Below are 72,089 nucleotides of genomic sequence, written 5' to 3' on the forward strand. Positions count from 1 at the left end.
GCTACTACAATTTTGACTTTTTCTTAGATTTATTAGGTTGATATAGGTTATCATTCTTTCTCTTGTCTTATCCATTTTTTCTCACAGCACATAAAGTTAGATGTTATTAAAATTTAGATTCTTTTGAATTATCATGAAGTTAATTTTATAGTATCACAGTTTAAGAAGTTTTTTCCTCTTTATATAAGAGGAAATCAAACAACTTTTACTAGTAGCCACTTTCCAAAGCTTATATAATAACATGATATTCTAATTCTTGTCTTAGAAAATGTTTAATGCTTTAGCACTTTTATTTGACTTTTAATAATCACATTTGATTTTCATTCCTTTCACTGAATTCTCTTAAGCTGCTGAACCAATTTTGAGAAAGGGACTTTGATAATTACACATGTAAAGTTTGATCTTTAATTTTAGGAATACTTTAATTATCACTGGGAATTTGGAGAATGAGCACTACATATTAATTTATTGAGCAACACGAACACTGAATGATCAGTTTCAGACTGAAGATGGCATATGTATGGACTGAAAAGCCCTAAATAAGGTAGGATTGACCATGAGAAATTTCAGGCCACAGAGTGTTTCATTAGCTTCATAGTAAACTATTTCTAAAAGATTCTCCAAATAGGTTGAGGAAATCTCTTTATTTCATATGAAATTACAAAGGCTTTCCTGGTGGCTCAGATGGAAAATAATCTGCCTGCAAGGCAGGAGACCTGGCTTCAATTCCTGGGTTGGGAAGATCCCCTGGAGAAGTGAATGGCAACCTACTCTGATATTCTTGCCTGGAGAATCCCATGGACAGAGGAGTCTGGCAGGTTACAGTCCGTAGGGTTGCAAAGAGTCAGACGCAACTGAGCAACCAACACTTCACTTTTGGCTTCCCTGATAACTCAGACAGTAAAGACTCAGCCTGCAATGCAAGAGGTAGGGCTCAACCCTTGAGTCCAGAAGATCACCTGGAGAAGGGAATGGTAACCCACTCAAGTACTCTTGCCTGAAGAATCCCATGGATGGAGAAGCCTGGCAGGCTACAGTTCATGAGGTAACAAAGAGTCAGACACGCCTGAGTGACTAACATTTTCATTGTCTTCACTGAAAAAGATTTAGAGGTATCCCATCCTGATTATTTCCCCTAATCCTGATAAATAGATGCAGATTAGGATTCTTTGTTCCAAAAAATAACACTCAGAGGGATCCAAATCCAGGCTCATTATTTTGACAGATGTGGCAGACAATTCTAACAACTAGAAAATCCGTAAACTTTTAGTAGTATATAGATATCCTACTGCTGATTTTACTTGATTTCTGTAACCTCTCTGCCTGTATTATATTCCCTTTACTTTGGTCGTCTTCTAATGCTGTGATCAAATTTTACTACACTGGAATCTTAAATCTTTACTTCTGTAGACATGGATTATTTGTTTAAAAAAAATCCAAAGTTTCTAGGGAGAACATTAGGTTTGGCTTAGTTTGGAATCAAAGAATTACTTTATAGAAGGTTAACTGAATACATGATGAAGCAAAACATGACAATGAAACAGAGCAGGTATCTTTGGATCATTCCTGGGACAGATTTCCTATCCTACGTCCCTTTCCTCCCATTCATAGAAAATCTTTATTCTTCTAAGCATCCCCCTAATTCCAAAGAACAGATTAAATCAGAGAAGTGAGAAAATAGAGAGATAAAGGAAAGCAGTCAAGGAAAACAAAATGATAATAGTTTAGTCCTTTGAGAACTTTAGTTCCTTCTCAAAGGCTATAGATAATATTCAGAGCTATATTTTTTAGTATCTGTTTTGCAGGTACTAAAACCCACACCAAGTGGAAGAAATTAACTGCATGCTTACCACTAGCATGTAGACCCCCAGATTAGTTAGAACCAGAAGTTTTCTGATTGAAATCCCTGACTCATCACCACTTACCTCACAATAAAGCAATCAGACAATTGTTCATAAGCTGATCACACCCCCTGTGATACTCTCTCACACTGGCTTTAAAAACCTGCCCCTGAAAGCCATCGAGTAGTTCCAGGGTTTTGAGCAGGAGTTGTCCATTCTCCTCGCTTGAATGTGGATGTGCTAAGTTGCTTCAGCTGTGTCCGACTCTTCGAGACCCCGTGGACTGTAGCCTGCCAGGCTCCTCTACCCATGGGATGCTCCAGGCAAAAATACTGGAGTGGGTTGCCATGCCCTTCTCCAGGGGATCGTCCCAACCCAGGGACTGAACCCAAGCCTCCTGGATCTCTTGCAAGGAAGGCAGATTCTTTACCACTGAGTCGCAGGGAAGTCCCTCCTTGTTTGGGACCAGCAATAAGTGGAGTAGTCCTCTTCACCACAGACTGGTGTCAGTAGCCTGGCTTTACTGATTATCAGATAGGCAGGCCCAACAATGGAAGTTTTCTCTAAGAGAATGCAAACATTTCTGGTTGATGGCAAGTCATTTCTCTCAGTCCACTGGGAAAGTTCTTCAAGTATCTATTTAACAAATAAAATCTTGATTACCAATTAATCTTATGTGTCTACATTATTGTTATTGCTTTTATACCAGGTTAAGAAAACATTGTGAATATTTAAATACTTGCAAACTGTATCTTAAAGGTTATAATATTTGAATTAATTAGAACTCAAGCATTTGGCATTTCATATTAGATACAATTCCTAAAGGTGACTATATAGGTATTTTGCATATATACATATTATTTTTAGATCTCCTTCTTATAGAATAGAATAAGAGAAAATGAAAACAGTTTTTCTATAATTTTTATTATTATTTGTAAATCCAGGGAACAGTAATAGTATGGAAATAATCTATATGAAGAAACAATAAAGGTAATAATTAGAAGATTATAAATTATAACCTGGTTGACTGTCAATATATCCATTTTATGTCTATCATTACAAGCTGCAAAACAAGAGTAATATTTATCAAGTATTGCTGTTTTACTGACATTTGTAAAGTGAAATACAAAATAACTTCCACATAACAGCATCATATTTAAAGGCATCTTCAGTTCAGTTCAGTTCAGTTCAGTCGCTCAGTTGTGTCCGACTCTTTGCGATCCCATGAATCGCAGCATCTTACTATCATTTAAATTAAAAAATTTCCAAATGCACAAGCTTTAGAGACAAGGTAAATTGGTAAGGGATACATTCATTATGATGATTAATATTTGAAATTTCCTTATAAAATGCCTTTATCTTTTTATCTTTTATTTCTCTGTATCATCTGCCTCAAGTTCAAAGAAAAACATTTTTTAAACACTATAATTATTTTCATTTCACAAATTGATTAAAAAATAAATACAAATTATTTTCAGATTTTTGTTTAACAAAATGGATCATATTATTCACTACCTTTTGCAATTGTTATTCAATATGTTATTCTTTACATATATTTATATAGCAACACAATTGTTATTAATTGTTTTTAATTGTTATTAACTGCTATTAATAAGAGTAAAGTATTCTATCTTTTAGATGCAGAAATGCCAGATTTAATCCATTTTCTTTTGATAAATATTTGTTTTTGCTTAAAGTAATTAAAAAACCAGAAACATTTTGTCATCTATTTCAGCCACTGTTTGCAAATAAATACAATATTTTAGATGTTGCCAAATCACTCTCCATGAAGTTTCTACTAATTTGAATAAATTAGTACAGACTACAGACTATATAAGAGTACTTTTTCTTCGTATAATAATCAATTCTTGATATTTTTTGTTTTCTTTTTTAAAAATATTTTTTAAATTTAATTGGAGGATAATTATTTTAGAATATTGTGGCTGGTTTGTGCCATGCATCAATATGAATCTTTTTCTAAAAGATTACTTTAAAAACATATTCAAATATATATATGAAAAATTGCATTTTGTGATTTACAAGGAAGGTTGAACATTACTATAGGGCATTTACTGATTATTGATATCCACTTTTCTTTTATCTGTTTTTTCACATATTTTGTGCCTCAGGATAATTTTTTAATGCAAATTTGTTTGTATATTGAGGAACTTTGCTTTTTGGTTAACATCAATGTTTTCCAGCTTATCTTTTTTGTCTTCATTTGTGCTGTTTTTCTGACATACTAAACTTTATCTATTCATTTTAATTATTCCTGAATTAAAATGCTCTATTTTCTTATAAGTCTTTCATTGAATGATTTGAATTTGGTACAAATTCAAATTCAAATTTGGTACAAATACAAATTGGTACTTTAAGAAACAGCTGTGTGTGTGTGTGTTTATATAGCCCAGGCTATAGTCTTCAATGACTCTTGATCTCTCAGACAGATCCCAAACATATTTAGGTATTTGAAAACTTCATTTAAAGTTATTTCCAAGACCAGTTCTAATCAAAATCAACTTTTCTTTCCATTTTGTTTAATTTAATTATGTTTTTTACACGTATCTATACACATAAATGGGCTTCACAGGTGGCTCCCATATAAAAGAGTCACCCCACAATGCAAGAGACCTGGGTTCAATCCCTGGGTCAGGAAGATTCCCCTGGAGAAGGGAGTGGCTACCTGCTCCAGCATTCTTGCCTAGAGAATCCCAAAGACAGAGAAGCTTGGGGGTCTACAGTCCATGGGGTCACAAAAAGTCAACCATGACTGAGCAACTAGCACATTGATTGAGTGAAAGTCGCTCAGTCCTGACCGACTCTTTGCGACCCCATGGACTGCCCATTGTATCCTCCAGGCCAGGTAGCCTTTCCCTTCTCCAGGGGATCTTCCTGATCCAAGAATTGAACTGGGGTCTCCCACAGTGCAGGCAGATTCTTTACCATCTGAGCTATCAGGGAAGTCCAACTAGCACATTAACAACACATAAATAAGACAAGACTGAGGTTCATGATCTCGTTGAAGGAAAGTAAAGGGAACTAAAACCTTAGCCTGCAATATCTTTTCCATATCATCTATGTGTGCTGAAGGTAAATTTCTATTTTCAGTTCAGTTCAGTTCAATCACTCAGTTGTGTCCGACTCTTTGCAACTCCATGGACTGCAGCAAGACAGGCTTCCCTGTCCATTACCAGCTCCCAGTTTACTCAAACTCATGTCCATTGAGTCAGTGATGCCATCCAACCATCTCATCCTCTGTTGTCCCCTTCTCCTCCCACCTTCAATCTTTCCCAGCATCAGGGTCTTTTCCAATGAGTCAAAACTTCGCATGAGGTGGCCAAATTATTGGAGTTTCAGCTCCAGCATCAATCCTTCAATGAACACCCAGGACTCATCTCCTTTAGGATGGACTGGTTGGATCTCCTTGCAGTCCAAGGGACTCTCAAGAGTCTGTCCAACACCACAGTTCTAAAGCATCAATTCTTTGGTACTTAGCTTTCTTTATAGTCCAATTCTCACATCCACACATGACTACTGGAAAAACCATAACCTCAACTAGATGGTCAAGAAACACCTGGAGTAACAGGCAAATTTGCCTTGGAGTACAGAATCAAGCAAGGCAAAGCTAATAGAGTTTTGTCAAGAGAATGCACTGGCCGTAGCAAACACCCTCTTCCAACAGCACAAGAGAAGACTCTACATATGGACATCACCAGATGGTCAACACTGAAATCAGATTGATTATATTCTTTGCAGCCAAAGATGGAGAAGCTCTATACATTCAGCAAAAACAAGACTGGAAGCTGACTGTGGCTCAGATCATAAACTCCTTATTGCCAAATTCAGACTTAAATTGAAGGAAGTAAGGAAAACCACTACACCATTCAGGTATGACCTAAATCTCATCCCTAACGATTATACAGTGGAAGTGAGAAATAGATTTAAGGACTAGATTTGATAGACAGAGTGCCAGAAGAACTATGGGTGGAGGTTCGTGACATTGTATAGGAGATAGGGAGCAAGACCATCCCCAAGAAAAAACTTTCCATTTTATATACATTTAATTCTTAATTTCTCCATGGTTGAATTATCAAAAGATGGTGAAAGGAAACAGATTTCTTTTGACTGGTGTTGTTGGAATTTGGTAATGATATCTCCTTTGGGATGACACCCACCTGTCAGCAGTCGCTCATTAGCATAATAAATTAAGTTAATGCACACTTTGTTCCAGGATTACACTGACCAACACCACCTTCACATTTCCTTCAACTTGACTAACCCAACTCCCACAGCCAGATATTTGAAGAATGCCTTGGGAAGCCTCTGGGAAGTAATTGGAATAGTTTAGGTGAGAGGGTGGAAACCTTGTAAATATGATTAGTATCCTTATGAGAGTCAGGAAAGAACTTTCCTCATCTCTCTGCTTTCTGCCCTATGAATATTGATACAAGAGTAGTCAACAGCTTGCATCAGAAGATGGCTTTCATTAGAACCTGAATGCTTGCACCTGGTTCTTATAATCCCAGTCTCCAGAACTGTGAGAAATAAATTTCTGTTTTTTGTAAGCCACCCAATTCATGGCAGTTTGTCATAGGAACCTGCATTAAGATGTTCATCATTCCCTTAAAAAATACTGGCTAATTCTCTGATCCTCCACTGGCCTTTTTACACATAGGCTGGCAATGGATTATGGGCTAAAAGTTAGAGTGATTTTTGCCTATCTCTCTGCAAGTCACATCCTGGTGAAGGAAATGGCAATTCACTCCAGTATTCTTGCCTGGGAAATCCCATCGACAGAGGAACCTGGAAGGTTATAGTCCATGGGGTCACAAAGAGCTTGACATGACTTAGCAACTAAAGAACAATAACAAACTACAAGTCACATAAAGATTATGCTAGTATATATGTCCAAATAAGAGTTATATTCAGATATTATCTATAAAACAATGTTTTCCTAGTCAGGTACATGATGCTGTTTAAGTTTTTAAAAATGTCCTACAGAAAAATTTTCATAAAGCATTTGTTCAATTTCACCAACTTATTCCTGAATTAGTTCAGTTCAGTTCAGTTGCTCAGTCGTGTCTGATACTATATGCTTATTGAAACCTCAAAGCATATTATTTTTGACTGACTAATAATGTCATATATGCCAAGTTTAATTGCAGATACTTTTGTCAGAATGAATTTGGAAACTGTCATCACTATTTTTATTTTAAAATTTATTGACTTTTGACCTAATGGCCTAGCAGAAAGAAACAACATATTTCATGAGTATTAAAAATAAAATTGTACTCATTATTAGGGATATAATTTGGTTTGTATTTATTACATACATTTATTAATTCAACAATCTAATATTTTATATAGTGTGAATATTTCAATCACTTAATTTGCCATGGGTTCACAAAAATGAGTCATATTGACTAAAATAATTATGTTTCTTTAAATATTTCTACACATTTCTGGAAATATATTCTTACATTTTTAATTTTTAGTTTATAAACTCTGTGATATAAAGATTCTCTTACTCTTTGGGTCATCTTTACAATTTGAATGTTTCTGAAACACTGTGTCTTAGATGAATCCCTGACACAAATATATATGTTTGTGTTACATTATTTCATCAATCTAAAAGCAATTTTTTTCACAAATTTGAGTTTATTCATTTATATTATTTAGAATAGCAAATATGTTTTGCTTGAAATTTTTAGCATATTTTAGGTGAATTTCCATTTTAGTGCTCCGGGGATTTTTGTTTCATGTTATATAAATTACTTTCCCCTTCAGTTTTAATACTTTCATTTAATAAACATTGAAGTTTGTACATTATAGACAAATTTGTGTGACTTGCATTCGGGTATGTTTTTGATTCATAAATTACAACTGGGACTATTGGCTTTTGTCAAAAATGTTAAAAATTGATGAGCTTATACTTCTCCTTCTAAGCCTGGATTTCAGTTTATTTTTACTTTAATTTTCCTGACTGTTAACTTTATGATAAGTAAAAAAAAAAAAAAAAATTAAGGGAAATCAATACAGAGTATTAACTTAAAAATATATATTACTGTTGTTAATTATATAGTAAATTCTCACAAGGAAGGTAAGATTAGTAGTACATTTCCTCACAACTACCATCAAGCTCTCCAGGGTATGCCCACCCTTCTCTTTCACTCCTGCTCTCACTCTGTACATGAATTTTTGTTGTCCCTCATGACATTTACCTACAACAAATGCATCTTAAGTATTTAATCTTGGTTCTCTATGTTAATGTGTGCAACACACAGCATCAGTTGCTTTATCCTGGCTTCTCTATTAGATGTTGCATAGCTAGATTTTAGTATCATGCAGATCTCTTTGCTTCTTAAGAAACATTCATTGGTGCTCTACTACCTGGGTTCTTGAAAATATGAGAATGTCTACTCTTTGCCTCTGTATTTACATAAAAATTGCTTTGATATGAATTTCTTCAATTCTACTTTCATGGTTTGAGAACTAAACCTACTTCATTTCCTTGAAACCAGCCTGATCATTGATTCTCTCCTCATCACCACCAAGAGCCCAGCTAGAATCATATCACTCTCCATATATAAATTCATGTAAACACATTCTGTGCAACCAGAGTTAATTGTTTCATAGTACTTTTTACTAATTTTAGATATTAGTAACTTGACTAGGATATTGCTTAACATTAATATTTCTGTATTAAAATGCATAAAATATGTTTTACCTTTCAGGTTAGATTTTGTATACACACACAAACATGCACACACACACACACACACACACACATATATATACATGTGTATATATATATATATATGGGTGGCTTCCCTGCTGACTCAGTGGTAAAGAATCTGCCTGCCAATGCAGGAGATGTGAGTTGATCCCTGGGTGGAGAAGATCCCCTGGAGAAGGAAACAATCTTCTCCAGTATTCTTGCCTGGGAAATCCCATGGACAGAAGAGTCTGGCAGGCTACATATAGTCCATGGGGTCACAAAGAGTTGGACACAATTTAGAAACTAAACAACAATAACACACACACACACTTACGATAAATGTATGTTTTATCTAGTATATGTTCTTCTTTGTTTCCGTATTATTTAAAGAGAACTATCCTTAAATATGGGTCATAAGTTTGTAATTGTATTTTTCTAATTGTGTTAGTCTTTTTATTACTTTTTAATTTGTATTCACTACAACCATAAAAAAACAAACTTCTTGTCAGTTGCTTACTTGTTTATCTTACAATATGCATTTATTTTGCCCAAATATCAATTAAACAATTTGTTATGGAAAATATATTCTCTTATTTCAAAAGAATTGCTTCATTACTTTGTTTCAAAGTATTCTTCTAATAACTCCCAGTTTTCCAAATTTTCTTCTACTGTCTAAAGATACTTGGTTTTAGGTTTAAGTGGAAATCTAAAATCATGTGCATGTCTGCCTGAATGAGGAAATACAAAGTAAACCTATTATTTTGTCTCATAGAAGTGTATCTTTAATTCAGTAAGAATAGGTTTGTGATGTATTGGAAGTAGTATTTGGGTTTAATTAAGAAAGCAATTCTTCAATAAGGAAGTTATAATCAAACATTTAATACAATGGTAAAGAAAACACATCTCCTTATTAATATATGAATTGCAGATATTTAAATGAAAATATTTAAAGATAATCTTTGCCATATATTTAGCTGGAAAACTTTTGACATTATATTATTTTAATTTTTTTTACTCAGAAGAGTAATCAAATTATCCAGATTTATAGCAAGAAGTCAGCTGAGTAAATACTAAAAAGGCAGCTGCATTTTCAAAAACAAAAAGATCATTCTAAGTTAAAACTTACATAAGATCATTACAGGGTAGAAGGATAGGAGGTAGTAGAGTTTATTTTTTAGTAGTAGAAACTTTTTCTTTCAAATATCTTGAACAGAGTTAAAAAATTCAATTAAAGTAGATGACATTAAAAAGAGTTGCTGAAGGAACACGGTAAATCTATCCCTTAGTCTTGAATTCTTGTGCTGGCTCCCTCTAATCTTAGTTTAACAGTGACAAAGGAAGAACTCTATAGACAAGTCACTAAATGAACTAAAAGCTAATAATGATGAAACAAATAATTTCTAATGCTCTGCATCTATTTTTTGCAATAGTATCTAAAACTTCCTAAATATCTGATCAGTCTCATTTCAGTCCAATACATTGTACCTATAAACTACTTTATTTTTAACCTTTCATCACTAATTGTTTATAGTTCTCTGCTCTTGTAGCAACAGTCATAAGAACTGGTACATAACTACCATAACATTTAACTGAGAATGTTTTATCATTAAATTATGAAGTTCTCCCCAAATATCCAGCATTGTAAGCAGAATAAGAACCTCCTCAAAATGCCCACATTTATTATCCCACAACACATGAATATGTTGAAAGACAATCTGTGGATGTGGTTAACTAAAGGATCTTAAAATGGGGGAAATTATCTTTCATCATCCAATGATGAATCCTTAACAAATAAAGGATTTTAACAGGTTGTAGTGAGAGAGAATTATGATTACAGGAGATAAAGACTGCTAGAGGAGGAAGATAGAGGCAGATGATGAACCAAGATATGTCAGCAACTTCTAGAAGTTGGGAAAGGAAAGCAACTCATTGATTGACTCATCCTATTTAGCTTCCAGAAAGGAATGCAGACCTGCTGACACCTTGATTTTAGCCCAGTGGAATCCCTGTAAGAATTCTAATATACAAAACTGTAAAATAAGAAATTTATGTTGTTTTAAGCCACTAAATTTGTCGTTAATATGTTAAAAGAGCAAAAGGAAACTTGGTATCCAGATAAAAAGTATTAAAGTAATCACTCAATTCTCACTGAATGCCACTTTGGGATCTCTCTTTTTTTTTTTTTAATTTTGCTTTTCTTTTCAATACGTTTCTTTTCTCCTGAATTTTACTAATCATATTTTTCAGCCTAGTCCTGAGCATAGCAAAAGGAATTCAACAAAAGTTGAGTGAAATAATCAATGAAGAAATTAATGAGATGAATTTGATACTTTCAAATATTAGCATCAAGAAATTCCTCCTCAGTAAATATTCTCTCAATCATTATTGATTGGATTTTGACAGACAATAAAATCACTTATCTGCATCATGCAAAGATCTGACTATCTAGTAGTAGGCAGAGACCAAGAGTACTGGCAAGTACAACTATAGTTAGAAAAAGGATTGACAATGTTACTAATATGCCTCCCCAGCTGAGAATATGTTTCTTGGATAGGATGCAAAACAAGAAATATGAACAGAAAGTAAAACAACATCAATTTACTTAGTTGGAAAGAAACAGAATTAGGTATCAGGAGAAAGAAGTCTAAGACCAATTCTGTAAATCTGTCATATTTTTAGATCAGTGCCTTTGAGACAAATTTTAAAATTTCCAGCTTGTGTCTTTCTTCACATACAATTGGAGGAGTTTTCATGAGAAGCACTTTCGGTTCTAATTTTGCTACTTTAGATTGTTGTTCAGTCATCCAATCGTGTCTGACTCTGCAAACTCAGGGACTGTAGCACACCAGGCTTCCCTGTTGCTCACCATCTTCCGAAGTTCATGTATATTGCATCAGTGATGCCATCCAGCCATCTTACCAGTTCTAATTATTACAGCAGTTAAATTTGATAGCAAAAAAAAAAAAAAAGACTTACAGGGGTCACTCTATTTTGATCACCAGTCAGAGTCCAGCAGCTAGTTTTCACCCACACTGTAACATTCCTCAGGAACTCTATTTCTTCTGCCCCTGAGTTAACTGGTGTGGATGCTCTTACCTCAAATAAGTCTGCATCATTAGTAAAGAAACATATTGTTCACAGCCTGATTTATTGCTCAGACATTGCAGTACACACTCTGGTCATCCTGACCTTTTCAACTGGTGAGAGTTTGTCAGGAGATTCAGAGACTATGTAAATTTTAGAATAAATATATAGAGTTAATAAAGGAGTGGAATTTTTTTTTTATTTTGCACTGAACCACTCACTCACATATGAATCCTGACATTTTATAAAATTTCATACAACCAAAAAATGTGAAATGTTCTATTCATAAAATAAAACTTGTTGTCTGTTTTAACAGAGCTAAATGTATTTATTTCTATAGAGCTTCTGTATTTTATTTGCTAAATTAATTTGCTCAAATTATAAGCACCATCAACATTTTGAAAGTTGTCTTATTTGTAACATGTATCCCACTTGATTATTGCTGGTAAGCTTGTAAGCAGCAATACTGCTAAACTTTCTAATCAGTTTCTATAAATTCTATTGTTTGCTCTATATAGATAATTATATTACTGATAATTACATTCCTGATAATTGCAGGCTTATTTCTCCTATGAAAATAGTTCTCACTTTTATTTCGTTTTGCATTATTCTAGTTTACACCAGTTCTTCTAGTTACATGATCTGTTTATATTTTGGGATATTAACTCTTTAGCAGTCATATCATTTGCAAGATTTTTCTCCCATTTATTGGACTGTATTTTCATTTTGTTGATCATTTCCTTTGCTGTGGAAAAGCTTTTAAGTTCAACTATATCCCATTTATTTTTCTTTTTGTTTCTTTTGCCTTAAGAGATAGATAAAAAAAGCATTGCTACAGTTTATGTCAGTGTTCTGCCTATGTTTTCTTGTGGGGTATTTATAGTTTCAAATCTTACATTTTGGTATTTAATCTGTTTTGATTCTATTTTTGTTTATGGTGAGAGAAAAATATATTTTATTTTATTATTTTATGTGTAATTGTCCAGATTTCTCAGCACTGCTTATTGAAGAGTCTTCTTTTAATTCCATTGTGTATCCTTGCCTCCTTTACCATATGTTAGTAGACCATAGGAGCATGGGTTTATTTCTAGGTTCTACATTTTTGTTACATTGATCTATGTGTCTGTTTTTGTGCTAGGATCATGGTTTATGTTTTGATTACTGTAGCTTTGTAGTATAGACTAAAGTCAGCAAGCATGAGACTTCCAGTTTTGTTTCTCTTTCTCAATATTTCTTTGGCAGTTTGAGATCTTCAGTGGTTTGATATAAATTTTAGGATTATTTGTCCAAGCTCTAGTAAAACATAGTCAATCAATATTTTTATAGACTGTAATTAAAGCTATTTCAAAATAATGGTTATATTTTCCCGTGTTGTACAATATATTCTTCTTATTTATTTTATACACAGTAGTTTGTATTTCTTAATCACATGGGTTTTTCTTGTCCCTCCCCATTTCTCTCTTCTCTCTTGTAACCAATAGTTTCTTCTCTCTATCTGTAGTCTGTTCCTGTTTTGTTACATATTCATTTGCATTGTTTATTAGGTTTTACTTATAGATGAAAAATATACAGTATATCTTAATGACTGGGTAATAATCCACTATTTGTGTGTGCTGTGTATGTGTATGTATATATATATATGTATATGTATATATATATATAGCACATCTATATACATATAGCACATCTATATATAATCATCTGCTGATTCACTTCATTCATCATTGCCAAATATTTATTTTTGTATTATAAACATAACAATTATTAATTATATTAGTTATACATTAAATACATAATTTATTACATATTTTAATTGATTTTTTTAAATTTTGGTGTCACAAATTAATTGTTAGTATACACATATACAAGTGATTATTATATATTTATCGTGCATCCTATAACCTTGCTAACCTCAGTTATTAGCTATGAGTTAGAAATATCATTTTTGTAGGTTCCTTGGGATTTTCTACATAAACAGTTACACGAAATGCAGAAGAGAAGTGTTTAAGTATTACTTCTGTGTCCCTTTCTGGCCTTGTTGCTTTAGCTAAAACTTCCAGCATTATATAAAGCAATAGTATAGATATTAGACTGCAATTACTTGTCTCTGATTTAATGGAAGAAAGTGTTCTTTTTTTATTAAATGTGATACTATCTATAGAGTTTTTGTAAATATTCTTATTAAAGTTGATGAATTATACTCTATTCCCATTTTCAGCATTTGTTTTTTCAGAATGGTGTGTTAAATTTTATAAAAATCATTTTTGAATTATTTGATATGATCATGTGATTTTACTTCTTAAATTAATATGGTAAAATATATTGATGAATCTTGGAAAGTTAATCAGTGGTGTACCCCTTGAATAAATCTCACTTGGTCATAATGTATGGTGTTTTCATATATTACTGAGTCTACTGGCTAATATTTTGATGAAGATTGTTGTTTTTATTTTGTGTGTTTTAGGTATCATGGCGGTCTTCCCAGCCCAGGGAATGAATCCAGATCTTCTGCATGGCAGACAGTACTTTACTGTCTGAGCTACCAAGGAAGCCCTGGTAATACTAACTTCGTATAATAAATAGCAATGTCTTTTTTCATTTTGTGTGTTTTATTAAAGAGATTATGGACTTGATTTTAAGTCTCTTTAAATGTTTACAGTTATCAAAGTGCCCAACATTTAGATGAACTCCTACTAAGTTGCTTGCTTTGTCACTTTCTGAAATTAGTAATAAATTGAGATCAGGGGATCTTGGATGTTTGCTTTGCACCAGGCCCCAAAACGTTTGTAGCTGGTCTGATTTGTGATATATAAATATGGTTACTGCCAAAGAAACAGTTGACTCAAATTAATATATGCAAAATTCCCACAATGAAGTGAGATAACTTATTTCTTAACATGCATTGATTTGCAATAAATGACACATTTTATATATATTCTTTGGTATTTATTAATTTCATATGCATTACATATCCATAATGCTATAGAGCTCTTCTTTTATTTTCTTTTATTGATTTTAATAAAAACATAAATCATTGATACTAGATATTTTAATTTGAATATCTAATTATACATGGATTATTAAATAAGTATTGGAAAAATAGATTGAGTCCACAATAATGCATGCATTTTCTCATTATAATAAAGTTTAATTAGAAGTCTGAGTTACTGATTTCTTGCTTGGGTAAACTAATTCCTTTATTACTGGTGGCAACACAAACATATCATAATTATAGGATAGTACTAGGTAATGGAGAAGTATCTCATCAAATAATTATAGTTCTCAGTTTGATGGATCTTGAATGAGAAGAGGAAAATAATATCAATTATAATAATATATTTTTATTTGCTTGTTTTTCTACTTATAAAATTCATGAAGTCTATATTACATTATGTGAATATATTTCTTTTCAATTATGCAGGTAATCAAGAGAGAAATAAACATATTAAGGAAATATTAACATTCAATGAAGAACAGAAATCTGGTAAGTTTATGTTTTAAAATTGGTTAATGTCTTTTTTGGTGGGGGAGGGGCAAGACTGTAGAGTAGAAAGATGCAGAATTCACCTCCTTCCACATAGACAACAGAAACACTTCTACACATGGAACAATTCTCAATGAAAACTAACTGGAGACTAGTAGAGAGTCCTGTGCAATGAAGGCTGTAAGAAAGATCAGAGGGAATCAGATAGGAAAAGAAAAGTGAAGTAGCTCATTCGTGTCCGACCCATAGCGACCCATTGACAGCAGCCTACAAGGCTCCTCCGTCCATGGGATTTTCCAGGCAAGAATACTGGAGTGGGTTGCCATTTCCTTAAGAAACCGTTAAATTAGGACTTGTGCCTGAGGAAAGAGACTCAGACAAGGAGGGGTATTACCTACATGGAGATCCTCCCAAAGAGTGAGCAGTCTGAGCCATATATGGAGCAGCCCAGCTCTAGGGTTCAATAACAGGAAGATGAGGTCCCTAGACTGGGTAGACAGCTGGTAGGCCTAACAGGAGGGCTGTGGGAAGCCAGGGCTCTGTTCCTGAAGAACATGCACATGCTTGCTTATTCTCAAAGTAAGGTAGAGAAGGTAGACTAAAAAATGCACAAATCTTCAATGGTTTCCCTGGTAGCTCAACTGGTAAAGAATCTGCCTGCCATGCAGGAGACCTTGGTTCGATTCCTGGGTCAGGAAGATCCCCTGGAAAAGGGACAGGCTACCCATTCCAGCATTCTCAGGCTTCCCTGGTGGCTTAAATGGGAAAGAATTTGTCTGCAATGTGGGAGACCTGGCTTTGATCCCTCGGTTGGGAAGATCCCCTGGAGGAGGGCATGGTGACACAATCCACTATTCTTGCTTGGAGAATCCCCATGGATAGAGGAGCCTGGTGGGCTACAGTCTATGAGATCATTAAGAGTTGGACACGGCTGAGCAACTCAGAAGAGCACTAATGGTTTCAGCAACTGTCCGGTGCACACAGCCTGGGCTGAAAGACTGCCTCAGTCCCACTTGACACAGCTTGGAACTGGGGTGAGGACTGCCATAGCCAAAAATATGAGTTCAGCTATGGGGCCCAAAATCAATTCAGACCTTAAGCAGACCTGAGCAGGGTGGAGGCAATGTTTAGTAGCTCTGACAGAAGCAGTGCATCAGAAGTAGTCTGGATCTCTGATTCAGAGAATATGTGGAGACCACGCTGAGTGCCTCTGCCAGCCCCTCTTGCTCCAGCAATAGCTCCCCTTGGGAACAAGAGTGCTGGTGCTGGGAGAGGAGAGGGCACACCCTGGAAGTGAACAGAGCCAGCTCAGACTGTATGCTCAGGGTTCCCCTCCAGAAACTCAGGACCCAAGCCCGACTCTGATAGGCACTGGGAAAGCTCTGGCTCAAGCCCCTTCTTCTCAGACCCACATCCTGTCAAGGTGATAGCTACCAGTACACACTGGGGAAAGATGGGACTTGTGCTTAAGTCAGATCCACTTCTCCCACCAAAGTCACTGGGCACACACAGACTTTAGAAGGTCACTCCCACACAAGGACACTCCTTCAAAACCACAAGACGTAATTTATTTCACCTAATTTCAGAGATGGAGAAAGTTAAGCAAAATGAGAGATGGAGGGATTGGTTTCAGTTGAAAGAACAAGAGAAACAAAACAAACAAACAAAAAACACAGCTAATGAAAAAGAAATAACTCATTTGCCAGGGAAAGAATTTATAGATTTATTAACAAGAATGGTAACTGGGCCTTCTCAGGTGGCTCAGTGATGAAAACTCTGCCTGCCAATGCAGGAGACATAGGTTCGATCCCTGACTTGGGAAGATCCCACGTGCTAAGGAGTTTTAAGCCCCTGTGCCACAGCTGTTGAGCCTGGACTCCAGAGCCCAGGAATTGCAACTTTTGAGCCCATGTGCTACAACTACTGTAGCCCACATGTGCTTAGAGCCTGTGCTCTGCAATAAGAGGCTACCAAAACGAGAAGCCTTTGCACCACAACTAGATAGGGGCTCCTGCTTGCTGCAACTGGAGGGAAAAAAAAAAAAAAAAAGCCCATGCAGCAGAGAAGACACAGTACAGCCAAAAAAAAAAAAAAAAAACAAAGAATGCTAACTGAATTAAGAAGAAAAAATGAACATAATGAGAATTATCCTCTTAGAACTGATTTTTCTGTGCCCCAAGGAGTTTAGATCTTTGCATTTTATTTTCATCTGTCTCCAGGTATTCTCTGATTTTTTTATTTGATTGACCCATTGGCCAGGTAGGTAGTTTAAAATATCAAGGAGCAGCACAAATGGGCTCCTCTGGTTTGTAAATAACTTGGGGAAATGGAGTAATTTAGGCCGGTACTTTTGGGGGCTTTGTTAATGTATCCTTACCAATACTGATTCATGAAGGCTATCATTTGTCAGTATACCAATGGTATGCTGCCAAGTCGCTTCAGTCATGTCTGACCCTGTGCGACCCCACAGACAGCAGCCCACCAGGCTCTGCCATCCCTGGGATTCTCCAGGTATAATTAGCTACATTAGCAAAGATTGGGAATTTTAGAGTCTCCAGTAAGACTGGCTTGTTATTTGGTCAAAATCACAGCTTTCTCTTTTTATCAAGCTAACATTCATTGAGTTTACAATATTTTCCTTTTCTGAGGCTAATGCTAGCAAGTTTTGTAAATTATAATTTGGGGAAATATATCTTTAGATTATGAGAGTCTGGACTGTTGTTCATCCCTTTAAGGGCAGCATTTGTTGTAGATATGTCAGCAATGATTCCTATTTGCTTCAAGAGTCAAGTTGAAAATGCCCCAGCATTTTAATAATATCTATAGTGGCAGGTAGAAATACTGAATTCAATAATTTTTGAAACAGGGGCCACTTAGAAATTTGCTTCCACTATAATCAAGGAAGCCATATTGTTTCCACAATATGGGAAAATCATGGCCTACTCCAAAAGCATGTACATGATCAGTATAAACAGAATCAGTTTTGTCTTAGTCTAAAGTACACGTTCATGTAAGAGTACATAATTTAGCCTGTTGGGATAAAGTAGCTGTGTGTAAAGATGTTGCCTCAACAACAGCAAAAGGACTTCTTGTAGTGAACTCTGCACAATATTTGTTATTGTTACCTTTCAAATAAAAACTATCAGTGAATCATGAGAAGTCAGTGTTGCCCAGTGGAATTTCATGCATATCATTACAAAGAGTCAGGATATGGTCCCTCAGCATTAAGCAGTCATGAGAGACTTTGGTGGTAAGAGAAGGGAGAGAGATAGGAAGTAAAAATTATTGTCCTTAAAAGAGTTATGTAAGAGAGTTAAAAAAAGATCACAGGAGGAGGTGTCTGGCAGAGAAATGCTGAGTCTGATGAGAATTCAGGAGAGCTTCTACTGCATGAGATACAAAAATGGTTAAAGGGGATCCCACAATAATTTTCTCCTCAATCTTTACCAAAAGGGTTAAGGTTGTAATGGCCCTAAGTAAGATGGTTATCTCCTCATCACAAGGTCCAGCTGTTGGCTATAATACCCTAATGGATAAATGGTAGTTCCTGTGATTTCGGGCATTGCCTGTCTTTTTATACACCAAAAGAAAAAAAAGTAAATTTAATAACTGGAATGCCCAAGGGTAGGTGAGTTCATCAAACTCTCCTTTCACGTCTTGAAGGCTATGTGGTCCAGCTCTTCCCACAAAACTGAATTAAGGTTGCTATTGTTGGGGAAAATATAAAGACATTGGGCCACAAGAGAAAAGTTAGAATCCACCTTCAGCAACAACCCATTAGATTGAGAAAACCTCACAGTGAATACATAGATTTAAATTTTGAGAAACTTAGGGTACCATAAAACCTACATGTAACTCTTTTTCTGTCACCAGATGCCCTAAATAATAAACCTGGATTTGAGCAAACTGAAAAAAAATTTTTCCCACCTTCTGTCCCTTTAAGGCTAAAAGCTGTAGCAGGGGGATGCTGTCTTCCTGTAAGGAGTCTGGAGAAAGATGGCAAAGACAGAAACAAACCATCCACATTTTGTGATAGAGTAAAACTCTAGGGAAACTTTATATCACCCAGATCAACCTTTTAGGATTTGCAAGAAATAAGATTTCTCAGTAAAACCCTGAGGCATTACTTTCAGGTGAGTAGGTTTTCTTCCCAAGTGAAAGTAAAAAGATATACTTTCATCAACTGGACTACCAAGGAATGCACTGCATACATCAATTACAGTAAAGAATTTATTTCCAGTGGGAATGGATGCTAGAACATAAAAAGGTTAGGGATATCAAGGTGTTGAGGGATAGTGACACTGTATATTGCTCAGAGATCCAAGATAAATCTCAACACTAAGCCTTTAGATCTTCTTACCAATAAAATGGAAGTCTTACAGGGACTAATACAGGGATAGTAAGGCCTTAGGATTTGTGGTCTTCTATTAGAAACTTCATGCCTTGAAGGGCTTCTTTACAAAAAAAGTATTAATTCTTAAAAGAGATTTTGATAGCTCTTTATGCATTTGGTCATGATAAAGGACAGAAACAGGAAGAACACAACAGAAGCAGAAGAGATGAAGGAAGAGGTAATAAGAATGCATAGAAGAACAAAAAAGGTCTTAATACCCAGGTAACCATGATGGTATGATCACTCACCTAGAGCCAGGCATCCTGGAGTGTGAAGTCAAGCAGGCCTTAAGAAGTATTACTACTATGAACAAAGTTAGTGGAGGTGAGGAAATTCCAACTGAGCTATTTAAAAACCTAAAAGATGATGCTGTGAAAGTGCTTCACTCAATGTGTCAGGAAAGTTGGAAAACTCAGCAGTGCCCACAGAATTGGAAAAGCTCAGTTTTCATTATAATCCCCCAAAAAGGGCAATGCCAAAGAAAGTTCAAATTATTGTACAATTGCTCTCATTTCACATGCTAGCAAAGTTATGCTCAAAATCCTTTGAGCCAGGCTTCAGCAGTACATAAACCAAGAGTGTCCAGATATACAAGCTGGGTTTTGAAGAGGAAGAGGACCCAGAAATCAAATTGCCAACATACACTGGATCTTGGAGAAAGCAAGAGAGTTTCATAATTAAAAAAACAAAAAAACTACTTCTGCTTCATTGACTCTCCTAAAGTATTTGACTGTGTGAATCACAACAAACTGGAAAACTCTGAAAGAGATGGGAGTACCAGACCACCTTGCCTGTCTCCTGAGAAACTCCCATATGGGTCAAGAAGCAAATATTAGAACCAGACATGGAACAAGTGACTGGTTCAAAATTGGGGAAGGAGTATGACAAGGCTGCACATTATTACCCTGCTTATTTAACTTATATACAGAGTGAAAGTGAAAGTCACTCAGTCCTGTCTGACTCTTTGTGACCCCATGGACTGTATAGTCTATAGAATTCTCTAGGCCAGAATACTGGAGTGGGTAGCCTTTCCCTTCTCCAGGGCATCTTCTCAACCCAGTGATTGAACCCAGGTCTCCTGCATTGCAGGCTGATTCTTTACCAGCTGAGCCACAAGGGAAGCCCTATATACAGAGTACATCATGTAAAATGCCAGGCTGGATGAATCACAAGCTGGAATCAAGATTGCTGGGAGAAATATCAGATGCCTCAGATATGCAGATGATATCACTCTATTGGCAGAAAGTGAAGAGGAAGAGACAGCAGAGAAAACCCTCTTGATGAGGGTCAAAGAGGAGAGTGAAAAAGCTGGCTTGAAATTCAACCTAAGTTCAAAAGAAGTGAAGATCATGGCATTTGGTCCCAGAACTTTATAGCAAATAGATGGGAAAAAAGTGGAATCAGTGACAGATGTTATTTTCCTGGGCACCAAAATCACTGAGTACGGTGAATGCAGCCATTAAATTAAAAGACACTTGCTCCTTGGAAGGAAAGCTATGAAAAAACTAAAGAGTGTATTTAAAAAAACAGAGGCATCATTTTGCCAACAAGGTCTGTGTAGTCAAAACTATGGCTTTTCCAGTAGTTATGTAAGTATGTGAGAGTTGGGCCACAAAGAAGGCTGAAAACCAAAGAATTGATGCTCTGGAACTATGGTTCTGGAGAACTCTTTTAAGTCCTTTGAACTGCAAGGGCATAAAACCAGTCATCCTAAATAATTAAACCTTGAATATTCACTTGAAGGCCTTTTGCTGAAGCTGAAGCTCTTTGGCCACCTGATGCAAAGATCCAACTCATTGGAAAAGACTCTGATGCTGGGAAAAATTGATGGCAAAAGGAGAAGAGGGTAGCAGAGGATAATGTGGTTGGATAGCATCATTGACTCAATGAACATGAATTTGAAAATACTTTAGGAGATAATGGAGGACAGAGGAGCCTGGCATGCTGCAGTCCATGGATTCACAAAGTCGTACATGAATTAGCCAAAGAGTCTTACATGGCTTAGCAACTGAACAATGGCAACATCAACCCTCAGAGATAAGACAGGTAACAGGTATTAAAGTGTCATTTAATTCATCTGGTTATTTACATTGATAGTGACTATCAAATTCTAAAATTATTTTCCCCTTTTGGGAGGCAGAAATCCAATCACTATACTCGTCTAAGAAGTCATAGTCTAATACATGGGAATGACAGAGGAACTAGAGAATATATATCTCCTAAGGGCCTAAACAAAAGGAATCATAGGTTAAGAGAAAGGAACCTTTTGAAGTTCATTCTGGATCCTCACTATTTGAACTTAGTACTCTGAGGCAGAGAACTCCCAGATGTTAAAGCTGGATTTAGAAAAGGCAGAGGAACCAGAGATCAAATTGCCAACATCTGTTGGATTATGGAAAAGCAAGAGAATTCCAGAAAAAAAAATTCTACTTCTGTAGAAAAAAATTCAACGACTATGCTAAATGTGGTTGTGTGGATCACAACAAACTGTGGAAAATTCTTAAAGAGATGGGAACACCAGACCACCTGACCTGCCTTCTGAGAAACTGGTATGCAGGTATGCAGGTCAAAAGAACAGTTAGAACTGGACATGGAAAAAGGGACTGGTTCCAAATCTGGAAAGGAGTATGTCAAGGCTTGTTTAAATGTAAAATACCAGACTGGGTGAATCACAAGCTAGAATCAAGATTGCCAGGAAAGATATCAGTAACTTCAGATATGCAGATGACGCCACTCTTATGGCAGAAAGAGAAGAGGAATGAAAGAGCATCTTGATGAAGGTAAGTAAAAAAGCTGGCTTAAAACTCAATATTCAAAAATGAAAATCAGGCATCTAGTCCCATCACTTCATGGCAAATAGATGGGGAAACAATGCAAACAGTGAGAGACTTTATTTTCGTGGGCTCCAAAACCAGTGCCGATTGGGACTTGCTCCTTGGAAGAAAATTATGACCAACCTAGACAATATATAAAAAGCAGAGACTACTTTGCTGACAAAGGTCTATCTCGTCAAAGCTATGGTTTTTCCAGTAGTCATGTATGTCAGTTATGTATGTGAGAGTTGGACTATAAAAAAGCCTGAGTACTGAAGAATTGATGCTTTTGAAGTGTAGTGTTGGAGAAGACTCTTGAAAGTCCCTTGACAGCAAGGAGATAAAACCAGTCAATCATAAAGGAAATCAACCCTTGATATTCACTGGGAGGACTGATGTTGAAACTAGAAGTCCAATCTTTTGGCCACCAGATATGGAGAGCCAACTCACTGGAAAAAATACAGATGCTGGGAAAGATTGAGGGCAGGAGAAGAGGTTGACTGACTGAGATGTTTGGATGGCATCACCGACTCAATAGACATAACTCCAGTAGATGGTGAAGGACAGGGAAGCCTGGCATGCTGCAGCCCATGGGGATGCAAAGAGTCAGACATGACTGAGTGACAACTACAGCCACACTGAGGCAGGGACTTTTTATAGCAGGGGGTTTGAGCACCAATACTGTGTCTATGGTGTAATTTAGGACTGGGAAAAAATCATCCCTAATCTGGAAAATTGTTTCTCCAATCTGATTAAGAGGAAGGATTGGGAAGTGACCCTTAGTTCCTTAGATCTCCATTGCTAAGAATTGGAATGTTGGAAAGGCTGGTTTGAATGCTGAAGATTCTAAAGCACTTAAATTTATAATAGTCCCTTTTCCAACACCCTGGCTACTTGTAATAATAGCAGAGATTAAGACAGTTTTGTTAGCCATCTGTATGTCTTCTTTGGAGAAATGTCTGTTTAGATCTTTGACCCATTTTTCATTGGGTCATTAATTTTTCTGGAATTGAGCTGCAGGAGTTGCGTGTATATTTTTGAGATTAATCCTTTGTCTGTTGCTTCATTTGCTATTATTTTCTCCCATTCTGTCTCTTAACCTTTTTTATAGTTTCCTTTGTAGTGCAAAAGCTTTTAAGTTTCATTAGGTCCCATTTGTTTATTTTTGCTTTTATTTCCAATATTCTGGGAGGTGGATCATAGAGGATCCTGCTGTGATTTATGTCAGAGAGTGTTTTGCCTACGTTCTCCTCTAGGGGTTTTATAGTTTCTGGTCTTACATTTAGATCTTTAATCCATTTTGAGTTTATTTTTGTGTATGGTGTTAGAAAGTCTTCTAGTTTCATTCTTTTACAAGTGGTTGACCAGTTTTCCCAGCACCACTTGTTAAAGAGGTTGTCTTTTCTCCATTGTATATTCTTGCCTCCTTTGTTGAAGATAAGGTGTCCATAGGTTCGTGGATTTATCTCTGGGCTTTCTATTCTGTTCCATTGATCTATATTTCTGTCTTTGTGCCAGTACCATACTGTCTTGATGACTGTGGCTTTGTAGTAGAGCCTGAAGTCAGGCAGGTTGATTCCTCCAGTTCCATTTTCTTTCTCAAGATTGCTTTGGCTATTCGAGGTTTTTTGTATTTCCATACAAATTGTGAAATTATTTGCTCTAGTTCTGTGAAGAATACCGTTGGTAGCTTGATAGAGATTGCATTGAATCTATAGATTACTTTGGGTAGTATACTCATTTTCACAATATTGAATCTTCCAATCCTTGAACACGGTATATTTCTCCATCTATTTGTGTCCTCTTTGATTTCTTTCATCAGTGTTTTTATAGTTTTCTATGTATAGGTCTTTTGTTTCTTTAGGTAGATATACTGCTAAGTATTTTATTCTTTTTGTTGCAATGGTGAATGGTATTGTTTCCTTAATTTCTCTTTCTGTTTTCTCTTGTTAGTGTATAGGAATGCAAGGGATTTCTGTGTGTTAATTTTATATCCTGCAACTTTACTATATTCATTGATTAGCTCTGGTAATTTTCTGGTAGAATCTTTAGGGTTATCTATGTAGAGGATCATGTCATCTACAAACAGTGAGAGTTTCACTTCTTCTTTTCCTATCTGGATTCCTTTTATTTCTTTTTCTGCTCTGATTGCTGTGCCCAAAACTTCCAAAACTATGTTGACTAGTAGTGGTGAGAGTGGGCACTCTTGTCATACATACAGATGGCTAACAAACACATGAAAAGATGCTCAACATCACTCATTATCAGAAAAATGCAAATCAAAACCTCAGTGAGGTACCATTACACGCCAGTCAGAATGACTACTATCCAAAAGTCTACAAGCAATAAATGCTGGAGAGGGTGTGGAGAAAAGGGAACCCTCTAACACTGTTGGTGGGAATGCAAACTAATATAGCCACTATGGAGAACAGTGTGGAGATTCCTTTAAAAAACTGGAAATAGAGTTGCCATATGACCCAGCAATCCCACTCCTGGGCATACACACTGAGGAAACCAGATCTGAAAGAGACACGTGCACCGCAATGTTCATCGCAGCACTGTTTATAATAGCCAGGACATGGAAGCAAGTTAGATGCCCATCAGCAGATGAATGGATAAGAAAGCTGTGGTACATATACAGTATGGAATATTATCAGCCATTAAAAAGAATTCATTTGAATCAGTTCTAATGAGATGGATGAAACTGGAGCCCATTATACAGAGAGAAGTACGTCAGAAAGATGAACACCAATACAGTATACTAACGCATATATATGGAATTTAGAAAGATGGTAACAATAACCCTATATGCAAAACAGAAAAAGAGACACAGATATACAAAACAGACTTTTTTTTAGACTCTGTGGGAGAAGGGAGGGTGGGATGTTCAGAGAGAATAACATTGAAACAAGTACACTATCAAGGGTGAAACAGATCACCAGCCCAGGTTGGATGCATGAGACAAGTGCTCAAGGTTGGTGCACTGGGAAGACCCAGAGGGATGGGATGGAGAGGGAGGTGCGAGGGGGGATTGGGATGGGGAACCCATGTAAATCCATGGGTGATTCATGTCAATGTATGGCAAAAACCACTACAATATTGTAAAGTAATTAGCCTCCAACTAATAAAAATAAATGGAAAAAAAAAAAAGGCAGTTTTGGATTTAGGAGCCTTCATTTGTTAGAATTGGGATGATAGGGAATGAGGAATTTGGTCAGATATCAAAGGTGGTAAGATTTTGTGGGAGAGACTTCTCTCTAAACTAATTTAGTGGAATTTTTGCCCCCATTGGACTCTATGAGAACAGACACAGAAGCCCAAGGTTGGAACTAGTTGTGAAAAGTCTCAGAGGAGCCTGACTAAAGATTGGTCAAACAGAGGCAGTCTCTCACCCTGACAATTATTCATGCCTAGGAGGAAAACATCTCATTATAATAATGTTTGACATGGTTTCAGGAAATTTGTTTCCTCACAGTCTTAATGCTCCAGTCAATGAACAGCCCCCTAAAGACTCATTAATAATGGCAGAAATATCTACACATTTATCTGACATTTACTTTAGATCAAGAGCTCATTTGGATCTTTCTAAGTCGTGTACTAATAGAGACCATGGTCAGATTTCTTTAAGAAAGCAGGTTTAGACTCATTTGCAATTGTTTTTCTGTTTTTGTTTTTCATTATTTTTGGAAGCAAACGAAATATAATACACTTGAATTTTCAATTCTATGGTGAAATCAATGGATTGAGGGAAGAAGAAGTTGACTTTTTCATGAAGCAAAGCCTTCTTTTATTCTCCAGGGTGAACCTAATGAGAGAATTGCTTTCTCCGCAGTACAGTGAACTGAAGGTCATCATCAATTCTGTTTACTCCTGTTGCAAGTGACTTCATTGCTTGTAAATAATTCATGATACTATGTTATAAATAACATTTTATGTAGAAGAAAACCATGCCTGGGTTTACTAAGTGTTTCTTTAATCTGCAGAAATATATCAACTCAAATAGCTTCCACCTCTGTATACAGCCTTAGCATAGTCTTGTAAAAATTGCTTTCTGAAACTTTTACTACTGAAACCCTGAGGTGTCTGATTGTTGATATACAGAAAACTTGTAGCAAAAGGTAAACTGGCACCCACCAGCTTATTATTAAGATTTCCCTAAAGAAGCAATGTAATGTATCAAATGTTTATCTGAATTACTTGAATACTCAAGGGATTATTAAAAGATGTGTTATAGCCTAAATTTCATAAAGTAAAAATTAATGCAGAAGCAAATCCATACCCTCCCCTAAATCTTGGTATTTTTTTTCTTTCTCAAAACAGTAAATAAAAAGATTTTCGGGGAAAAAAAGTTTGCCTATTTCTTTCTATTAAAGTTTTCATGATCTTTCTAACATGTACAGAGTATAATTGTTCACCATTGAAATAATATATGCCTTTATTAGACAATAGGGCTTACCTGGTAGCTCAGATGGTAAAGAATCAGCCAGCAATGTGGGAGATGCAGATTAAATCTCTGCATTTGGAAGATCCCCTGGAGAAGGCAATGGCAACCCACTCCAGTATTCTTGCCTGGAGAATTCCATGGACAGAGGAGCTTGTCCATAGGGTACAGAACATGGGGTTGCAAAGAGTCAGACAGGACTGAGCAGCTAACACACACAGCAAACTAATATAACTACCTAATTTATAAATAATGACATACAATAACAAATATTTCTCTAGTTTGAAAATTAGTTGGAAAAAATCTTCTAAAATATTATACAAAATTTTACTTTATAGCATTCACTTCACTATTTATTTCATTAAACCTTACTTAACAGTGAGTAAAAGTTCATGATGATTCAGTTATCTAGTAAAATAAAAAGATATTTAGACAAATAATTGCATTTAACTGTACACAAATACATCATGTGCTTAGTTACATTGATATTTTACAGCTTAGATGGGCAAATATATTCATATCTCACAATTTTATAAAATATTTGACATTTCAAATATATGCCTGTCAAGAAACCAAGACACATTATTTTTTACACATTTCTGTATGGTCAGGGATTTCTAAGAAAAGAAAATAGGCAACCAGAATTAAGTAATATTGAATGGCAAATAGTGCTTGAAAGTCAGAGGTTGTATATTTTCCCAGAATCATTTGATCACATTCCAGGGACAATAGAGCCAGAATCATTTGTTCTCTTTCAAAGATTAATGTAACCTTTCTTTTTCCCCCTAGAGTCAAATGCTCCCACCAAAGAGCTGTGAAGTTACTCTACTTCTTTTTCAATAGCTACTATACAAGAGGCTCCAAGATTCATAATTTCAGGTTTCTTCAGTGGTACAGAATTTTCTTTCCACATATATTTTAGTGTTGGTTGCCCTTGCCCCAATTTTCCAATATAGGATATCACTCTATTTACTTATTGTATTTCATTAACTAGAGTTTTGTAGTTTTGTACATATTTTGTAATATTTAAATGTTGGGAGTGCCAATGTAAACAATATTTTATTTTAATTAGAAATATAACTTATTCATGCTTATTATAGAGGAAAGGGATTAATTGAATTTTGTATAATAACCATACATCTTACAACCTTACTAGCATGGTTTATTAGTTCAAAGAAGTAAATAAGTGGAGAGATATTCCATGTACATGGATAGGGAGACTTAAAATTATCAGGATATCACTTCTTTCCAACTTGTTCTATAGATTTAGCAACCCCAACCAAAAATCCTAAGTTATTTTGTGGTTAGTGATGACTGATTCTAAAGTTTATATGGAGAGGCAAAAGACCCCAGGCAAAAGACCCAAAATAATCAACATAATTTGAAGGAGAACAACTTTGAGGATTGACACTGCCCAACTTCTAGACTTACTGTGATGTTATAGTAATTAAGACTCAGGGGAGGCACTATTTACAATTTCCAAGATATGAAAGCACACTAAGTGTTCAAGTGTCCAGCAAAAGATAAATGGATAAAGAAGATACACACACACACACACACACACACACACACACACACACACACACACACATACACACACACTTATACAATGGAATACTACTCAGAAGAAGACTTGCCATTTGTATCAACACAGATGGACTTGAAGGGTACTATGAAATATGCCAGAGGAAGAGAAATCATTCATGATATTATTTACATATGGAATCTAAAAACAACAACAAACTAGTGACTGGAAACAAAAAATAAGCAGATTTATAGATATGAGGGCAACATAGGGCTAAGAGATTAAGAGGTACAAACTATTATAAATAAAATAAACTAGAAGGATATAGCCAGCATCTTGTAGTTTAGTCACTAAGTCCTGTCCTGTGCTTTTACCACCCCAGAGACTTTAGCCCACAGGTTCCTCTGTCCATGAGATTTCCTAGGCAAGGATACAGGACTGGGTTACCTTTTCCTTCTCCAGGGATCAAACCTTTGTCTTCTTAATCCAGGGATCAAACCTTTGTCTCCTGCATTGGCAGGCTGATTCTTTACCACTGAGCCATCAAGGAAGCCAAAACAACATTTTATAATAACCAGAAATGGAGTTGCCAAGTTGTGTCCGACTATCTGAGACTTAAAGAACTGTAACACACAAGCCTTCCCTATTCTTCACTATCTCCCAGAGTTTGCTCAAACTCATATCCATTGAGTTGGTGATGCCATCCAGGCATCTCATCCTCTGTTGCCCCCTTCTCCTCTTACCCTTCATCTTTCCCAGCACCAAGGTCTTTGTCAATGAGTTGGCTCTTTGCATCAGGTGGTCAAAGTATTGGAGCTTCAGTTTCAGTACCACTCCTTCCAATGAGTATTCAGGGTTGATTTCCTTTATGATTCACTGTTTTGTTTTGTTTTGTTTTTCCTCGCTGCAGTCCAAAGGACTCTGAAAAGTTTTCTCTAGAACCACAGTTTGAAAGTATCAATTCTTCAGGGCTCTAATTTCTTTATGGTCCAACTCTTACACCCATACATGACTACTGGAAAAACAAGGGCTTTGACTATACAGACCTTTGTCGACAAAGTGTTGTCTCTGCTTTTTAATATGCTGTCTAGGTTTGTCATAGCTTTCCCTCCAAGGAACAAGTGTCTTTTAATTTCATGGCTGCAGTCACTATCTGCAATGATTTTGGAGCCCAAGAAGATAATGTCTGTCACTGTTTCCACTTTTTCCCCATCTATTAGCCATGAAGTGATGGTACCAAATGACATGATCTTCGTTTTTTGAGTGTTGCATTTTAAGCCAGCTTTTTCACTTTTCTCTTTCTTCTTCATCAAGAGGCTCTAAAGAGTCTCTAAAGGTTCTTCTTTGCTTTCTGCCATTAGATTGGTATCATCTGCATATCTGACATTGCTGATATTTCTCCCAGCAATCTTGATTCCATCTTGTGAGTCATTCAGCCCAGCATTTTGCATGATGTACTCTGCATATAAGTTAAATAACCAGGTGGACAATACACAGCCTTGACATATTTTTTCTCAATGTTGAACCACTCCATTGTCACATGTCTAATTATAACAGACTATAGCCAACCAGGCTTCTCAGTCCATGGAATTTTCCAGGCAAGAATACTGGAATGGGTAGCCATTTCCTTCTCCAGCGGATCTTCTTGACCCAGGGGTCAAACCTGGGTGTCCTGACTGCAGGCAGATTATTAACTGTCTGAACCACCCAGGATGCAACTGGGCACATTGTTATTGGCAATACTGAATGCTTTCCAATAATTAGGCATTAATAGCAAAATAGCCCACAACAAATGAAATAAACTTTTAAAATATTACTGTATTTGTATTCCTCTCAATCATTTAATTTATATATGATGATTTTGGTGTTGTTGTAGTTCAGTTCCTAAGTTGTGTCGGACTCTTTGTGACCCCGTGAACTGTAGCATGCCAGGCTCCTCTGTCCTCCACTATCACCCAGATGCTTTTGGTGGTTTGGTTACAATACACAAAAATTAACAACTTCTTGAACTTTTCCAGGTTGCTGTGTGTGTGTGCAAATGTAAATTTTATGAAAATTTTAATAAAATTCCCAGCTCAGAAATAAACAGAATAACACCATTGAAACTCTATCTATAATTGATGTAATCAATAGCCTCTTAAAGTCCACCCCACCCCGCCCCACCCCGCGGAGAAAGAAGAGATGCCTTCATGGTCTTCTGTGTGGGTGCCCCCAGGCAGCCGTGAAGGCCCCACAGACCGAATCTTAAACTGCAGGCGTTGATTCCGTCCGGAGCCCGAAGTCGCAGACGGGGTTCGGCCGCATGGGTTCCTCCCGGGGCAGCCCTCTGCCATCCTCCTGGGGGCGCCGTCTTCCTCTTGCATGTGTGTCTGTCTCCAGTTCTCCTTTTGCCATCAGGATGTTAGTCCAGTTGATCAGGACCTGCCCTGACAACCTCGTCTTAAACTGGACTCCCTTGGTGAAGACCCGACTTCCAGTCAGTTCCCGTCCAGAGAGGTGCGGGGGATCAGGACCCCCACATCTGAGTTCCAGCCGAGCCCACGACAGCGTCCATTGATGTAGACAGTTACTATTGATGTGATCTTAGGGAATCGGCCTATTTCACTTTTGTGTATATGAAATGAGAATAGGCTTAAAGTATGAACAGTCATACCTAAATACTTAGTAACCTGCCTTCCTAAAATTAAACAATGAGTAGTATCATAATTATCACATAAATACATGCAACATTTAAAAGAGAATTTTGATATGCACATACACTATATATACATACATGCTATCATAAGCAAATATATCTTTTACATTGGGTAGATGTTATGCATAACGGTATTTAATTTTTAAAATAACTGTTCATAATTTCTAGATTTGAAGAATTGTAGTTTAGCTTATATTACATACTGTCATATATTTAAAATTATTATCAATATTTTGGGACATGTTATAGAATTGACTTTGTGTAGTCTGACAACCTTTATTAAAACTTGAAACAGTATATATTTGCTTTTATGCAAAATTATAGCAACATATTTTTAAGATGTAACCATGGGTAAAATATGATTATATTGGGAAATTGTATCATAGTCCTCAATTCACTATTGGCTTCCTCTTCAAGAAAATAACAGGCTAGAACTTCTTTGCCTGTTTGGAGTATGTGTATTAAATATTTATCATTTAATATGTTTCAGATGGAATTATATTTTCATATATTATTCATTCTGTCTTTCATTTCTCTGTAATTACTGAATTTTTGAATAGTCCTATTTTTAATCTGAGTGGAATAAAATATTTAATCACTGAGGTATTTTATTCTGCAACAGGTATCTACAAGAACTTATAATTTACCTTTTATCATTGACTTAAAACAAATTGTTTTCAGAAAAGTTTTCCTTTAAATGTGTCATTATGTATTTTATTTGATACTTAATGATCATTTTTTCTATTTTAAAGCATTACCCATTTTCCCTCAAATGTGTGTACTATTATAATGTATTATGTTGTATCATAATGTAATTGTGAACATTTGAGTAATTGTATTTCTCTTTCTATGCTTATCATATTTCAGTTCAATTCAGTCACTCAGTCGTGTCCGACTCTTCACGACCCCATGAACCTCAGCACGCCAAGCCTCCCTGTCCATCATCAACTCCCAGAGTCTACCCAAACACATGTCCATCCAGTCGGTGATCCCATCCAACCATCTCATCCTCTGTCATCCCCTTCTACTCCTGCCATCAATCTTTCCCAGCATCAGAGTCTTTTCAAATGAGTCAGCTCTTTGCATCAGGTGGCCAAACTACTGGAGTTTCAGCGTCAACATTAGTCCTTCCAATGAACACCCAGGACTGATCTCATGTAGATGGACTGGATGGGTCTCCTTGCAGTTCAAGGGACTCTCAAGAGTCTTCTCCAACAACACAGTTCAAAAGCATCAATACTTAAGTGGTCAGCTTTCTTCACAGTCCAATTCTCACATCCATACAAGGCTACTGGAAAAACCATAGCCTTGACTAGATGGACCTTTGTTGGAAAAGGAATGACTCTGTTTTTTAATATGCTGTCTAGGTTGGTCATAACTTTCCTTCCAAGGAGTAAATGTCTTTTCATATCATGGCTGCAATCACCATCTGCAGTGATTTTGAGCCCAGAAAAATAAAGTTAGCCATTGTTTCCACTGTTTCCCCATCTATTTGCCATGAAGTGATGAGACCAGATGCCATGATCTTAGTTTTCTGAATGTTGAGCTTTAAGCCAACTTTTTCATTCTCCTCTTTCACTTTCATCAAGAGGCTCTTTAGTTCTTCTTCACTTTTTGCCATAAGGGTGGTATCATCTGCATATCTGAGGTTATTGATATTTCTCCTAGCAATCTTGATTCCAGCTTGTTCTTCCTCCAGCCCAGTGTTTCTCATGATGTACTCTGAATATAAGTAAAACAAGCAGGGTGACAATATACAGCCTTAACATACTCCTTTTCCTATTTGGAACCAGTCTGTTGTTCCATGTCCAGTTCCATGTTGCTTCCTGACTTGCATATAGGTTTTCAAGAGGCAGGACAGGCGGTCTGGTATTCCTATCTCTTTCAGAATTTTCCACAGTTTATTGTGATCCACACAGTCAAAAGCTTTGGCATAGTCAATAAAGCAGAAATAGATGTTTTTCTGGAACTTTCTTGCTTTTTTGATGATCCAGTGGAGTTGGCAATTTGAGCTCTGGTTCCTCTGCCTTTTCTAAAACCAGCTTGAACATCTGGAAGTTCTCGGTTCACGTATTGCTGAAGACTGGCTTGGAGAATTTTGAGCATTACTTTACTAGCATGTGAGATGAGTGCAATTGTGCGGTAGTTTGAGCATTCTTTGGCATTGCCTTTCTTTGAGATTGGAATGAAAACTGACCTTTTCCAGTCCTGTGGCCACTGCTGAGTTTTCCAAATTTGCTGGCATATCAAGTGCAGCACTTTCACAGCATCATCTTTCAGGATTTGAAATAGCTCAACTGGAATTCCATCACCTCCATTCGCTTTGTTTGTAGTGATGCTTTCTAAGGCCCACCTGATTTCAAATTCCAGGATGTCTGGCTCTAGGTGAGTGATCACACCATCGTGATTATCTGGGTCATGAATATCTTTTTTGTACAGTTCTTCTGTGTATTCTTGCAACCTCTTCTGAGTATCTTCTGCTGCTGTACCATTTCTGTCCTTTCAAACATATCTTTGCATGAAATGTTCCCTTGGTATCTCTAATTTTCTTGAAGAGATCTCTATTCTTTCCCATTCTATTGTTTTCCTCTATTTCTTTGCATTGATCGCTGAGGAAAGCTTTCTTATCTCTCCTTGATATTCTTTGGAACTCTGCATTCAAATGGGAATATCTTTCCTTTTCTCCCTTGCTTTTTTCACTTCCCTTCTTTTCACAGCTATTTGTAAGGCCTCCTCAGACAGCCATTTTGCTTTTTTGCATTTCTTTTTCTTGGGGATGGTGGGGATGGTCTTGATTCATGTCTCCTGTACAATGTCATGTCCCTCCATGCATAGTTCATCTGGCATTTGTCTATTAGATCTAGTCCCTTAAATCTATTTCTCACTTCCACTGTATAGTCATAAGGGATTTGATTTAGGTCATACCTGAATAGTCTAATGTTTTTCTTCATTTTCTTCAATTTCAGTCTTAATTTGGCAATAAGGGCAATAAATAATAAAATTGGCAATTGGGCAATAATGCTTATTTTATTTATATATTTAAAATAAAATTTAAAATATCATTTAAGATATTTTTCATACTATTTTGAAGACTTGGACAGAATAAACATAAATTTTCATGATAACATGATAAATGATAAGTCAATACACTTTTAGGGCTTTCTTGGTGGCACAGATGTTAAAGAATCCACCTACCATGCAGAGACCCAGGTTCCCTGGAGAAGGGAATGACAACCCACTCCAGTATTCTTGCCTGGAGAATTCCATAGACAGAAGAGCCTGGTGGGCTGCAGTTCATGGGGTCACAAAGAGTCAGATACTACTAAGTGACTAACGCAATAATTTTTTATATGCTTCCAAAAGGACCCTGCAAGCTTAGCCTGCTATATATAATTTGAATGAATTTCTGTTCTCTGCATAAATTCTGTAAAAATATATTAATCCTCTTACTTAAAAATCTTATGATAAAACAAATTCCTACAAAATGTTTTCAAACACTAGTCCCCATATTGAGTTACTTTTTAATCATTTGATCATTTTATTGGCCTTGTTGATCTGAAAGGTGATATATTCAAATCGTTGCAAGTAATTGACTTATTGTATATAACAGTTGGTGGCTTCTAACTGTGGTGCTGAAGACTCCTATAAGTCTCTTGGACAGCAAGGATATCAAACCAGCTAATCTTAAGGGAAAACAACCCTAAATACTGGTTGGAAGGACTGATGTTGAAGCTGAAACTCCAGTAAGCTGGTCATCTGATACGATCAGCCAACTCATTGGAAAAGTCCCTGATGCTGGGAAAGATTGAGGGTAGGAGGAGAAGACAGTGTCAGAGGATGAAATGGCTAGATGGCATCACCAGTGCAATGGATGTGAACTCGGGCAAACTTCAGGAGATGGTGAGGGACAGGGAGGTCTGGCATGCTGCAGTTCATGGGGGTCTCAAAGAGTCAGATACAAGTGGGCGACTGAACAACAGACAGTGTAACAGATACAGTCTAAAGTTGCTAAATAGACACAAATTAAAAATATTCTTCATTTTAAATTAAGATTACTTTGATTTGTTTATATTTTTAATTTATATGTTAAACAATACCGTTACTTTGCTATTAGTACCAGTGATGCTGATTCCAAATGTCTATAATCTAATATCTTTAGGATTTTCTATTACAAAGCAGTACTCATTGAAAGACCACACCTGGTAATGAACAGAAATATTTAGAAGCATAGACTGACAGGGCTGTTCCCTCAAAAGCAATGAGAAATAGTAGATAAGATAAAAGGTATACACAAAGCTTCATTTTTTTGTTGTTTAATTTTAGCACATTAATACTGATATTTCAGATCTCATTACAGAGTATTAGTTAAGGTTCATAGAAAAATAGTGTAATTGGGAAAACATTTGAGTGAACTTCTGACATTTAAAAATATTCTAATTCACTATAGGATGTCGAAAAACCTTGGATCTAGTCATATTTTGCCCTAATTATCTCTTAGAAGATAAGTTTAGTTGTGAGTTTTTCCTCTGACCTATTCTGTTTCTTAATTGTAGGCTGGCATACACTAGGATAAAAGTGCTTTACAAAGCTAGTATATGTCATAGGACCTAGAGAATGGAGATATTTTGCTTGTAGAATTGTGGGATATAGGAACAGAATCAAAGAAAAGAAGATTTTCCTAAGCTAAGCATGGGCAGCACAAGATACCACTGATGTTTTATTCAAACAAAATTGCTTTTTAGTTTCTCAAGAATGCAGGTTCATAGCTGCTTACATGTCCCTGTAGTGAAAATCCATGGAGGTTACATTATCTGTCCATTGCAAAATCAAACTCTTCTCTCCTTTTTCCTTTAAAATAACAAACTGGAGAATTTCTGGTAAGAGATGATACAGAAATTAAAAAAAAAAAAAAACTGTAATCTGCCTTCTTGCTTTTATTTCATAATTGGTTGTAAAAAGTCACATTAAAATAAAAGTTCTTTAAACACTGGCAGCTTTCCCAATGAGAAAAATCACCCTGCTTAATTAACTATGGATAAGAAATCATATGGAATCCCTACACTGATGAATTATAATAGTAGGCAAAGACTGTCAAATTCTGGGTGCATAAATTTAAAAAGTCACCACATAGTTTGGCTGGGAAAACTCTGAAAAATTTAATGATCTGATTTTATACATGCTTATTTAAGTTAGCATCTATATTATCTATGTACAATTGGAAATTCTACTCAGCTAACATTTATGAGGATAAATGATAATATTATCCTTATACTACAACTTAAAATCTGATATATTGTAACAGTTTTATAGTCTTCTATGTTAATTTTTGTATATTATTTTTAAAGTTCCTTTATGAAACTTTAAATTCAGATTTACTGAGTTTGTATTTTAAATTATGATTATTTCAGAAAAACATTACAAATGATAGCAAGAACTTTTTAAAGATTGCTTAAAAAGATATTGGCAACTTGTAGGTCATATTTTTAATTCCAAACTTTGTATCAAATACATATAGGCTAAACTGAAGAACTGATAAAGTAGAAAATCATGCCCCACAAAATTTCTGAAGAGATTATATTTTTCATATTATGCTTGCATTACTGAAAAACTAGCTTTATTACTGAGTTAGCTCTACGTGCTAACTATAGCAAATATATATATATTTTAGCACAAATATATTTAGGTTGAAATGTGAGTCAATTTACTGACTCAGTAGTAGCTGGATATTGTGGGAGACACTATAAGAAAGCTTTTGCAAATTAAGAAAAAAATATCTTTGGTCACAGGTACTGTATTTTTTATATTTTAATAATATTAATAATTTTTTAAAATATTCAAAACTATATCTAATATAATTTAAAATAGCATGAAATAATCTACATTTAATGCCAGATTCTCATCCTTCAAAAGTCATTAAACATATGAGAAGACAGAGTTACATTCATTCAAAATAAATACGCTGCTTTTCTTTTTCACTTTATTTTTGTTATTTACTTTCATGATTCACTTTGTCTTCTGAAGTACTTCTAAAATATACACAAAGGAGAGTTTTAATAATTATCACTTCATGAAGAGAGTTGACATAAGTACCTTTTTCCATCTAACCATCCAATATTATAGAAGACTTCAGTCAGTCAGTCAGTTCATTTAGTTGTGTCCGACTCTTTGCGACCCCATGATTCGCAGCACGCCAGGCCTCCCTGTCCATCACCAACTCCCGGAACTTACTCAAACTCACGTCCATCGAGTGAGTGATACACAATAGAAGAGTTAGGCAGTTACAATTTTGTTGTTTGGTTGCTCAGTCTTGTCTGACTCTTTGCGACCCCATGGACTGCAGCACGCAAAGCTTCCCTATCCACTACCTCCCACAGCTTATTTAAACTCATGTCCATTGAGTCGGTGATGCCATTCAACCATCTCATCCTCTGTCTTCCCCTTCTCTTGCCTTCAATCTTTCCCAGCATCAGGGTCTTTTCTAATGAGTTGGCTCTTTTCATCAGGTGGCCAAAGTATTGGAGTATCAGCTTCAGCATCAGCCCTCCCAAAGAATATTCAGGACTGATTTCCTTTAGGATTTACTGGTTTGATCTCCTTGCTGTCCAAAGAACTCTCCAGAGTCTTCTCCAACACCACAGTTCAAAAACAATTCTTCAGCACTCAGCCTTCTTTATGGTCCAACTTTCCTATCCACACCTGACTACTGAAAAAACCATATCTTTGTCTATGGACATTTGTTTGCAAAGTATTGTCTCTGCTTTTCCACACGTTATCTAGGCTGGTCATAGCTTTTCTTCCAAGGAGCAAACATCTTTTAATTTCATAGCTGCAGTCACCATCTGCAGTCATTTTGGAGCCCAAGAAAATAAAGGCTGTTACTGTTTCCATTGTTTCCATGTCTATTTACCATGAGGTGATGGGACCGGATGTCATGATCTTATTTTTAGCATGAATCAGAAAGAAGGATAGGGGCTAATTTTCTTATAATATTTTAAATAATTATTTAATATAATAAAAATTCATTAAGTATGCTAATTTCCAATTTGCATCACAGAAATATGAATTGCAATGTGTTTGAATCATCATCTGAAAATAACCCTTTCACTTTCTTTGCTTGAAAGGTGTCTGTAGTTTTAATGTATATGTTCTTTTTTTTTTTTTGGCTTCATTCTGTCTCTCTGCCTCTTTTAACCTCTCTGTATGTATTTTGCTGGAGAAAACTTTGGAGATTTACAGCAGTGTTGAGTGAATCCTCCTGGCATAGCTGTAGTTATAAATTAAAGATCATATCAAAACTCTTGAACAAATTCAAGTTGTATTTCTTTTTTGAGGGATGTGTCAAGAAAGCACCATATATAACTTTTATTATAATATGTAATATCAGGTCTTCGGTGTTTAGATCATTTGAACATAATAGTTGATACGTTTCATTTGCTTTCTGGATGTGTGTGTGTTGAGAGCTATTATCAGATATAAGGGTGCTATTGTGTTCTATATTCTTTGTGTATGTAGAATAACTGTAATTTTGTGGGATTTTTTTTCACTCATATATAATTTGACATTGCTGCTAAGTCACTTCAGTCATGTCCGACCTTGTGCGACCCCATAGACGGCAGCCCACCAGGCTCCCCCGTCCCTGGGATTCTCCAGGCAAGAACATTGAAGTGGGTTGCCATTTCCTTCTCCAATGTGTGAAAGTGAAAAGTGAAAGTGAAGTCGCTCAGTCATGTCTGACTCCTAGCGACCTGATGGACTGCAGCATACCAGGCTCCTCCGTCCATGGGATTTTCCAGGCAAGAGTACTGGAGTGGGGTGCCATTGCCTTCTCCATAACTTGACATTACTTCTCTTAAAATTTATCAAAGAGGGAGAAGTCAATGTAGCTTTTCTAGCATCTCCCTGGTAAAATCTCCTTTTTTTTTTTTTTTAATGATTGTTTAAATATGATCTCTTTATTCCTACAATCTGCTTTCTCTGTACCTATGCTCCTCCCATATTTTTATCCTGACACTTTCTTTTTACCTTGCTTCTCACAAAGCAAGTGGAAAAGAGTGAAATATACATTTATAGAGATTAAAATAAATTAATGTTTAATTAATGTTAATGTATAAATGAGTGAAAAAAACTAAATTCAGTTATTCTACATACAAAAAGAATATAGAACACAATAATATGCTTATGACTAATAATAGCCCTAGAAAATATGAAAAAGGAAATTAAGAAATAGAGGCTAGAGGGAGAAGTCAAATCCATACTTCTAGTTTGAGTCATCAAGAATGAGATAACAGAGGAAATCATGATAACAAGTGTTTAATAAATTTGTCCAGAATTAAGCAGTGAGATGTCTTTTAAACAAAATAAGTATACTAAATTCCCAACAAATGACAGGTAGAAGAAAGGGAGGGAAGGAGGAAGGGAGGGGAAGACAGTAAATAAAGAAAAAAAGTTGAGAAAAAATGTGGGAGTGCAAACTTCACACCATTTCAAAGTATAGGAATGTAGAGTTGATCAGAGGAAGAAGTCAAAGCAAAGGGGAGCCTATACCCAGAAGGTCAGGGCTTCCTTGGTGACTCAGTGGCAAAGAATCTGCCTACCAATGCAGGAGACTCAGGTTCAATCCCTCAGTTGGGAAGAGCTCCTGGAAAAGGAAATGGCAACCCACTCTAGTATTCTTACCTGGGAAATACTATGGGCAGAGGAGCCTGGTGGGCTACAGTCCATGGGGTCCCAAAAGAGTAGGACACGACTTGGCAACTAAACAACAAGTCAGCAGGTAATTTAGAGACTGTCAGACTGCTACTGTATAAGGAGAAATGAACAGGCACTGGTTACAAGCTGTTATGGGAAGAGCATGACTTCGGACAAGCTTGCTCTTTGAAACTGAACCAGAATCTGAGCAAACTGGCAGACAGTTGGAGGCTGCCTGCTGTTCACACCACCCACACTGATATGGACAACTAAGTCCTTCGTTAAAGGAAATGTGGAAAGTTCATATCCTGATCTACTGTACTGCTTCATTAGACTTCCCATCTGGAGATCAAGTATTCATTGGCATCAATGCTCTTATTGCACTACTGAAATGCCTGTAATTTAAAGATTTCTGTTTTTCAACTGAATTCAGATACAGCATAAAACAAGACACAAACTGAAAAAAGAGCAATTTTTAATAAACTGTACTAAAGGATTCTTATAAATCAAAAAGAAAAAGATTAATAGTCCAGAAGGGGGGGGGGGGAGTAACAAAAGATATGGTTTCCAAAAAACATGTATAAACATCTAAATCCTATTGAAATATGACCAGCTACACTTAAGAGAAATACATATTTTCCTTCAATGGGAAGCCAGTCATTGGCAATCAATTTTGTCAAGTACAAAATATCTATAATATTCACAGTGTGGACAAGTATGTGAACAGTTCTGCTGCACATTACTGAATTATATGGAAAATTGGGTAAAACATTCTTCCAGGATGTTCAGGAATATCTTTCAAAATGAAAAATGCACTATATGTTTTCCCCAGCTTTTCTATTTTTATGTACTTATGTTAAAAATATACTTCTTTGGGGGGAAAAATATTGGTGAGTGACAACTGAAAAGCAGTGTCTACCAATATGCGCTTTGTTTATGGCACTTTCAAATAGTTAAACAAGGCACAGATATTAGAAAAAACATGGGTATATGTACCAAAAGGAAATTTACTCAAAGGACTAACATCTTTTCCAAACCAGTCCATCTCATTAAAAAGAGCAAGGTATATAAGTGCATATACATAGGCTAGTTGTGTTAAATATATGCATATCCTCACAGACATACAAGCCTAGATTAGAAACCAACAGTCACACACTATGTGAAAAGTTGAATTATTTCTATTGTTAATACATTAAGCTATTTCTTAAAACAAGCCCTCATTCTGCTAATTGTCTAAAACTTCATCATAGTAGAAGAGCACAATTTCTCCTTTTAAAAATTCATAGTATTCTTCTGTTATTTATTTTATATCATCTTTATATGTGTGTATTGTTGATTAGTCACTAAATCATGTCTGACTCTTGTGATCCCAAGGACTATAGCTTGTCAGGCTCCTCTGTCCAAGGGATTTCCCAGGAAAGAACACTGGAATGGGTTGCCATTTCCTTCTCCAGGGGACTTTCCTGACTCCAGGGGATTGATTCAATCCCTCCAGCAGATTGAACCCACATCTGGTTGTCAGGTGGATTCTTTCACTGAGCTACCTGGGAATCCCCTTTATATGTGTACCTTAACATATTTTGCTGAATTCTCAACCTCCCCGTGGTAGTCAATTTCAGACATGACTCAATGTCCCCCAGCTCCTGGTATTCATGTTCTGATGACTCTGCTTCCCATGTGTGACTGGGCCTACTGACTTGCTTACGACAAAAAATATTTGGCAAAGGTGATGATGATTACTTCCAAGATTAGTTTTTATAAGTGTGTGTATTTCATTTTGTTTGGATTTTCTTTCTATTTCTTTCTCTGTTCCACCTGGCAAGAAACTTGGAAAGTTTCCGGTGACAGTCCACAAGTAGGTGAATTTTGTCAATGGCCTTTTGAGTGATTAGTGAGGGTGTATTGGAAGTGTCCTTTCCTCCTTCCCAGCAAGGAAATCAAGCCAGTCAATCCTAAAGGAAATCAACTCTGAATATTCATTGGAAGGACTGATGCTGAAGCTGAAGCCCCAATACTTTGGCTACCTGATGTGAAGATCCAACTCACTGAAAAATACCCTGATGCTGGGAAAGATTGAAGGCAGGAGACGGAGCTGACAGAGGTTGAGATGGTTGGATGGCATCACCAAATCAATGGACATGAGTTTGAGCAAGCTCCAGGAGCTAGAGAAAGACAAGGAAGTGTTGCAGTCCCTGAGGTTGCAAAGAGTTGGACACGGCTTAGCCACTGAACAATGAGCAACCTTCCCTAGTGGAGTCTTCATGTAAGATTAAATAATCTGGAAGGACAATTGAAAAGTTTTGAGAGACTTTGTAGTTGAGGACCTAATTAAGCTGTACCCAGATTTCTGAATCATGATACTGCAATGTAATAAATATGTATTGTTTCAGATCATTAAATTTTGGTGAATGTGTTATGTAGCAATAGAGAATAAGGCCACATGTCAAAAGTCAATATTTGGCCAAAGACAAATATTACTGTGATAAAACATACTCCTGGACAATATGAATAAATTTAAATATTTAATAAAATATAAAAAGTTATATTTATATAGTATTTTATATAGATTCTATAGTATTATATAGAGCCTTGTATAATTTTAATAGGATCCATTAGATAAGTGGTTTTCAAAGGGTGAATGGTAGATCAGTGACATCAGAATTGAGGAAAATTTAGAAATGCACATCACAGGCTCTATGTCAGACCTAATGAACTTGAAACTCTTGTTGTAGAGACCAGTAATCTATTTTACCAAGTGTTCTACATAATTCTGATGTAAAGCTCACCAAAATTTAAGTGGATTAAAAAAGCAAAGGTTCAATTATTAAATGGTTAGAAAGGGATGAGGGGCTAAGAAGGGGGCCTGTAACATTAGCTTGTTCTCAAAAACTAGGTTGATAACAGAGTCACCATTTTCTGATGGCCAGATAGATATCAACATGCATTTTGAAGGCTTATTTAGGTTATAGGTTATCTCACCACAAACCATCCCCAAACTTAGTGGCTTTAAAAAATTCAAGGCTTTACTCTATCTCATAAGCTTTTCTGTTGATGAGGTAGTTTTTTCCAATGGTCTTGCCTTGGTTCACTCATCCTCCTACATCTAGTTAGTAACTGTTGTGTTGCAAAGTCCAAGATGGCCTCAAATGTGTGCTGCAAGAACTAGAGGACTGAATCTAACTCTCTGCCCACGACCTCTCTACATCATATAGTCTGATTTGACTCTCTTTAAATGGACTCTGGTTTAAAAGACAGCAATAAACACCCAGGGGCCTTCCAGACTAGGCCTGAAACTGTCACATGGTCACTTTCATTATGTTTTATTAGGAGGGGAAACCATAAGGCCACCCAAATTCTAGACAAAAAGAAAATATAGAGTTCATCTCCAGATGAGAGGAATAACATGTACATACAAGAAGGAGAGAAATTATTGGCTGGCCATCTTAAAAGAAAAGTTAACCCAGAATTTATTGTAATCAGAGAATAAATGTCTCAAATCATCAATTAAATGTTTCAGGCCAAAAATGATACACAACCCTTCTCTAATATTTTATTCTAGAATTATTCAAATGGTACCACCTAATTTCAAAGAACAGAGAGTGCATTTTTTTGTGTACCCTGCAGGACGATTAAATTGGTGAATGCTAACAATGTCTACTCCAAAAAAGATTCACTTTCATATGAATTTCAGTACTGGTGATGTTAATAATCTAACCACAAAGTCATTTTGTCTTCTTACTTTGTTTCCTATGCTGTAAATAACCAGGACAGTGACTAACCTATTCTTTACCTTTTAAATTTGAAGATTCAGTTGCAGGAAATGATTCCTGTGATTGCTGAGAGAAGGGTGGTACAGTTTTTAAATATGTTTCCTAAAATTTTTCAGAGGCATATTTAAAATTATTACTTTTATTTTTCTAATACTTTTTGCATGTACTTTCTAATTTTTAAAATCTCTTAAATGAAATATGGCCTAAAACACTGGTTCTTAAAATGGAATTGCAGAAAATAAAATCATCTCTCACTTTTGTCTGCATTTTATTTGATTTTATGCTTACCAAAAATCATATCTCTGATGAATTTAAAAGGTAGGTAAATTAAAAAAAAAAAACGAAAAAAGTAGGTAAATCATTCAGTTCAGTTCAGTCACAGTCATGTCCGACTCTTTGCGACCTGGTAGACTGCAGCACACCAGGCCTCCTTGTCCATCACCAACTCCCGGAGTTTACTCAAACTCATGTCCGTTGAGTTGGCGATGCCATCCAACCATCTCATCCTCTGTCATCCCCTTCTCCTCTCACCTTCAATCTTTCCCAGCTTCAGGGTCTTTTCCAATGAGTCAGTTCTTCGCATCAGGTGGCCAAAGTACTGGAGTTTCAGCTTCAGCATCAATCTTTCCAATGAATATTTAGGACTGATTTCCTTTAGGATTGACTGATTGGATCTTCTTGCTGTACAAGGGACTCTCAAGAGTCTTCTCCAACACCACAGTTCAAAAACATCAATTCTTCAGTGCTCAACTTTCTTTACAGTCCAGCTCTCACATCCATACATGACTACAGGAAAAGCCATAATTTGACCTGATGGACTTTGTTGGCAAAGTAATGTCTCTGCTTTTTAATATGCTGTCCAAGTTGGTCATAACTTTTCTTCCAAGGAGTAAGCATCTTTTAATTTCATCATTAGGATAGCTATTGTGCAATAGATTCTTACATTAGATACTTACATTTTCAGAGCATCATTTTGGTTACTTCTTGCTCAGATTTCAGCAAATAAACTACTTTCTTTGAAAACTATTATTAGAATATTCTTCCAAGTTATCACAGTTTAACAAGATTTATTTAATTATTAATAGATTTTTAACATGTATTAGCTACTATATCATCCTGTTTGAAATTTTGAATAAATCTCTGACAAAAAAATCAGAAATTTTTAGATACCTTGTATTTTATCTTTGAGACACAAGTCTTTATCTTTGAAGACTAATAAAAATGCCATTATAATTTTTCTGCTTCTAGAGATTAATACTTAAATATTACACTGTAATTTAAATTTTGTCAGAAAGCCAACTGAGGAAAAGCCACTGTAAAACTGTAACTCCTAAATCATTCATAAATTCACTGTGTTTGTCTAGTGTCAATGACAACTACATGTCACTTCCCACTTGATGATTTTTTTTCACTCCATAAATAGCTCTTGAATTAAATTAAGCATTTTCTATGTAAAACCCAGAAACTCTTAAGCAAGTAATTAAGCAGAAACTGATATGAATTTAATATTAATTGTTAGTTCAGTTCAGCCACTCAGTCATGTCCAACTCTTTGCAGTCCCATGGGCTGCAGCATTCCAGGCTTCCCTGTCCATCATTAATTGTTAAATTAAATGTAAAAATATCTTGAAATAGAAAGTCTAGAAATGGATCCACATAAATATATTCAGCTGACTTTTGACAAAGCAGCCAAGGCAATAAAATGGAGAAAAAACAGCTTTCTCAACAAAAGTGCTGAAACACTGGAGATCCACATGGGAATAAATAAAGTAAACAAAGATCGTTTTCTCCACAGAAATAATAATAATTCAAAAAGACTTATACCAGCAACACCCTCTGGCTACCAGGACTGCTGTATTCAGGGCCCCTGACCCAATGGCAGGACACTGTCAACCCCCACCTCCACCAGAGATCCTTGGACACCCATAGGCAAGTCTGGCTCAGTCTCTTGTGGGGTCACTGCTTCTTTCTACTGGGTCCTGGTGTGCACAATGTTTTGTTTGTGCCCTCCAAGAGTCTGTTTGCCCAGTCCTGTGCAGTTTTTGCAATCAAATCCCAACTGGCATGCACTGGAGAAGAAAATGGCAACCCACTACAGTATTTTCGCCTGGAAAAATCCCAGGGACAGAGGTCATCTATGGGGTCTCACAGAGTTGGACACGACTGCAGTGACTTAGCAGCAGCAGCAGCAGCCTTCAAAATCAAATTCCCTGGGAGTTCTCAGTTCCTTTGCCAGATCCCCAGGTTGGAGAATCTGTTGTGGGCCCCAAAACTTTTGCAACAGTGGGATAACTTCTTTTATATAATTGTTCTTCAGTTTGTGGGTCATCAGCTTGGTGACTCTATGGTGGGATTAATGGAGACCTCCTTCAAGATGATTTATGCCACATGCAGCACTCCCAGGTCTGTTGAAATCAGAGCCCCTATCCCCGTGGCAGGCCACTGCTGATCCATGCCTTCACAGGAGACACTCAAACACTAAGAGGTAGGTCTGGCTCAGTCTCTGTGTGATCTCTGGGAACTGGTATGCACAAGGTTTTATTTGATCCCTCTGAGCATCTCTGGCAGTTATGGGGTTTGATTCTAAATGCAATTTTGCCCCTCCTACCATCTTGTTGGGTCTTTTGCTTTGCTCTTGGACGTGAGGTATCTTTTTTGGTGGGATCCAACTTTCTCTTATCAATGGTTGTTCAGCAGTAAGTTGCAATTTTGGAGTTCTCATAGGAGAAGATGAACACACATCCTTCTACTCTGCCATCTTTTGTCAGGGTCATTGGTTGTAACCAATAAACCACTCTTGTTAGAGATATCAAAAGTGGGGGCGGTAATACATGTGTGGGTGTGGAAGGTATGTGGAGATCTCTCTACATTAAGGTCAATTATGCCTAACTCTAACATAACTTTAAAAAATAAATTCCATTAAAAATAAGAGTACTGGTTGTTTATGAATGTTCATCTGATGTACATATAGAAGTAACATTTTTGATAGTAGTCTTTGTGCATAGGAGAATATATTTCAAAAATACATATCTTCTTAATGAGTATTCTGAAAGAAGTCTTTATCTAGAATTCATAGCTTGCACAATTTTCAAAAATCTTTATAAACATCAACTATCAAACTGATTCAATCTATAGAAATCATTTCAAGAAACATTTTCACCTAAATTGTATTTTTCATTGACTAACATTGTGAAAGATTGAAAGAAAAAGGAGAAAAAGGGGGCAGAGAATGAAATGGTTAGACAGCATCACTGACTCAGTAGGCATGAATTTGAGCAAACTCCTGGAGTAGTGGAGAACAGAGGAGCCTGGTGTGCTGCAGTCCATGGGGTTGTAAAGAATTTGACATGACTCAGTCATTGAAAAACAACAACTAGACTAACTAAGTAACAAGACTAATGCTAAAGGATATTACCTTTTTAAAGTATTTAGAAGTCTATTATTTTCAGGATTGACTAGTAGCATTTATTTAGAATATATATTCAAGAAATGAATCATAGAGAGCATGCATACACATACACACATGAATATAAGGGTGTATATTGTGCAGAACATAATTTCCCCTGTCACTTTATTTGTCAGTGTGGCACAAACTAAATAGAGATGATTCTCAGAATGAATGAAGTCATCTTAATATCTACATATTTACATAAGACTAATGTAAAGCAGTTGTACTTGCTTTACCCCTATCTTTGTACAACCTTGGCTATTATTTCATACAATTAGGTAAATACACAATGATAAAAGCATAAACGTTTTCTGAACAAGTTCAACAATGATGAAATAGAAGAAATATTTTGTCTGAAGATAAAGCCCAAATGTGTAAGTTAAAATTCTTTTTAAAATTTAAACAAGCTATTTGGAAACAAATTAATAAATTGCAATTATCCTCAAAAAGATCTGGGGCAATTATTTAAAAAACACACTAAAGTCTATATGTATGAAAATGTATTCTTTTCATTTTTGTGGAAATATGGGTTTCTGGGAATGTAAGGATTACTAGGAGTTTGTGTCAGTTTTTTTTTTTCCTCTGATAAAAATATACTTTCTCTGAAAATATCTTGTTCAGTGCTCATTTTGCCTTCACACCATATTATATCAAAATTCTTTCTTTTTTTTATTTGTACTTCCCTCAAAAATAAATATAGTTATATGCTTTTAGAAGAAGGGGGGTCCCTTAAGATAGACATATGTAGTAAAGCACATTAAGTTTACCCATTAGTTTACTTCTGGAAGAAGTACACTGAAAGAAGATTAAATAAAAGCCCTGAGGAACTGGAAATGGAAGTCAAAAATAGAACCTGCAACTAGAAATTTAAAGTTTTAGAGAAGTTTAATCATAAAGAGGCACTGTAAAGATGTTTGTGCAGATTACAGTAAATAAAACCGCAAAAAATAAACTTTAAGGCTTTTTTTTTTTTTTTTTTTACCTCTTGTTCTAGAGTCATTACTTAAAGTATGCAAACATGTGCAATCAATTGAACTAGTAATAGAAGAGTCAGATATTTTTGGAAGCAATACTGGTAGATTTTGGAGAGTAAAAATGATCTATGAAATTATTTTTTTTTAACACAGCAGCAAAACATGTTGATGGACAGAAGGGATAAAAGTTTGGTTATGAACTAATGTTTGGTCTTGATATGTCTGCATACATATTTAAAATTAATGAAAACTGCCTATAAGTGTCCTAAACATAACTATATGTAAAATGGAGGATTTGGATTTTCATATTTCTAAGTCCTTAATTTTGTAAAGAATAGATGAAATATTCTACAACTATACTTTCATAAATCAACCTATTTATAACATGCTTTCTAGGTGATAAATACCAATAATATATTTAAAATAATACATTTGTATTAAACTGTTTAAACATCATATTTGTAAGATTTCAAGAGACAATGATATAATTAAATTGCTTCAGTCATGTCCGACTCCTTACAAATCTATGGACTGTAGCCTTTAATCCATTTAACAGACAGCTAACATCCAAGGCAAGTTACTATAGCATCACACAGAAATATACTACTCAAACTACATTCAGGAAAAAAAAAAAAAAAAGATAGCTAGATTGATAACCATAAAAACTATACTATCTTGAGGGCATATTAATTTATAACTATCTCTTTAATTTGTAATAAATATATAATAAATTTTAATATAAAAATAAAGCCCTCTAAATTGACAACATCAATGGATCACAGGAAAAACAAGAGAATTACAGAAAAATATCTACTTCTGCTTCATAGACTATGCTAAAGCCTCTGACTATGTGGGTCACAACAAACTGAAAAATTCTTCAAGAGATGGAAATACCAGACCACTGTACCTGTCTGCTGAGAAACCTGTAAGCAGGTTAAGAAGCAGTTAGAATCAGACATGGAACACTGACTGGTTCAAAATTTGGAAAGGAATACATCAAGACTGTATGTTGTCACTCTGCTTATTTAACTTATATGTAAAGTACACGATGTGAAAAGCTGGGTTGGATGAATCCTAAGAGAAACTAAAGAGCCTCTTGATGAAGGTGAAAGAGGAGAGTGAAAAAACTGGTTTAAAACTCAGTATTCAAAAACCTAAGATCATGGCATCCAGTCCCATTACTTCATGGAAAATAGATGGGTAAAAAATGGAAACAGTGAGAGACTTCATTTTCTTGGGCTCCAAAATCATTGCAAATGGTGACTGCAGCCATGAAATTAAAAGACACTTGCTTCTTGGAAGAAAAGTTGTGAGAAACCTAGATAGCATATTAAAAAGCAGAGACATCATTTTGGCGACAAAGGTCCATATTATCAGAGCTATGATTTTTCCAATAGTCGTGTATAGATGTAAGAGTTGGACAATTAAGAATGCTGAGAGCCAAAAATATTTATGTTATCGAGCTGTGGTGATGGAGAAGACTCTTGAGAAACACTTGCACATCAAGGAGATCAAACGAGTGAATCCTAAAGGAAATCAACCCTGAATATTCATTGGAAAGACTGGTACTAAAGCTGAAGGTCCAGTACTTTGCCCAACTGATGAGAAGATTCGACCCATTGGAAAAGACCCTGATGCTGGGAAAGATTGAGGGTAGGAGAAGAAAGGGGCAAAAGCGGATGTGATGGTTGAATGTCATCATCCACGCGAATAACATGAGTCTGAGCAAATTCTGGGAGACAGTGAAGAACAGGGAAGCCTGGTGATGAAGTCCAGGTTATCACTAAGAAGCAGACATGACTTAGCAACTGAACAACAAACAAATTAGCTTTATTCTGAGGAATTAGATCTTTAATTTATAAAAATATATTCTTTGCTTCCAATGTCCAGATAAGCAGCTTGAAATATAAAATACCTACTGAGGTACATATATATTAATATCTATCATATATATTCATATACATATATATATATATACACACATGTTCAGTTCAGTTCAGTCTCTCAGTCGTGTCTGACTCTTTGCGACCCCATGAATCACAGCACGCCAGGCCTCCCTGTCCATCACAAACTCCCGGAGTTTACTCAAACTCATGTCTATTGAGTCAGTGATGCCATCCAGCCATCTCATCCTCTGTCATCCACTTCTCCTCCTGCCCCCAATCCCTTCCAGCATGAGGGTCTTATCCAATGAATCAACTCTTCGCATGAGGTGGCCAAAGTACTGGAGTTTCAGCTTCAGGATCAGTCCTTCCAATGAACACCCAGGGCTGATCTCCTTTAGGATCGACAGGTTGGATCTCCTTGCAGTCCAGGGGACTCTCAAGAGTCTTCGCCAACACCACAGTTCAAAAGCATCAGTTTTTCGGTGCTCAGCTTTCTTCACGGTCTAACTCTCACATCCAATCATGACCACTGGAAAAACCATAGACTTGACTAGACAGACCTTTGTTGGCAAAGTAATGTCTTTGCTTTTTAAAATGCTATCTAGGTTGGTCATAACTTTCCTCCTAAAGAGTAAGTGTCTTTTAATTTCATGGCTGCAATTACCATCTGCAGTGATTTTGGAGCCCAGAAAAAAAGTCTGACACTGTTTCCCCATCTATTTCCCATGAAGTGATGGGACCACATGATATGATCTTAGTTTTCTGAATGTTGAGCTTCAAGCCAACTTTTTCACTCTCCTCTTTCACCTTTATGAAGAGGCTTTTTAGTTCCTCTTCACTTTATGCCATAAGGGTGGTGTCATCTGCATATCTGGGGTTATTGATATTTCTCCTTGCAATCTTGATTCCAGCTGTGCTTCTTCCAGCCCAGCATTTCTCATCATGTACTCTGCATATAAGTTAAATAAGTAGGGTGACAATATACAGCCTTGACATACTCTTTTTCCTATTTGGAACCAGTCTGTTGTTCCATGTCCAGTTCTAACTGTTACTTCCTGACCTGCATACAGGTTTCTCAAGAGGCAGGTCAGGTGGTCTGGTATTCCCATCTCTTTCAGAATTTTCCACAGTTTATTGTGATCCACACAGTCAAAGGCTTTGGCATAGTCAATAAAACAGAAATAGATGTTTTTCTGGAAATGTCTTGCTTTTTTGATGATCCAGCTGATGTTGGCAGCTTGATCTCTGGTTCCTCTGCCTTTTCTAAAACCAGCTTGAACATCTGGAAGTTCACGGTTCACGTTTTGCTGAAGCCTGGCTTGGAGAATTTTGAGCATTACCTTACTAGCATGTGAGATGACTGTAATTGTGTGGTAGTTTAAGCATTCTTTGGCATCGCCTTTCTTAGGAATTGGAATGAAAACTGACCTTTTCCAGTCCTGTGGCAACTGTTGCGTTTTCCAAATTCCCTGGCATGTTGAGTGCAGGACGTTCACAGCAGCATCTTTCAGGATTTGAAATAGCTCAACTGGAATTCCATCACCTCCACTAGCTATGTCCATAGTGATGCTTTCTAAGGCCTACTTGACTTCACATTACAGGATGTCTGGTTCTAGGTGAGTGACCACATCATCGTGAATATCTGGGTCGTGAAGATTTTTTTGTACAGTTCTGTGTATTCTTGCCACTTCTTCTTAATATCTTCTGCTTCTGTTAGGTTCATACCATTTCTGTCTTTTATCGAACCCATCTTTGCATGAAATGTTCCCTTGTTATCTCTAATTTTCTTGAAGAGATCTCTAGTCTTTCCCATTCTGTTGTTTTCCTCTATTTCTTTGCATTGATCATTGAGGAAGGCTTTCTTATCTCTCCTGGCTATTCTTTGGAACTCTGTATTCACATGGGAACAACTTTCCTTTTCTCCTTTGCTTTTTGCTTCTGTTCTTTTTACAGCTCTTTGTAAGGCCTCCTCAGACAACCATTTTGCCTTTTTACATTTCTTTTCCGTGGGGAAGGTCTTGATCCCTATCTCCTGTACAATGTCACAAACCTCCATCCATAGTTCATCAGGCACTCTGTCTATCAAGATCTAGTCCCTTAAATCTATTTCTCACTTCCACTGTATAGTCAAAAGGGATTTGATTTAGGTCATACCTGAATGTCTAGTGGTTTTCCCTACTTTCTTCAATTTAAGTCTGAATTTGGCAATAAGGAGTTCATGATCTTAGCCACAGACAGCTCCCAGTCTTGTTTTTGCTGACTGTATAGAGCTTCTCCATTTTTGGCTGCAAAGAATATAATCAATCTGATTTCAGTGTTGACCATCTGGTGATGTTCATGTGTAGAGTCTTCTCTTGTGTCGTTGGAAGAGGGTGTTTGCTATGACCAGTGCGTTCTCTCTGCAAAACTCTATTAGCCTTTGCCCTGCTTCATTCCATATTTGGCCCTTACTCCAGGTGTTTCTTGACTTCCTAGTTTTGTATTCCAATCCCCTATAATGAAAAGGACATATTTTTTGGGTGTTAGTTCTAAAAGGTCTTGTAGGTCTTCAAAGAACCATTCAACTTCAGCTTCTTCAATGTTACTGGTTGGGGCATAGCCTTGGATTACCATGATATTGAATGGTTTGCCTTGGAAACGAACAGAGATCATTCTGTCATTTTTGAGATTGCATCCAAGTACTGCATTTCAGGCTCTTTTGTTGGCCATGTTGGCTACTCCATTCCTTCTAAGGGATTCCTGCCCAGAGTAGTAGATATAATGGTCATCTGAGTTAAATTCACCCATTCCAGTCCATTTTAGTTCACTGATTCCTAGTTGTCGACATTTATTCTTGCCATCTCCTGTTTGACCACTTCCAATTTGCCCTGATTCATGGACCTAACAGTCCAGGTTCCTATCCAATATTGCTTTTACAGCATCAGACTTTGCTTCTATCACCAGTCACATCCACAACTGGGTATTGTTTTTGCTTTGGCTCAATCCTTTCATTCTTTCTGGAGTTATTTCTCCACTGATCTCTAGTAGCATATAGGGTACCTACCGACCTGGGGAGTTCCTCTTTTAGTATCCTATCATTTTGCCTTTTCATACTGTTTTACAACACACACACACACACACGCATGTATATATATATATATATGAATTATATTCCTGTGTCTGGTACATGATAAGAAGAAAAATGTAATATATGTGGATATTCTGCTAAATGAATGCTAAAATTCCATTCAATTTCAATCCGTTTCTCTCTGTAGCTATGTATTATAATCCAACTTAGATAATCAATCTGTTTCTCTCTTTTGCTTATAGCACAATCCAACTGAGCAAAATATCACTGTGTGATCTTTATTACTTTAATATTTCTCTATAAATTTCTAATTCATGGATCAATTTTTACAAAGGAAAATTGATTTTAATGTTGATATTTTATTTTCCCTCTTACTATGTAATGGATTTTTCTATATACCCAACTCCATCTACTCCTTTGTTAATGGATAATTGATCTATCAGACTATCAGATTAATGGATGATGTGATGTGAAATAAAAGACCAAAAGGAAATAATTACAATAAGAACTACAATTTTCAATTACTTATTGCTTTATAGCTCTGTGGAATTTTTTTTTTAATTTTGTGTATTAACCATTGTCAGTTCAGTTCAGTCACTCAGTTGGGTCTGATTCTTTGCGACTCCATGGACTGCTACAACCAGGCTTCCCTGTCCACCAATTCCCAGAGCTTATTCAAACTCATGTCTGTAGAGTATTGATGCCATCCAATCATCTCATTCTCTGTTGTCCCCTTCTCCTCCTGCCTTCAACCTTTCCTAGCATCAGGGTATTTCCCAATGAGTCAGTTCTTCACATCAGGTGGCCAAAATATTGGAGTTTCAGCTTCAGCATCAGTCCTTACAATGAATATTCAGGACTGATTTCCTTTAGGATTGACTGGTTGGATCTCCTTGCTGTACAAGGGACTCTCCAGAGTCTTCCCCAACACCACAGTTCAAAAGCATCAATTCTTTGGTGCTCAGCTTTCTTTACAGTACAACTCACACATCCATACATGACTACTGGAAAAACCATAGCTTTTACAATACGGACCTTTGCTGGCAAAGTAATGTCTCTGTTTTATAATATGCAGTCTAGGTTGGTCATAGCTTTTCTTCCAAAGAGAAAGAATCTTGTAATGTCATGGCTGCAGTCACCATCTGCAGTGTTTTGGGAGCCCCCCAAAATAAAGTCTGTCACTGTTTCCATTGTTTCCCCATCTAATTGCCATGAAGTGATGGGACTGGATGCCATGATCTTAGTTTTCCGAATGTTGAGTTTTAAGCCAACTTCTTCACCTTCCTCTTTCAAATTTAGGAAGAGACTCTAGTTCTTGTTCACCTTCTGCCATTAGGGTGGTGTCATCTCTGTCTCTGAGGTTATTGATATTTCTCCCAGCAATCTTGATTCCAGCTTGTGCTTCCTCCAGCCCAGCATTTCACATGATATATCCTGCATATAAATTAAATAAGCAGGGTAACAATATACAGCTTTGATGTACTCCTTTCCCAATTTGGAACCAGTGTGTTGTTCCATGTCCAGAGAGAAGGCTGCATGGCACTGGAGTGGTGACTGTCCAGTGCCCTGTGACTTTGAGTAGATTCATTAAAAGACAATTCAGTCACTTGCTGCTTGGAGGCAGGACTGAGGTTGAAAGATGGTGGAATAGAAGGACATGTGCTCATCTTCTCCTGTGAGAACTCCAAATTTACAACTTGCTGCTGAACAACCATCAACAAGAGAATGTTGGATTGCACCAAAAAAAGATATCCTACCTCCAAGGTCAAAGAAGTACCAGTAAGATGGTTGGAGGGGCAAAATCGTATTGAGAAGCAAATCCTATACCCACTAGAAATGACTGGAGGGTTCAAACAAAACCTTGTGCACACCAAGAGACCCAACACAAATTGCACCATACCTTCCTTTGAGTGCTTGACCTCCTGTGGAGGTATGGGTCTGCAGTGGCCTGCCACAGGGACAAGGACCCTGGGTGCAGCAGACCTGGACATGGCATAAGCCCTCTTGAAAGAGGTCACCATTAACCCCACCATAGAGCTGCAAGAACTTACCCAGGACTGGGGAAACAGACTCTTGGAGGGCACAAACAAAACCTTGTGCACACCAGGACCCAGGTGAAAGGAACAGTGACTCCACAAGACTGATGCAGACTTGCCCATGAGTGTTGAGGAGTCTCTGATGGAGGCATGGGTTGGTGGTGGCCTGCTGCAGGGTTGGGGGCACTGGGATATTTGGTGGATAGGTTAGCCTAAACTAAAAAGGAAATAGACCTAAATGTGGGCACACAATTGTTCACTGTTCATCTCAATAATGTACATCCTAATACTGCTGCTGCTAAGTCACTTCAGTCGTGTCCAACTTTGTGCGACCCCATAGATGGCAGCCCACCAGGCTCCTCTGACCCTGGGATTCTCCAGGCAAGAATATTGGAGTGGGTTGCCATGTCCGCCTCCAAAGCATGAAAGTGAAAATTGAAAGTGAAGTCGCTCAGTCATGTCTGACTCTTAGCGACCCCATGGACTGTAGCTCACCAGGCTCCTCCATCCATGGGATTTTCCAGGCAAGAGTACTGGAGTGGGTTGCCATTTCCTTCTCCAATACATCCTAATATTATGGAAGAAAAGAGATTTCAGTAAAATCATTTTAACAAAAGAACTGTGAAGCAGCACAATACATGTCATTACAAGCTGAGATATTCTAAGTCAAACAGAGTTTAATTGTGTGAAATTAGGTCATTTCTGTTTCTATCTTCCTCTGCATTGACTATTTTGACACATCTCTGTTATATCTCTTGAGCTCCAAGGGGCACAGACTGAAAACCATTATTCTAGTAGTGCATTGTTGTGGTTTAGTGACTCAATCTTGTCTGACTCTTGAAGACCCCACGGACTGTAGCCTGCCAGGCTCCTTTGTCCCTGGGATTTTCCAGGTCTGATTATTAGAGTGGGTTACCATTTCCTCCTCTGGGGAATTTTCCCAGCTCAGGGATCAAATCCATGTCTCAGAGTCTATTGCATTACAGGTGGATTGTTTTACTGCTGAGCCATTGGTAAAACTCTTAATAGTGCATTAATTTAGGGTTTCTTTGGCAGCTCAGATGGTAAAGAATCTGCCTACAATGTGGGAGACCTGGGTTCTAACCCTGAGCTGGGACGATCCCCTGGAGGAGGATGTGGAAACACATTTCAGTATCCTTGCCTGGAGAATCTCCATGGACAGAGGACCCTGGTGGGCTACAGTTCATGGGGTCATAAAGAGTTGGACATGACTGAGTGACTAAGCACAGAGTACATATGTTTTTTTATGTAAATTTACATACATATGTAAAATTGATGTTTGATTTAAATGTGCCTCAAAATCTGAGAACAATAATAAGGGCACTATTGTACTCCTTGGCAATTCTTCAGTTAATAATTGCTGACTGAACTAGTTTTAGTTATATAAATATAAATTCTAATTTCTGTACATCATTAAAAATAATCAACTTTTGAATAAACTATAGATTAGTTGATTCATACCTAAAAAAAAACAGTAACAAATACATATATACTATTTCAAAATCTTTAATATTGAAGATTTTACTTTCTGACTCAAACTTTTTTCCTTAGATGGGATTCTTTAAGGATGGAATTTACAAATGTTGTATTAAGAAAATGCCTTATGTATTATATGTGATCAATGAATAAAACTGAAGTACATTGATTCTAAATTTTTGTGGGATATTCATTCCATAATTAAAAAAGAAATGTCTCTCAAGCTTAACCTATTTTCTATTCTGAGGTGAGATAGAAATCTATTTCCCTTTTATTTTTTTTTTTCATTTTAAGCTTTCTGCAGAATAAAAATGTTGTCTTTAGTACATAAAACAATGTTGAAAAAATATATCATTTTAATTTAAAATGTTTTCATATAATTACTGAGAATATTCCTTAAAGTCATTTTTCTTCATTCTAAACTAACACTCCTAAGTTTCATATCATTGTTGTCCTATTAGAAAAACCAAATTGCCTATTTCATTGATTATTATTTTTTATCAAAATCTCAAATGGACAAAGTCAAATGATGTTGTTATGTCTTACAAAAAATTTGACAGGATCCCTTCCATCAGTGTAGAATGTCTATGATATAATTATGCATTCCTTATTTTAGTCATACAAGACCATGTGCTGTGCTGTGCTAGCTGCTCAGTCGTATCAGACTCTTTGCAACCTCAGGGACTGTAACCTGCCAGGCTCTTCTATCTATGGGAATTTTCCAGTTAAGTATATTGGAATGCATTGCCATGCCCTCCTCCAGGGGATCTTTCCAACCCATGTCTCCCACATTGCAGTTGGATTCTTTATCATCCAGCCACCAGGGAAGCCCAAGAATACTGGAGTGGGTAGCCTATCCCTTCTCTGGGGGATCCTCCCAACCCAGGAATGGAACCAGAGTCTTCTGCACTGAAAACAGAGTCTTAACCAGCTGAGGTACCAGGGAAGCCCATGTAAGACCATAATACTAGAATTCTCTGAACTGCTTTACATAGGACCTTAGTCCTTACAATCAAACACTCTGGAGAAAACACAAGTATGAAAAATGATAGAAGATACAGACTCCAAATATAAGTGAGACTATGATCATAAAATATTTTGTTGCCAATATAGCATCACCCACTCAATGGACATGAACATGAGCAAACTGCAGGAGATAGTGAAGGATGTAGAAGTCTGGTGTGCTGTAGTCCATGGGGTCACAAAGAGTCAGACACGACTTAGTGACTGAACAACAATAACAGATATTACTTAGCCTTCCCAGGTCTCTCAGTGGTAAAGAATCCACCTGCCAATGCAGTAGATACAGGTTTGTTCCCTGGGTCAGGAACATCCCCTGGAGGAGAAAATGGCAACCCTGGATATTATTCTCATCTGGCAAATCCCATGGACAGAGCAGCCTGGTGGGCTAGAGTCTATGGGGTCACAATGAATTGAATGCAACTTGGGAACAGAACAAGCACAAATATTACTTACCATCTAATTTCTAATCTATCTAAAATCCAATATCTATTACTGCCATGGTGGTGCCCTTTCAAAAAAGTAGGATAGTAGTGCAATGCTTCTCAAAATCCACTTGTTTTCAAGCATATTAATAAATCTAACTCAATTATTGACTATTGCAACAAAACTCAGAGTGCTATCTATCTATCTATCTATCTATCTATCTATTTATCTTCCCAGGTGTCTCAGATGGTAAAGAATCTGCCACAATGCAGAAGACTCAGGTTCAATCCCGGGCTTGGAAGATCCCCTGGAGAATATATATAAAGTAAAATATATGTTCTCGAGTCTGACTCTTTGCGACCCCATGCACTGTAGCCCACCAGGCTCCTCTGTCCGTGGAATTATCCAGGCAAGAATACTGGAGTACATCACCATTCCCTTCTCCAGGGGATCTTCCCTGCCCAGGGATCAAACCCAGGTGCATTGCAGGCAGATTGTTTACCATCTGAGCCACCAGGGAAGCCTATATATATATATATATATATATATATATATATAGAGAGAGAGAGAGAGAGAGAGAGAGAGAGAGAGATTTTGTTATCTCAATGTTCTGATATTGCAGCTATACAGCAAAACTCTGTGAAATGTGTTTGTACACAAGGAGATTTAATATCTTATTACAAGTCTGTATATCTTTGAAAAACTTTGTAGAAAATATGCAAATGTATTACTATAATTTTCTCTACTTGAAGGCTATGCTATAGTAACCAATAAGAATGGCTATTACTGCAGTAAAAAAGAAAGGCACAGGATGTAGTGGATTTTATGGAATTAGTGTCATATAAAAGTATAGGTCCACATTTAATTTAGACATTGATTTCCAAGAGATTTCACTTGGACAGTCCCAATCCAGAGTAGCTCGTCCTTCTGCAGATTTCAATTACATCTTATAAGTGCCTGTCATACCACTTATTACACTGCTTTCAATAGCCAATTTTAATGTTTTGATTCAGCTAGATGACAAGCACTAGAACAAAAGGCATTATTTCAATTTGTTAATCGTTATATTCCAAATAGAAAGTTACTGATTCATGGTACAAAATTAATAAACATTTATGAGTATATCAATGGAGAAGGCAATGGCACCCCACTCCAGTACTCTTGCCTGGGAAATCCCATGGACGGAGGAGCCTGGTGGGCTGCCATCTATGGGGTCACACAGGGTCGGACACGACTGAAGTGACTTAGCAGCAGCATGAGTATATCAAACTATTCTAACTATATTTATTTAACAATATAAGCTATACAGTAAAATAAATATATTCTTTGTTATGACAATTAAAATATTCTGAAAGGCAGAACATTTTAAACTAAATGGTAAAAGTGAAGTAACCATAATATATCTTATACTTGCTAGCTTTCAGACTTTGGGTCAGACACTTTCCATTTCCTTTTTCTTCATGTGTAAAACAAAACGACTCAACTAGTTATCTTATATGTTCCCTTCTAACATGAAATAAGCTTACATTTCTTTAATTAAAATGACTTTTCCCCTAATATTTAATTTTGCATGATTTTGATATTTTGTTTAAGATCATTATTCTGCCAGCTCACTTTTACTAAAAATTATATATATATATATAAACAGATATTTATTTAAAATAAAGCTAGATCAAAATAAGCCTACATATGATTTTGCTCTTCTATACTAATTTGTTTATTTTTCTGTCATAGGTATTTGAGTACCTCAATGAAAGCTGCATGTTTTAAAAATCTGGATTCTTGCTGAAAATCATATTCTCTTTTTAAATTTCCCATTGAATAACTTTGTTTTTTCAACATAAAAATGTTTTTGAGGGGAATATCACTCTTATAGGCATCCTTTTTAATACACGTCTTAAATTATATCTCTGCATGCATTACAGAATGTCTATTACATCCACTCACTGAAATAACATTTCTGAAATTAGTGTGCATGTCACAGCTTTAAAATTTCTTCTAGAATTTTTTTTTAACTAAGCAGGATGGGAAAATGCCCTTTACGCTAAGTCTCTAGACTAAAACCTGAGGACCATAAATCATGAATAGGATTCAGGGAGTCTATGAATAATTTGAAATCATAGTTAAAGTCTTGAGTGGATGTGCCTTGTATACTCATATATTTATACCCACCTGTCATCATATTATCAAAGGATTCCAGAACACTCACAAAATTAAGAACTAATTCCCTGTGTAGATTCATAGAAATGTTTTTAAAAATAATGTGTGTGTGTGTGTGTGTGTGTGTGTGTGTGCACGCGCGCATGTGTGTGTGTGTGTGTGTGTTTGCCTGCATGTTAGCCACTCAGTCGTGTCCGACTCTTTGCAACCCTATGGACTAAATCCTCCAGGCTCCTCGGTCCCTGAAATTCTCCAGGCAAGAATACTGGAATGGGTTGTCATTTCCTAATCCAGGGGATCTTCCCAACCCAGGGATCGAACCCGGGCCTCCCACATTGCCGGTAGATTCTTTACCATCTGAGATACCAGGGAAGCCCTATAAATATAACACTTCAACATATTCTTGATATCTCTTATATAACCAGGGTGAATAGGAATAACTAGCCTATATTTCTTCTGAGAAGAACAATTCTCTCATGAGCAATAGACACAAATGTTTAAATCCCTTTAAATTAATCCAGTCATAATCTCCTTTGTCTTATTTCCTTGACATTTTGTGTGTATGTGTTTGTGTGTGTGCAAGCATATATGTTAAGCTTCTCACTTATTTTTGTTACCTTCTAGTTCACATTTATGGTACATATAGCCATATGACAAAGTTTGGTTAAATTTGCTACCTGAGAAATTCACTTTGTGATTAAAACTTTAAACTTATGCTATGAATTATTTTAAATTTAAAGGTATTTAAATTTTGAAAGGAACTATATTGAAAACTTGTGTGTAATTATGCTAAGCATGACTAAATGAAAAGTGCTGTATCTCTACTTTGGAGAGCTTAGGATTTTATTTATGTCTAAATTGACAAATACTGATATCAGAATTTGACTTTAATTCAAATGTTCTGAGAATGCTTTGAGGACCACTATTATGAGTTGTGTTACAGAAAAAGAGTCAAAAACGTTCGGAAAATGCATGACTGCTCTGTGTAGTCATTCATATTATACACTCCACTCACAACTGAAGTTTTATTTAAGTTGCAACCCGGAGTAGCAATGTATGAAGAACTTGGTTAAATTGCATATAAGTCTTTCTTTAGTTTATATGAAGCTTTCAGTTCATTAGTAATTGGTTTAATTTTTTATATTTGACCATGCAATCTTTTCCCCTTTATATCTCATCTCTTGCTTTGGATGAGATTAGTTTTCTGCAGAACATTGGAAAATAAGTATAATTATAATAAACCAGCTATATTTTTCTTAAGGTACAGAATGAACTACATCTTAAATCATTTTAATATATTGGGCAATTTCACTAGAACCACTATTCTATGTTTGTCATCAAGTCACGGTAAAATGACACATTTGATATACTAGTCACTATCCTATTGCTTTGCATCAAATGTCTCAATTAATTACTAATAAACATAAAGTTATGTGATAGGCATTATATCTTCATTTTATTTATGAGGAAAGCAATATGTGTAATGCAATACAGGGGATTTGCTGAGATTTGGCCTAACTAACCCATGGTAGAGTCAGAATATAAATTGGAATGATTTTACTATGACAGATGGGATTTAACTCATTTTTCCTACTCTGACTCTTTGGTTCTTATGATGGTAAAACAATACTAATTTTACAACAGGTCATAGATGACCAGGAAGGACAAGAGGTGTGTTTTGAAATCCCATTTGTTCTGCATAAGAAATCTCTTACTTAAAAAAAAAAAAAAAAAACTTTGATTGAAACAAACTTTTTTATATCCCTACTGACCTGAATGTTCTTGCTTTTATCTTTTTCATTGTACATTTGCAGCTTCATTACTTTAAAAAATATTTAAATAAGCTTCCATTTTTAGGATAGTTCTAGATTTAAAGAGAGTACCAAAGATAGGACAGAGAAATTTCTCTACTCGTGTTACCCTATTTGCCCTATCCTTAACATTTTACATTACTGTGGTACATTTGTCAGTTAATGGGACAATAGTGATACAGTATTACTAACTGAAGTTCATTAATTTTTTTCATGTTTCCTCAGTTTTAGCCAATATCCTTTTTCTGTTTCAGGATTTCAAGCAGAACACCACATGACATTTAGTGGTCTTGTTTCAGACACTTTTTGGCTGACAGTTTCTCAGCGTTTCCTTGTTTTTTATGACACTGCCAATTTTGAGGAGTATTGGTCAGGTATGTTTTAGAATATTCCTCAGTTGTGTCTTTCTGATGCTTTCCTTGGGGTTATGGGTTCTGGGGGAAAGATCACAGGAATTAAATACAATAGATTCCTTGATAATAGGGTACTTATTCATTTCTATTTGACATTCATTGGTCATGGCAAACAAATGTAATGCAAGTATCTGTAAGGAACTTGACTTAGATTCAACTAAATCATAATTACCACTGAAAAACATTATTTCTATGTGTATATGCATAATTATTTTAAAGTAAGAGGAAAAATAAAATTTATCTCATGTAGATACACATTTATAAGCATATATATCCTAATAATATATATTTATTAGACTAAACAATTTTTCCCCATTATAATTTTATTTCAGTATTTACTGAATGAGAGAATTTGATTTTTCACCAACAGTCTAGTCCAACTGCCTTATTCTTTCATTTTTAGAAGTATTTAGTTGGTTAACTTGAGATGAACTGATCAATGGGCATGTAATGTGGTTAATAAGGAAAACATTTTAAAGGGACATTATGTTCAGGTTTAAAGAAGGCTATAGATGAGATGGAAATATTTGATTTTATGTGATAAAATCATCTGTCAGGACATAATCTTTGTAGATTAGTTCAAACTTGAATGTATATTTGTGATGTTTAAGTAAAGAGAGACTATTATGGAGAACAATGGTGGAAAGATACTGAAAAATTTTCAAGAATAGAAAAATAGTTAATATTAAATCAGAATACTACAAAACTATGGTGACTGCAGCCATAAAATTAAAAGATGCTTGCTGATTGATAGAAAAGCTATGACAAACTTAGACGGCATATTAAAATGCAGATATGTTACTCCACCGACAAAGGTCTGTCTAGTCAAAGCTATGGTTTTTCCAGTAGTCATGTATGGATGTGAGAGTTGGACCATAAAGAAAGCTAAGTGCTGAAGGACTAAAGCTTTTGAACTGTGGTGTTGGAGAAAACTCTTGAGAGTTCCTTGGACTGCAAGGAGATCCAACCAGTCCATCCTAAAGGAAATCAGTCCTGAATATTCATTGTTAGGACTGATGCTGAAGTTGAAGCTCCAATACTTTGGCCACCTGATGTGAAGAACTGACTCATTAGAAAAGAGCTGATTCTGGGAAAGATTGAAGGCAGGAGGGGAAGGAGACGGCAGAGGATGAGATGGTTAGATGGCATCACCGACTCAGTGGAGATGAGTTTGAGTAAGTTCTGGGAATTGCTGATGGACAGGGAGGCCTGGTGTGCTGCAGTCCATGGGGTTGTAAGGAGTAGGACTCGACTGAGCGACTGAAATGAACTGAATGGAAAAGCAATGCTCTTGTGCCTCTTCTCTTTTTTCCTTCAGTCCTACTGTCATAGACGTGCTCTTTTAATTCTTCTGTTTTAATTCTTCTTGTGGATATCTGCATAACTCTAATTTTATTTTTGATACTGATTTGCTAAAATTAGACACTATATTTACTGGCACCTGATGTTTTATAAGCTTTTACAGCTCTTAGAAGTCTTGACCTTGCATTCACTTATAAATTTAAATTATATATTTAAAGTCTTTTTGTTGTGATTGGTCAGTTGAATCTTTCACAGATCCAAGAATTCTCCACATTTAAAGATATATTTGTCTTATGTACTATTTTAGTTTTCTCGTCCTACCACCATATCCTAAATTATAGCAAAGGACACATATATTTAGATTGTTACTGTCTTTAACATTCATTTGTATCAGAACCCATTTTGAAGTTTTTTAGTACTTTGGTCATAAAGCTTAGAACACCATTTATATTGCAACTACTGTATAAATATAGCTTACATTGAAACAAATGTGAGTTATGATTACATTACTTTCCTGGATCTAATGCTGTATCCTTTAAGCAAAGAAATAAGAACAAAGTTTAATATATGTCTTTATCATTTGCTAAAATCCTGCCAGCCACAATTCATTTGCTTCACACTAGGAAAAGTTATTTAATATTAGAGGCTTTTGGTGGTGGTGAGTTGTTCTTACTTTTTCCTAGAGATTTTGTTTGTTTGTTTTGTTTTTGCTTTTTTACTCTTTTCACTTTGAATTGCTTTATTTTATAACAACCTCGAAATGTTGAATGCTATTAGTCAAAATATCTTCCTTGTTGACTGGGGAGTTTCATTTATCTTTTGCCCTAGAGACCTCTCTTCTGGAACACTCTAGCCTGTTCCCACTGGGACCAGTTTCCTAATAGTTTCCTACCCAGCTGTATTTGTGTTTATCCTTTTTTGGTTGTTTCACTGATTTTAAAGTACTGTTATCTGGATATCACAATCTCTTATATCTTATATTATTCCCATGTTCCTCTGAATTAAATTTTTAAGTAAGTTCTTGAAAATGGGTTCATGTGAGATAATTTTGCTCTATGCTTACTTGTCTAAAAATGCCTTTTGCAATGTAGGCTTATTTATTTTTGAATATATATACTTTACTTTTAAAATTGTTGTTGTTATTCAGTCTCTATGTCCAGTCTGACTCTGCAACCCCATGGACTATATCCTGTCAACCTCCTCTGTCTGTGGGATTTCCCAGAGAAAAATACTGGAGTGGATTGTCATTTCCTTCTCCTGGGGACCTTCCTGACCCTAGGGATCAAACCTGTGTCTCCTGCACTGGCAGGCAGCTTCTTTATCACTCTTTAAAAGAAATATATCATTATTTTCTACAATTTGTAATTGATAAGGCAAAACATGATGCCATTCTGGCTTCTTTGTGCTGTGCATTATTTTTTGTTCTTTTTAATGTTTTTCTTGTCTTCAGAATTATAAGATAAAATTGGTAATTTGTCTAAATTTGAGTCATTTTAGACACTATCTTAGCATTTTTCAGTTTGAAGTCTCATGATGTTATTCTCTCTGGTTATTTCCCTTCTGTTTTTGGTTCATATGTAGCAAATTATTCCACTTCACATTTCCCTTGTGATATTGAATCTCTTAAACTCTCTTATATTCTCATAGTTTCTATTTTTCTTTTTTTAAATTTGTTTAACCTTTCAGTGAAGACTGCTCTATATTCTAGTTCTTAATTCAATATTTTGGGGTAGAAAAATTAGATCTTAGTTTTACATTATATTTTTATGTTACATAATCTATGAATACAATAATTTCTTGACATTCTCTGAGTATCTTTATTCAAGTTTTAATATTTTTTAATCTTTAAGTTTTAAACTATTTTTGAATTGCCTACTCTATGGTCAATTTACTGTCATTATTTTTCATTTTGGCTTTTCTCTTTCATGCCTGGTTTTTCTTGATTGCCTGATCTTATTAAAATCTTAAGGAATTTAAAGCTCTGAAATTTTATTTTGCTGCTAAATATTCAAACTAAGAATTTTAAATTTTCTATATTTTTGTTCAATTTACTAGAAACAGTTTTCTCATGGTGGCTTAGACTACAAACCTGGATAGGAGAAATCAGTTCCTAAGTGTTATAGCTGTATCTTTTCAGGTCATCAATTAATCTAGTTTTTGTGGTTCTTGTCCTCATTATCCACTTTTCTCTACCTGGGTATTGTGAACTGAACATACCTGTTTTACCATCATACAAATTAATTATTATGCTTTGTTACTGTTATGGACAAATCAAGCTTACAATTTTTTAACCTCCATAACCCCAAAACACAATCCTATGGTTTATAGAAATTTCTGTAAACTCTAAATAGTTGGAGATTTCTGAGACAGCTTCCAAGAATGGGATATTAATTTCTGTTTTTCAGCCATGCTCAACACGTAAAAGAAGGCCTTTAAATACCTATAAATTTTGAAGTGAAATAAGAAGTGGTGTACATATGTGTGTGCATATGCTTTTAGTATTTCTCATAGTTCAATAATTGCAATGAACAATTGTAACATGTCATCTAATTCTAGTTAGAGACTACTGACTGAGATATAGTTGTATTTCTAAATGAATGTCTCTATTTAAATAAATTATCTCTGCAATTCACATTACATTTACTTCTATGATGATGGCAAGAGAGATTTATTTCCTTAAAAGAAGAAAAAATTTAACTTTTTACATTTTCATACCTATATGCAAAAAAAAAAAAAACAACTAGTTGCAGGGAAGAAAAAGCAAATTGCTTTTTTTTATTGACCTGAACTTGATCTTTTGTCAGCAATCTCATTGTTGTTTTCAACAGTGAATTGTTACTTCCAGAACATTATCTTTCAAAATATTTCAATTGTTTTTTTAATTTTTTTTTACTTTCACTTCAGAAAAATGTATGACCCAACTGACAGTAATAAAATAACATCTGTAAAATGATCAGTGCCTGTTGATTTTAAGCAGAGATTACATTAACTGAACAGTGACTTGGTTCAGGGAGATGCAATTTATCATTCATCTTGAAAGGTTAACAAGAGGCAACTATATATAAAAGTGAATGAAGAGGTAGTTGGTTGGAAATTCACAACAAAATTCAACTCTTTACCTTTCCACTTGCTCTCAAAGGAGACAGAATAATGTGATACATTTAAATGTCAGCAAAGTTAAAATCATTCTTGGACTAAATGTAAGATATTTCAATTTATTTGCTTGTATCACAATAAAATTCAAAATAATGTATTCTCCTGAATAATAAAATATTTAAAACTATGATTCTGACTCTCAGTTTTAAGCAGTGATGTGCTGGTAAGTACTCAAAAACAGGCTCTTCCCATAGAGGCAGAAAGAAGCCTTGATTTGTAGTGTTTGTCAGCTTTCATAATGAAAATACTCCATGGCTGATTTCAACCTGCCTACCTGTCCTTTTGAATGCAAATGGAGAAGAGATGCTAACCAGAGGCTCTGTGAGCAACTGTAAGCCAAATCCTGCAGACCATTACCCTAAGGCAGTTGTGGTGAAATGGAGAATTGTTAAAGGTTTAGATCACCTAGTCTGCATATAAATGATTTTGTTGTGTTACAGATCAATATGTAATGATTTTTAAAATAGGATTGATACTGCTTAATCATGACTTGGTTGAATAGCTTCCTTTATAATCAAAATAGATTAAAATATAGGGTCTATATCACACTTATGTATGGGTAAAATATGACTCTTCTTCCTCAATGTTTATACCAATGTGTGAATGTGACTAGGAGTCAACTCTATATTCTGCTGTGATTTCCCATAATTAATGATTTGAATTTTACCTCTAGAGAATATGTGCAAAAACTTATTTAACTGAAATATACTGAGAGGTTTCCCCTCTCAATATTTTGTCATGTTCCCAAAAGTTCCAATTCACTTATGACCAACATAATAATATATGTTCTTTATCATTATAGATATTTTTGCTATGAAATATATTTGGGAAGTAAAATGAAAATAACCATCTTTGAGTGTGGAAAAGGAGAAGAGACACAAAGTTTCTTCTTAATTTTTAATCTCATATGTTTGGAATACCAGTGTTTTTTGTTTGTTTAGTGTGTGTGTGTGTGTGTGTGTGTGTGTGTGTGTGTGCGCATGCGTGCATGTTGTGCTCAAGTTTATAAAAGTTGATTTAAGAGCTGTGTGGAGAATTCTAGTAATTTATCAAATCTATGGTTCTGAAGCCCAGTCTCTTTGTCTCATTGTAACTCTCTATCCATTGTTGATCAGATATGTTAAAATATTGGATATTGGCATGATAATTCTGAATAGCATACACAGTAATAAGATGTTTCAAAGAGAAAAGTATTCTGAATAAAGAAGTTGCATTTGTAGTTTAAAAAAGTTTGAGCTGTTTTGAGTCATTAAGTATTAGTCTAAATCTGATGATATTCTGTTACTCCAAACATCAAGAACCTAAAATCTCATAATTTCATTGAGAGATAAAAAGAAGATAACCCACAAATAAGTAGGAAACATTAGCAACAAATATTTTGTGTACATCAAATCTCTTGGTACTAGAAGGAAATATCTTTAAAAAGATAGGGGATAATTAGAGTCAATGATAATCCCAGTTCTCATGCTTTTTTAGCATAGATTCTGAACTAATAATATTTGTCTTCCCTTTCAGTATCTCTTAGCTTTTCCCAGTAGAATAGATGTGAAATACTAGGTACTTGTGGTACACAGTAGTCACTGAAAACATGTGAATCATTCTTCTCTAAGTTTACAGGTCTTACTGCCTTCATAAAAATAGAAGACTTCACTATTCTTGCTTCTATGTGTAAGTAGGCTAGGTTAATGTCTGGGGAAAAGGCAGCCTTTGCAATCATAAACAGAAGCTGTTTCTATCTCCAACAACATGACTGAATGAGTTTGAGTCAGTAAGTTAATAATATATCTGCTCCATAGAGTTAGTCACTTTCTCTTGCACACCTCCAGTAAGAATTGAGAGTAAATTTAAGTAGTTTGATCTGTTAAAAAACCCAAGCTGTGATCTTGTATTGCTTTGGATTCAATATTTATTATTCATCAATCTTTTAAAACTGGGTTAATATTTAGGAAGGATTTACCAGGCAAGAATATTGCAGTGGGTTGCCATTTCCTTCTCCAGGGGATCTTCCTCACCCAGGGATCGAACCCAGGTATCCCACACTGCAGGCAGTGTCTCTTTACCATCTGAGACACCAGGGAAGCCCAATACTTAGGAAGGAAAGGGAGCATTACTCACTGCCCTCTTCAGAATTCAGCAATGATTTTAACCAAATATCTTATATTCAGTTACACTGTAGATTTTCACAAGCTCAAGAGTAATGGTTCAAGCTAGAATGCATACATAGTATCCACTATTCTCTAACACACTTATCTGGTTCAGGTGCAGTTTTTCCAAATATAGGTCACTTAAAATATTTTTTTCCAAGACCCTTGTTTAGCCTAGTATAATATTACACAACACTTCATCATTCACTCAGCAGACAAGATAAGCCCAGTAGATCACCCTGGTGGTCAAACAAAAGGAAGCATCACAGGCTACCAAAGTTAGATTATATATGCATGGAAAAAAAAAATCCAAGCACACATTCCAACAAGCACATTGATAATAATGTAAAAGATCTATAGCACTATAAAATAAAACTATATCTTAAATAGTAAGTTGATACATTAGTAAAAAATTATAAACCCCTACCCTTTTTGATTAAAGTTTATCACTTCTGCTATCAAATAATTAGAGCAATTTCAAAGATTTCAACCTATACTTCATTTTGATCTTTTAACTTTATACTTGCAAGAATAGCATTCCAAATTTGTGCATAGGTGACATTGCTACCAAATAAAAGAGGAAAATCCACAGCACAGTAATTAAGGACAATCAAAAGTAATAAATATATATTGGTTGATAAATACATCCATGAAATAATACACAAAAGTGAGGTCAAGTAGCATATAAAGCCTTTAGGATAATTATGAACATACTTATGTTTCTAACTGTCACAAATTATTGAGAAACAACTTTTAAAAGGGAACATTTTGTTCCATCACATAAACTGTGAATGAAATGCAAACTGAGTGCTGTCACAGAATATTTTATGAGTATGCAGTATTTTATGTCATTTTAAAAATAAATAACATACTCATAGATGTATTGAATAAGAGCCCCAATTTTTTTCTTTTTTTTTTTTCTTTTAAACAAACAGAGTATAGTTGATTTACTATATTGTGTTAGTTCAGGTGTACAAAAAAGTGATTCAGTCATACATATATATACATGCATACACATATATATTTTTACATATATGTATATAGATATATAGATACAGGTATGTATATAGTAGTGTGTATCTGTAATCCCATACTCTTAATTTAATCCTCCATCCCACCTTTTCCTCTTTGGTAACCATAAGGTTGTTCTCTGTGTCTATGAGTGTTTCTGTTTTTGTCTATACCTTCATTTGCATTGTTTTTTAGATTCCATATATGTGATATTGTATATATAATATTTGTCTTTGACTTACTTGACTTAGTAAGATATTCTCTAGGTCCACACATATTGCTACAAATGGCAATATTTCATACCTTCTTATGGCTGCAGATCACCATCTTTGCTTGTACACTGTAGTGCTTCAGCTAACCTAGATATCTATATGGAATAGCATAGCCAGTGACATTCTCTGGAATCTGATCATCCTTGGTATATTTGATCCATACTTGACTACACAATAGCAAATATCATTCCCTCAAAATATCGACAACAATATGCAGTGATTAAATGGCTATCTGCATGACTTCAGTTCAGTCAGTCAGTCGTGTCCGACTCTTTGCGACCCCATGTACTGCCACACGCCAGGCTTCCCTGTCCATCACTAACTCCTGGAGCGTGCTGAAATTCATGTCCATTGAGTTGGCAATGCCATCCAATCATCTTATCCTCTGTTGTCCCCTTTTGCTCCTGTCTTCAATCTTTCCCAGCATCAGGGTCCTTTCCAATGAGTCAGTTCTTTGCATCAGGTGGCCAAAGTGTTGGAGCTTCAGCTTCAGCATCAGTCCTTCCAATGAATATTCAGGACAGATTTCCTTTAGCATTGATTGGTTGGATCTTCTTGCAGCCCAAAGGACTCTGAAGAGTCTTCTCCAGTACCACAGGTCAAAAGCATCAGTTCTTTGGTGCTCAGCTTTCTTTATGGTCCAGCTCTCACACCCATACATGACTACTGGAAAAACCATAGCTTTGACTATTTGGACCTTCATTGACAAAGTAATGTCTTTGCTTTTTAATACTCTATCCAGGTTTGTCATAGCTTTTCTGCCAAGGAGCAAGTGCCTTTTAATTTCATGGCTGCAGTCACCATCAACAGTGAATCTGGAGCCCAAGAAAATAAAGTCTCTCACTGTTTCCATTGTTTCTCCATCTATTTGCCATGAAGAGATGGGACCGGATGACATGTTCTTAGCTTTTGAATGTTGGGTTTTAAGCCAACATTTTCACTCTCCTCTTTCACATTCAACAAGAGACTGTTTAGTTCTTCTTTGTTTTCTGCAACAAGGGTGGCATCATCTGCGTATCTGAGGTTATTGATATTTCTCCTGACAGTATTGCTCACAGCTTGTGCTTCATCCAGTCTGGCATTTCCCATTATGCACAATGCATTAAATAAGCATCAGGGTGATGGTATACAACCTTGATGTACTCCTTTCCCAATTTGGAACCAGTCCATTTTTCCATGTCCGGTTCCAACTTTTGCTTCTTGACCTGCATACAGATTTCTCAGGAGGCAGGTCAGGTGGTCTGGTATTTCCCATTTCTTTCAGAATTGTCCACAGTTCATTGTGATCCACACAGTCAAAGACTTTGGTGTAGTCAATAAAGCAGAAGTAAATGTTTTTCTGGAATTCTCTTGTTGTGTGTTTTTTTTTTTTTTTTTTTTTTTTTTTGATGATCCAATGGATGTTGGCAATTTGATCTCTGGTTCCTCTGCATTTTCTACATCCAGCTTGAACATCTGGAAGTTTTCAGTTCATGTACTGTTGAAGCCTTAACTTGGAGAATTTTCAGAATCACTTTGCTTTCACATGAGATGAGTGCAATTGTGTAATAGTCTGAACATTCTTTGGCCTTGCTTTTCTTTGAGATTAGATTGAAAACTGACCTTTTCCAGTCCTGTAGCCACTGCTGAGTTTTCCAAATTTGCTGGCATATTGAGTGCAGCACTTACACAGCATCATCTTTTAGGATTTGAAATAGCTCAACTGGAATTCCATCACCTCCACTAGCTTTGTTGGTAGTAATGTTTCCTAAGATCCACTTGACTTCACACTCCAGGATATCTCTGAGTGATCACACCATCATGATTTCTGGGTCATGAATATCTTTTTTTGTACAGCTCTTCTGTGTATTCTTGCCACTTCTTCTTAATATCTTCTGCTTCTGTTAGATCCATACCATTTCTGTCCTTTATCAAACCCATCTTTACATGAAATGTTCCCTTGGTATCTCCAATTTTCCTGAAGAGATCTCTCGTCTTTCCCATTCTATTGTTTTCCACTATTTCTTTGCACTGAT

This window comes from Dama dama, chromosome 25 (genome assembly GCF_033118175.1).
Source record: "Dama dama isolate Ldn47 chromosome 25, ASM3311817v1, whole genome shotgun sequence".
Lineage (NCBI taxonomy): Eukaryota > Metazoa > Chordata > Mammalia > Artiodactyla > Cervidae > Dama > Dama dama.